General features: G+C 46.3%; 3 protein-coding genes and 2 pseudogenes across 4 annotated transcripts; 1 reads left to right on the top strand and 4 right to left on the bottom strand.

Annotated features, from left to right (window-relative positions):
- Window positions 1-4801: 4801 nt before the first annotated feature.
- Window positions 4802-9031, bottom strand: LOC147962900 (putative disease resistance RPP13-like protein 2). Of its 2 annotated transcripts, none has more exons than XM_087536321.1 (4): window positions 8215-9031; window positions 5656-6866; window positions 5493-5558; window positions 4802-5386 (listed from the first exon to the last, which is right to left on the bottom strand). In XM_087536321.1, the coding sequence occupies exons 1-4, from the start codon at window positions 8694-8696 to the stop codon at window positions 4953-4955; spliced, it is 2193 nt and encodes a 730-aa protein (XP_087392447.1). In that variant the 5' UTR covers window positions 8697-9031; the 3' UTR covers window positions 4802-4952. The 2 variants fall into 2 exon arrangements, with proteins under 2 accessions (XP_087392447.1, XP_087392448.1); XM_087536322.1 differs by having other exon boundaries at window positions 4802-5383.
- Window positions 9032-33213: 24182 nt separating this feature from the next.
- Window positions 33214-35737, bottom strand: LOC147962899 (uncharacterized). Its single transcript, XM_087534350.1, has 2 exons — window positions 33741-35737; window positions 33214-33677 (listed from the first exon to the last, which is right to left on the bottom strand). Exons 1-2 carry the CDS (start codon window positions 34963-34965, stop codon window positions 33214-33216), a joined length of 1689 nt encoding a protein of 562 aa, XP_087390476.1. The 5' UTR covers window positions 34966-35737.
- Window positions 35738-42590: 6853 nt separating this feature from the next.
- Window positions 42591-47514, bottom strand: LOC125543941 (uncharacterized). The gene is made up of 3 exons (XM_087538122.1): window positions 47365-47514; window positions 47027-47196; window positions 42591-46847 (listed from the first exon to the last, which is right to left on the bottom strand). The coding sequence occupies exon 3, from the start codon at window positions 46269-46271 to the stop codon at window positions 42873-42875; it is 3399 nt and encodes a 1132-aa protein (XP_087394248.1). The 5' UTR covers window positions 46272-46847; window positions 47027-47196; window positions 47365-47514; the 3' UTR covers window positions 42591-42872.
- A 3808-nt stretch (window positions 47515-51322) lies between these two features.
- LOC147962898 (uncharacterized) lies at window positions 51323-52727 on the top strand (annotated as a pseudogene).
- A 10338-nt stretch (window positions 52728-63065) lies between these two features.
- On the bottom strand, window positions 63066-70620 carry LOC147962897 (disease resistance protein RGA2-like; annotated as a pseudogene).
- Between the last annotated feature and the right edge of the window lie 1277 nt (window positions 70621-71897).

The following is a 71897-nucleotide window of genomic DNA, read 5'->3' as shown; positions in this document are numbered from 1 at the left end:
TCCCGATACCTTGTTCAATCTCGTTACCGGCAAGTCTCTTTACTCGTTCCGTAACACATCATCCCATGATAAACTCCTTGATCACATTGTGCACATTATGATGATGTCCTACCGAGTGGGCCCAGAGATACCTCTCCGTTTACACGGAGTGACAAATCCCAGTCTCGATTCGTGCCAACCCAACAGACACTTTCGGAGATACCTGTAGTGTACCTTTATAGCCACCCAGTTACGTTGTGACGTTTGGCACACCCAAAGCACTCCTACGGTATCCGGGAGTTGCACAATCTCATGGTCTAAGGAGATGATACTTGACATTAGAAAAGCTTTAGCATACGAACTACATGATCTTGTGCTAGGCTTAGGATTGGGTCTTTGTCCATCACATCATTCTCCTAATGATGTGATCCCATTATCAATGACATCCAATGTCCATGGTCAGGAAACCGTAACCATCTATTGATCAACGAGCTAGTCAACTAGAGGCTTACTAGGGACATGGTGTTGTCTATGTATCCACACATGTATCTGAGTTTCCTATCAATACAATTCTAGCATGGATAATAAACGATTATCATGAACAAGGAAATATAATAATAACTAATTTATTATTGCCTCTAGGGCATATTTCCAACAGGGTTGACACGGATCAAGACTGGGATTTGTCACTCCGTATGACGGAGAGGTATCACTGGGCCCACTCGGTAATGCATCATCATAATGAGCTCAAAGTGACCAAGTGTCTGGTCACGGGATCATGCATTACAGTATGAGTAAAGTGACTTGCCAGTAACGAGATTGAACGAGGTATTGGGATACCGACGATCGAATCTCGGGCAAGTAACATACCGATTGACAAAGGGAATTGTATACGGGGTTGCTTGAATCCTCGACATCGTGGTTCATCCGATGAGATCATCGAGGAGCATGTGGGAGCCAACATGGGTATCCAGATCCCGCTGTTGGTTATTGACCGGAGAGTCATCTCGGTCATGTCTACATGTCTCCCGAACCCGTAGGGTCTACACACTTAAGGTTCGGTGACGCTAGGGTTGTAGGGATATGTATATGCAGTAACCCGAATGTTGTTCGGAGTCCCGGATGAGATCCCGGATGTCACGAGGAGTTCCGGAATGGTCCGGAGGTAAAGAATTATATATAGAAAGTACTATTTCGGGCATCGGGACAAGTTTCGGGGTCACCGGTATTGTACCGGGACCACCGGAAGGGTCCTGGGGGTCCATCGGGTGGGGCCACCTACCCCGGGGGGCCCCATGGGCTGTAGGGGGTGCGCCTTGTCCTATATGGGCCAAGGGCACCAGTCCCAAGAGGCCCATGCGCCTAGGGTTCAAGGAAGGGAAGAGTCCCAAAGGGGGAAGGCACCTCCTAGGTGCCTTAGGGAGGAGGGATTCCTCCCTTGGCCGCACCCCCCTAGGAGATTGGATCTCCTAGGGCCGGCGCCCCCCCTTGGACTCCCTATATATAGTGGGGGAAGGAGGGCCTCTCATACCACATCTTTGGTGCCTCCCTCTCCCTCTCCAACACATCCTCCTTCTCCATAGAGCTTGGCGAAGCCCTGCCGGAGTACTGCAGCTCCACCACCACCACGCCGTCGTGCTGCTGATGGAGCCATCTTCCTCAACCTCTCCTTCCCCTTGCTGGATCAAGAAGGAGGAGACGTTACGCTGACCGTACGTGTGTTGAACGCGGAGGTGCCGTCCGTTCGGCGCTAGGATCTCCGGTGATTTGGATCACGTCGAGTACGACTTCCTCATCCCCGTTCTTTGAACGCTTCCGCGCGTGATCTACAAAGGTATGTAGATGCAATCCGATCACTCATTGCTGGATGAACTCCTAGATGGATCTTGGTGAAACCGTAGGAATTTTTTTTTTTCTGCTACGTTCCCCAACACTAGCTCCCCAGGCAACGCCTCCAAGGAGGGGATGACGCCCATGGCGCCACCACTGCCCAATCTAGACCGGATTTTGGGTTTTCACCCGGGAGAGGACCGGAGGTGACAAGAATAAGGACCACGACACCGCCTTCAGGAAGGATGCGTCGCCCGAAGCCGACACCGCTGTCGAGCCGAACCAGCCGGCGTAGGGTTTCCCCCGGTCCCCATCTGCACCACCATCCCCAGAAGCACCGGAACCAGCAGCATCCACCGGCACCAAGCGCACAGGGGAAGGAGCGGAACGAGGGAGTAGCAGGCCTCCAGATCTGGCGAGGACGAAGGCCCCCGAACTGCCGCCGCCAAGCGTCGACTCCCCACCACCCGAGCGGTCGAGGACGCCGGGCAGAGTCCCCGCGCACACCGTCCAGAGCACGAACGGCGGGCCGAACCAGCAGGGGCCGCCGCCCCGTGGATCCAGATCTCCGCGAAGGGACGATGAAGGCCTCGCCGCCACCTTCCTCGGCAGCCGCGCGACGCATCGGCGGCTCCTCTAGTGGCGATGAGGAGGAGAGGAAGGGGGAGGGGGACCGCCGGCGGCGGCTAGGGTTAGCCGCCCGTGTCGCCCCTGTTGGAGCGACGCGAGGGCGGGGGACAACCTGGAAAACCTCGGTGCTTAAAACTCCGTAGGGTGATTGTTAGGTAATCCAAACATAAGTTAGTATTAATTAGGTAAGTTTGAGATTACCAGTACATATAGTCATGTTTGAGTCCTGTTAGGATTAGTATGAAGTGCGATCAGCGTGGCCGGTAATTAGGAAAGTATGGGCCTTCGCCAGTCCGGTTAGAGCTAGCTTTGGCGTATGGTATTTGGAGTTGGTGTTCGAATAGGATTTGTGTGTGGCTAGCTAAGGCGTCCGTGCGTGTATATATGCACGGGTGTTGCGTGAGTTTTGTAACACCGAGAGAAAACGAGAAAAGCAATAAAGAAACGAGAAAAGCAATAAAGAAAATTACGAGGCACGACACGTGCAACACCGCCGTTGCCTTCCCCTCTCAAGAGTCTCAACTGACCCCATTGGCTTCCTCGCCGACGGTCAAATCCTAATCCTAATGGGGAGCTCGCTCCACCACTCCACCTCCGGCGAGCTCCGGCGACCCAACCTCTCTGCTCCACAACATCTTATTCCAGCAGTGTATTCTGCACCCGTTGCTTGAGCTCAGCAACCTAAACAGCGATGCTTGATCTCCTACAGCAAAGCAACCCCCTGACCTTGGAAAGCCAGCTGCTGATCCCAGGATCCGGGCGCCGGCCAAGTACGCACGGTCAGTCAGTCAGTCATTTCCCGTTCCACCCACACGGTAATTGTTAAATTATTTGACTTTCTTGCCCTACCTTAATTATCTTATGTGGAAGTGGAACCAATAGTTTATGTTGATTTTGATGGTGTCAATCGTTTGTCCTAATTTTCATGATACCAACGCGCACCCACCATAGCTCTCTCTGTACCATTGACCAGATTTGTTGGGTTCTGGATGAGTGAATAATCAAAGTTAATGCCTGCCCAAGGTAAGGTAGAGTAATAAACTAACCCAGGTACCAGATCTCAAGGAAAGAACGCTGTCTTCGCAAAAAAAAAAAAGAAGAAGGAAAGAACGCTGCATTTACAAAAAAGAAAGAAAAAAATGATGTGGTTTGGCACTAGACACGAATTAATCCACTTCGTACTGGTCTCTATCTTCGGTCACATCCAAATCAATCCGGTCTTGAGAGGGATCAGCAATAGCCAGCTGCTGTAGTGCAACCTAGATGTCCTGATAGTGGTTCATACCACTCTAATCAGGGCCTCTGTGCTGTAACCTATGGAACATGGCAAATTTCAGTTGAGATAGTGCATAGGCAATTCATACAAATGCTACAATGTCTTGTCTAAGAATATTTTATTGCCAGGCAGCACATGAAACTTCAGGTTACCACAGTAAATATCATCTTCCAGATTTAATCTGATGCTATACTTCATGTTGAAACACAGTTCAATCTACCCTAAGGTTAAACCCAGAGTAAAATCATAGTACAACAACACACAATGTTTCGAATCATTTGAATTCAAAATCTCCTACCATATCCTAAAATGTTTCTCTATGTACGCGAGAAGGACATTTTATGCAGACGGGTGTATAAAATACTTTCTTTTTTCATAATTCCAACTTAATTTCCCCAGATATCTCACTGCACTTCAAGCAAAAAAAGCATATTTACGCACATAAAGTTGCCAAGCAGAAGGACACACACTATGGAAGCATTGGTACACACTAGAGAAGCATCACTGTGATGAATCCTCTCCATCACGGCTGTGACGAGGCGCTACCGACAGGAGAGCTCAATGATGCAGGAGCACGGTTTGACTTATTGGACTGGGTGGGCTGCACAATTGGTTCCTAAACGTGAGGTGCCACGTGGGATTTAACAAAATGTGAGGTGCCTAAATATTTAGTCAAGGGAGACCAACCTGCAAAAAAATTGATGCCTCGGATTTATCCTCGACCAACCATCAAACCACGTTTAATCGCTTTTTCCGTCATGTTTCTGATGTCATTACCTTTTATGACGTCCATGGTCGAATTTCTTGAAATATATTTTGTTTTCTATAAGTGGAAACCAGGAATGTGACTGAATTTACCGGTATTGGTCAATGTGGTGTCGGCTTCTAACATTTCGGTATGCATATTCGGTTTGTATGCCCGACCATGTACCAAGCCTCGTGTGGTAATAAATGGCGCGAGTAGTAGAAACATTAACATCATGCATTATGTACGATTAATTTGTGAAAAAATATACATATACATAGATTTTTATGAACTGAAAATATGATTTCAATTCATAGTTATACAATACACCATGGGCTTGATACACACGTATTTAATTATACATTACTCTTACAAACTGACTGACTGTCACACTCTGACTCGTAACATAAGATCGAGTATTTATTTAGGCAATTTACATAAGTGGAGTGGTGACCGAGTGGAGATGATGGAAGTGGAAGAAATAAAGGATGGTCACAACTGACGACACGTACTACTAACAAGCACCCACAAGCTCCTACGGGAGATGTGCACGTTATCAACATGCTCTTTAATTTTCAGATGCACATGGTCGACAACGTCTTCAGATGTTTGGCAAAACTCAGGGTACTCGAGGCCGTGGTTTCCTAGAACATGGCGTAGAGTTTTGATTTTCCAGAAGGATACGGGCAAAGTATTCACCTTGGTCCCTCGCACATCCATTGTCTGGAGCTTCTTGAGTTTGCCGATGGTGTCTGGCACCATTGTCAAGTTCGAACACCGGACACTGAGGTACTGTAGGTGCAGCATGTCCCCGATTCGATTTGGCAGCTTCTCGCCAATGTTGATGCCCTCCAGGCTGATGACGCGAAGGAATGTGGATTCCTTGAGCAGCTGCCTGAAGCCTTCCTTGAATTCCTGTCGCCCTGCTACATGGCACCACCCACAAAAAATATATCCAGCATTAGCCCGGTAGCTCACCTAATAATATGTAAAGAGGCGGTAGGTATTTCTTGAGAAATGTTGCTCTAGTACCTTGTGCATCATGGGAGGTGGATTCCTTGATCAGATGGTTGGAGCCTTCTTTGGATTCTTGTGACCCTGCAAAATGCCACAAATATCTCGCCTTAGCCCATTAGCTCGCCTGATTTGTAAAGAGGTGGTATGTCTCGAGAAATGTGGACAGCACGGTTCGCACCTTCCATGAGCTTGGCATCATGAGCTCGACTGGGCAGCTTTGCACCTCCCATAATACCTTGTGCGTCGTGGGACAGCACGGTTCGCACCTTCCAACGCACCTTTGTTTTGCCCGGCATTTTGCTGTTGTTGAGAGCTAGGCGCCTCGCGCTAACCGTGACAGAGGCATACCGACCACCATTGTGGGTTTCCATGAGGCCAATACGTTGCGCCTCGGACCGGAAAATCTGATGAACCAGCTCATGAATGGCAACTGATTCCACGATGTCTTCTTTCTTCTTCACCAGCTGCAAAAGGCCTCGGAAGATAAACTCCTTGAGGTAACGTTGACCCAGCTCCTCCTGTCCCACCCCAGGCTGCTGAGTTAGGAAGCCTTCCGCCACCCAGAGCCGCACTAGCTGGCCGGCGTCGATTGTGCTACACTCCGGGAAGCCTGCTGTGTACAGCAAGCATGACTTGAGATCATTGGGCAGGTCATCGATGCACATGGATACCATCGTCATGAGCGCGTTGTCCTGGTTGTTCATCTGGATGTACTCCGATGCTGCCTCCCACTTGCTGTGGTCCATGGTCCGCATGAACTTGGCAAGAAGAGCCACTGCCAGTGGTAGTCCCTTGGTTATTGGTTCAATTCTTTTGCGGACCTTATCCATCATTGTTGTCTTGTATTTAGTCTGCCTGCGCCCCCTGAGGCCCAGAATCCTGTTGAACAACGTCTCGCTCTTAGGATTTTTCAGATAACCAAGCTTGATGATGCCGACATTATTCTTGTCTGCACGGGGACTGGACGTTGCTGTCAGCACAATCTTGCTACCTTCTGCACCCTTGAGCAAATCATGTGCAATAATGTTATCCCCGAGCATGGTGTTACTCAGCGAGCAATCTACCACAACCAAGTACTTAACTTGGTCTATACTCTCCACGCTAGGCTGCAGCTTGGAGCACTTATCTTCCAGCTTTCTTTTTATCTCACCAATGATGTTGATGGTGTCTGGTGGAAAGCTTGCCCACACATGTACGTCAAAATTTCCCTTGATGTTTTTGTATACTTTCTGTGCCAGATACTTTTTCCCGATACCACTCTCACCAACCACATAAATCACACGGCTTCCAATTTGCTTAAGGAGGAGGTCCTTCAATTTCTTTTCTTCTTCCTTGCGTATTGGCCCGCCCGCCTTGGCATCTTGCTTTTTCTCCAAGTCCGTGTCATCCCTGTTTCCGATTAAGATGTTAGCTAAAGCTAGTAAAGCAAAAGTAACACATTGCTCTATTCAAGCAAGCAAGATAATTGACATCATCTAAATTATTTAGTTAGTTAGATCTTTAATACAGTTGAGATGTGTGCTCCAGTATATATACTTTAATGTATGTTACGATTTTAGGTCGGACTCACGGTTATATATATACAAAAGCCTCCTCAAATAGATTAGTTTCCTGCAGTGATACGACTAATGTGACAATTTCCAATAGATAAAAATAAGTTTACCAAGAAACTTGGTAGGAAAGGAAAAGCCAAAGAAAAGCCAGGATGCATGAAAATACTGGGCCAACAGAATGCCGACATGGTGGCGGGAAAACAGATTGCCCGAGAAGTTAACACCTCTCACATGTGAAAGGAATAAGCCATGTTAAGCTAGGTAGCATACTACTAATTAAAAGAAAGTTTCGCAGACTCACAACTTCACATATCTACTATGTGTCTACTACAGTATGTACTACTACATACCTCAGTTTGTAAATACACGTAACCCTAGAAAGGTACCAACAAAGTTTTTAGCTTGCCTGCTTGTACATGACAAATTATGGCTGCTTATATATAAAAATTCTTCAGAGTTTGCAATGGAAACATAAAATCATTGGGTTTGTTTGATACGGGGGTTATATATAGTTCTGCCGAAAAGATATCCTGTTTCACAACGAATTATCTCTATCCAGAACATGCTCACATCTTTTTTAGCAGTATTAGGTTCATTATTAGGAGAATGAAGACATAACTGCGTTGCTGAGGTTGAAAGTATATTGGTCGAATCAGTCGAATTAGTCATAATTATTAAACAGAGCAAATTTATGAAGCACTTGGTTCATTCTTTTTCATAGATATATAAATATTTCTTCATCAAATTATTATAGTATATTTTAATTTGAGTTCCCAATTTTTCTACAATTTTGTTACCCAACGTAACATTAATTATTTATTAGTTAAAAGTAACATTAGGTAGCTTACTAATGAGAATTAAGATTACAATCATGGCATTCACTCGGCCTAGATTAATATATTTTCCCGTCACATGTTAGCACAATGCAGTAGATGATCTGATATCCTTATAGCTGGCATGGAGGTTGAAGTTGTTGGTCAAAGTTGAACTTTGGCTTTAGATTTTGGGACGGAGGGAGTATCTTTGACCACTTAGAGTGTTCGGTTCCCATTAGTATCACAAGATGACCATAAAAGACATGTTGTGTCACATGTGCGTGGACTGGAAGATCACTAATATACATGTGTTTGCGATGTAAATTAGACAAATATCCTACACATATTAGGCATGGGTTAATCAATTACCAGTTCTGGCGGACTGGAGGGATGGCACGTGACGCCCTCCATGTGGTCGCTTTTGTACTTCCATCGTCGCTGTGGTACTTGGCACTGTTGTCCACAATATCCTCTAGCCTCGTGTTCATGGACTTGATCTTCCGGGAGAGGATGTACCGGACACGGATCTGTGTGCCGAAGTTAGAGAAGAACATGGCAGCCGCCACACGCCAGTTGTGACCGAAGCGGGAGAGGTCGGCCTGCAGGAAGAAATGGTCGATGGCATCCTCGGCTGCGAAGGCAACCTCGCGCACCTGGTACGCGAGTACGCGGATTTGCTGATTGCTGTCTGACCTGCTGCGGAGGTCAGTCTCGTGCACCAGCGCATGCAGCCACATGAGCTTGTCACGGAGGCGGTCAATCTCGTTGCCCACGGCGGCTAGGGCCTTCCCCTCCGTCACTGCTAGCGCCTGCAGCTTGCTCAACAGTGGACCAACAATGGCATCTGCCATCTCTCTCCCTCTTTCTCTCTCTCTCTCTCTCTCTCTCTGGTATCCTACTAGAGCCAATAGTGTTTGATCAGCACACCTAACCTACCACAGTTTTACAGGCCCAATCTGAATTTTAGGCTCTCTTGTGCTTATTTGGTGTGCTAGTAGGCTCACACACAAGGAGGGTTGTTGGAGAACAGCCTAACGAGTCAATCCATATACCTCATGGAATTGAATGGACACTGATATAGGATTGCTTATCAGAGTTGGTTCAGAAACTTCATAACTTTCGGCTTTCGGAAGCGGCCACACTATGAAAGAAGCTATGACAACCCTCAGCTAGAACCACACCCCCTTTCCGAAGCGGCCACACTATGCTCCTCAAACTAGAACCACACCCCCTTTTATAGGGAGAAATGGAAGCAAATGCATCTATTGCTTAAGACTGGCCATAGTGGGAGTAACTTCAACAGTAGCATCATGTCCAACTCAGCAAATTTCCCTATGTGGCATTGAGTTAATGAGGAGAGATGTAATTTGAGTAATTTAGCTAGTTACCCTAACATCACATATCCAATACAATATGAGTCTATATAACCTAATAAATGAAGTTTTGCATGACACCACACTTATGTTACTACTCACTACTCAATATGAGTCTATATAGCCTCAGTATATGTTACTAGTGTAGGTTACACTCTATGGCTAGTCTAATGGCAGCACTTTTAACATCATTGTTATTTCATTTATTGTACCCTCTTTTCTATAACAACCACTTGGACATAATTTTGTCCAAAACTTACCGGGTCACACCTCATCCCAAAATGCACATGTAAGATTTATTTTTCTATGTTCTTTCAAAAGAAAAATAGAGGTTACCTAACATTTACATATTCAAACAAGACTTGCAAGCTAGACAAGTTAAGTCCTTGATAACAAGGGAGCAGTTGCACTAACAACAAATTGATTTGACGTGTAGTTGCCTAGCTAGACAACAATCACCGATCGACCGCCTTAGTTAATCCTTGCCATTTCGTTGAATCTGCACCGGGCGAGACCGCGGTGCATGTGATTAGACACTGGTATGCCGGCCGGCTTAACAACTCAAAACACACTCGCCAACTACTCATCCAACTTGTAACGGTGAATTAAAATTAAGCTAGCATGCATCATCAGATTAGACTTTGTTGAGTTAAGACAATTGAGAGTTGAGTTGCTAGCTATCATCCACCTTGATCAGATTGTGATGGCGAATAGTAAAATTAAGCCAGCATGCATCATCAAAGTAGACTTTGTTTTGTGTGCGTGCCTCCCGCAGTCTCGGTCTATATACAAAAGTAGCCATAAGAAGTCTTGACATCGATCGAAGTCCTAATTAAGAAACTAATGTATTTGATTAGTGAATCGATGGAGCCTCTGTTTGTGTTGACCCTCATGATGTATTTTCCCCGTTAGCCATATACGTGAAATGGGCTATATTCCTTCAATCATTCAATTCGCTTCTACATACTTAATCGTGTCACAACTATATGCAATGTCTTCTAGTTGTTCCATGACCAAGTGAGTACGTCAAAGCTTAATAACTCAAACCAACACTACTTCCACACAAACCCAGATCAAGCAAATGTGATAAATTCATACAGTTTCTTACCAAGCCACATTTTGAATTTTTTGCCGAGAGCTCCCTGAATATCCTTTCACCAACAAAATTTGCATGCGCCTAGCTCACAAGAGCATCTCCAGCACCAATTGTTTTTGCCATTTTTTGAATTTATTGTTCATAGGCGGGAGCATGTGATCCCCGGCTCCAAAACGCCACACATCTAAGCTTTATTTTCCTATATTCTTCCAAGAATAATAAGTATGATCTTCGATATTAAAAAAACATGCAAACTTATCATTTATTTTTTCTAATGAGATTAGCTCCTCGCTTAAATTTTTTATGTTACTAGCAAGAAGTAAACATTAAGTAAAATAATACTACAGAGCCTCCAATGTCTTAGGTCGGGCCATGGCGTAGATCCTTCTGTTTTTTATTTTTATCCATTGAACTGGGTTGGACCTAGCTGCACGAATGTATTACAATCTTTTTTCGATAAAGGGGGTATATTAATATCGTGATGGTACAAAATACACCCAGCCTCTGCACCAACAAGATATCCAAAGACATCAGGAATGCACGCAGCCAAAAAATAAAATTTAAAAAAAGAAGAAGAAAGAAAACAAAGACCCGTCACGATGTTGAACCACTGGCAACATTAGCACTTTAACCACCACCAAAGACAACACTTGTACTACTAACGAGATTCTCAAGAAGCAATGCCTCCAAGAAGGAAACAAAGCACAAGTGTTGTCATTGCCTGATCAAAGATCTTGGGTTTTCACCCACGAGAAAGTCCGAGTTCCAAAACAATGCCTTCAGCAAGGCCATTGCCAGGTACAACCAATAAAGCCTAGACCTTGGATTTACACACTGCAAATCGTGGCTCGGTACTCGAGGAGCACCACCAAGAATGCAGTTCACCGGTGTTGCAACCCCGACTTGCCATGGCTACTGCTGCATGCCAAACACCCGACACACAAGGAGAACCTATGCTGCATTGTCTTCAACACAACCAGTACCCTCTCTGCCAATACCAACCTCCGATCACAACCACCATGGTTTCTCCACCTCTGGCGGTTCTGCTCTAGATATCCAGTAGCACCATGCGCCAAACTATAGAAATCTCCAAGAGGATGACCAGAACTTGATGGCGGCCAACTCAAGGAGGTCGACATGAAGCCGTTCGATGATATGGTGCTCGAAGAACAGCAAGGCCAGACCACCTTTATTATTTGGAGCAGACCAACAGCCCCCCACGCCACCATCCGCCGCCCAGGGGGGCCGATCACCCCCGACGATGGAGGAGTCCACCACTACAATGCACTAGTGAAGAATCGGGATATTGTCCCGGTTCATAAGGACCTTTAGTGCCGGTTCTGGAACCGGCACTAAAGGGTGGGGACGAAAGGCCCCCCCTTCTTTAGTGTCGGCTCGTCATGAACCGGGACCAAAGGCCCACCACATTAGTGCTGGTTAGTTTACAAACCGGGACTAATGTGTCTCATGTAAAGTAGTTTTTCTACTAATGATGCCCGGGACCGCTGCCCCGGACTAGTGCTGGACCAAAAGCTCGTAGCTCACGAGCTTAATGAGCGTGCGATAGTTCGACTCGTTAAGCTCGTAGCTCGCTTCTTAATGAACAGAGCCAATCATTGATTTCATCTCGTTAAGCTTGATGAGCTTAACAACGAGCTAACGAGTTTCATGCGTAGCTCGTTAAGCTCGTTAGTAACAACCCATAATATATTTTCATCTTACGTGACAAACTTTTTGTAGCACCTCAGCCCATTTATTCAACCTAATCGACATGTGAGGCAACAAACTACTGCGTTTCTTTTTGTAGTCACCATATTTCATCTTGAAAACCACACCTACACATTCATCATGTATATCGTATCACATTATAATCTATTAACGAGGGCTCGCAAGCGCTCATGAGCTTAACGAGCTTCAAACGAGCCGAGCCAAGCAGGGTTTTCTACTTGTTAATCTTAACGAGCTTAACCAGCCAAGCCTTAACGAGTACGAGCTTAATGAGGCGAGCTACTCGTTAATCCACCCCTACCCCGGATAGTCCTCGTGTCGCGAGACTAGCCCAGGAGTTCCTCCACATGTAGTTGTCGGAGATGCAGCGATGTAGCAAGCACAAGAATGGTCACGACCCGTCCAGGCTACACAAAATCGGGGCCCTGCCTGCCACCACCAGCCGTTGTCATCATCCATCCGCAAAGATGCTCACCGAGATCAGCTGGTCACCGCCGTCCCACGCCACCATCGAAGCCTAGGTCGGTGCGGGCGCTACGGCCGCTGCGAGATTTGTGTTGCCGCACCTGGCCCGCCGCCATGACACACGTGCCACCCGCTCCAGGACGTCGATTGAGGAAGCTCCACCACCGCCGCGTCGCAGGGACTTTGCCCGGCGACAATGCCGGCGGTGGCGGGAGGAGGGGCGAGGAGATGGGCTAGACGGGAGGGGGCGGCGGCACTCTAGTACGGCTAAAGATGGCAATGGGTAGGGTATGGGGCAGGTAGAGCAATACCAAACCCATACCCGTGTAGTCAATGGGTACCACGTTCTACCCATACCCGTACCCATGGGTATGAAATTTTACCCGTGCCCATACCCGACGGGTACCCATACCCATTGGGTACCTAATGGGTAGATCAAATAGTACACAAATTATTCGCAATTTTACATTCATCCATATCACATTTGACAAACAAAACATTGATCTCAGCTCAATAACAGATAGATGGGTACATGACAATTATCTCTATTAAAATTGACAATTGGTGACAACTTTAACATAGGTTCAGAAGTTCACAACACAAATTTAACTTAGGTACACATGTGAACCAAAGGAAAGGTCCACATGTCAGTATAAATGGGTAGGGTATGGTATATCCATGGGTAGAAGGTTATACCCGTGTCCTACCTATGGGTATAAAATTATGGCCATACCCTGCCGATGTGGGTGTGATATCCACGGGTACCCGTACCCATTGGTAAAATTGCCATCCTTAAGTGCGGCCCTGCATGGCCGCATGGGAGCGGTGTTATCGAGAGGAGGGGTGACGAGGGGGTTCGCTCAGGCAGTACAATCTGGATCGATAAAAGATCGTGTGGATCATTGCCTATTTAGCTTGAATAATAAGAGAATTTGGAGCCCAAAAAAATCGTGTAGATCATTGCCTTAAAAAATCATGTAGATCATTGCCTTAAAAAAAGATCGTGTAGATATAGAAGACGTTTGAGTTTTATCTATCTACAGTCTAGGTAACCACATGGCACGTGTGGTAAGCAATCCAAAGAATTAGTAAGTCAAATACGTTCACACGGACGAGAAATCATAATCGGTGTGCGATAACAGTGAAGCACGTACGGCCATCATTGATTAGCAGAATATAATTGGAGTTCAACCGCAAGTGTGTAGCTAGCAATCCATTTCATAATTAATTATTCGTACTGCACCACCACCGCGTGCGTGCAGCTAGCAATCTATTTCTTAATTAATTATATCCGTCCTGCATGCCAATGAATATTCGACCGTTTCCATGTTAGCTCACCACACTGGCTACTAGCCATGGCTGTTCACACTAGCAAGACAAATCAACATCTCACGCTGTCAGCATATGTAAGTGTCGTCTACGAGGGGGTGCAACGCCACATGTCACAGTTCAACAGCCAAGAGGTAGAGCTCCGTGACCGCTACCGTGGAGAGACGGGGCTGGAGGTGGGTCTAGGGGAGCTCCGAGAAGAATGTCACAACAGAAATATTGGGTCTAGGGGAGTGTGTCAAAAGGGAAGGGAACCTCACCGCAAGGGTATCTCCCGTGGAGCCAGACCAATGGTCCAACCAGAAGGCGGTGGTCTCGCCATTTCCGGCCTCTACCACAGTGCAGCTTCTGAAGGAAGGAAGAACAGCCAGGAGGCCCTTCCACACAAGCGTGTCCAACCAATCAGCCTCGCCAAGCTCCCGAGCAGTGGCACCGCACCAGCCTGCAAGGATCTTTGCTTCCTATACTATTCTTTTCTTCCTAAAACTAGGAACTTTACTCGGGAATTCAAGTCGTCGCAATGTGGATAAGTGAAGGATTTATTCATGAAAAAACTAGTCGTTTAGAAGAATTGGGATTAAATTATTGCAGTGAGTTGGCTAGACACAGATCAACTTTGAGCTATTTGATTCATTGGCATATATAGAGTTCCAATTCAAAATAGGAGATTGGCGCGTAGCATGGTTCCACATACATTTGGAGCACCACATGAAGTTTTTGTGTGGTCTGGTCGTGTGAACATTGCCGACCTATCGATGATGCTGCTTCAGATAATGGGTCAAGCCTTCGCTGCAGCTGGTTGCTGGATGCCTACAGGAACATGTGTATGTTTCATGATCATGAGCAGAAAATGCTGAGTAGAGCTGATGTTGAACGGCTACCAAACCAACTAACAAGAAATATCAAGGGGCAACAGCAAACTGCTAACAGAGAAAATGTTGAGTAGAGCCGGATATTTCCCACATAAATTTTATGTCAATTGGTGCACCTGTAGTTGTGCTTATTCACTATACCGAAAAAGGGTTCCCCCATTTTGTATTACAAAGCAACCAACACCGATTACATAGGAATGCTCGGGCGAGAAGCACAACAAGCCCAAAGAAAAGAGAAAGAACAAAGAAGAAGAAAGAAATGCCAACAACGGCAGCTCGACAAAGCGCGGATGACCCGCCACCGCTGCGTCCTCCGAAATTGACCCACCATAGACCCAGGCTCCGATCCGCCGCGTACCAAGCAGCACCTCCAACAAGGGATGCGACGTCGACGACGCTGCTGCTCGGACGTGTCCTAGGGTTTCCACCGGCACGCGAAAGGAAGTGGGGGATGGATACATCCAACACCCTCCAAGAAGGGATGGTGGCAACCGCAGGTGTCACCGCATCGGAGCCAGAAGATAGCCGGCAAGGGATTTCTCCCGCACTCCAAACCCCACCGCCCAACCAGGCCGGAGCCAACCAGCCACCTCGCCGCCCACCAGCATGCGCCACCGCGGTCTTGACGCCACCCACGCCTCCTCACCGAGATGACCACCACGAGGCCAAGAGGATGGAGAGAGACGCACGAGGCGACAGGAGCGGCAGCACCGGAGCCACGCGGGGGGGGGGGGGGGGGGGGGGGGGGGGACGACCTCCACCGCCGTCGTGCGGGAGGCCCGAGTCTCTGACACCGTCGCGGTCGCCGTCCGGATGCAGCAGTAGGGCATACCAGGCCACCCCTGGCCCGGCCAGGCCCGATTTGGGCCCGTAAAGCCCCGCCGGCCACGCTCCAGCAGGGCGGCACCAGCGCCGCCAGCATCCACCCGCCCATCGCCGCTCCCCTGCCTCCCGGAAGCCACACCGACGACCCTCCCCGCCGCCGGCCCGCCCAGACCCGGATGGGGCCCGAAGTGTAAAACATATAGTTTGGGAAACTGCTCGACACCCTAAACGGGGTGTGGCTATCTCATTATATAATAGTACCAAAGGGTACAATACAATTACAAGCATATACAAGAGTCCTCGTATATATACAGTCTAACACCCTCCCTCAATCTTAACTATGGCCTGAGGTACAAAGCAAGTTAAGATTGCGCCTACAGCCTACAAACTGTGGTTGTGGAAGAGGCTTCGTGAAAATGTCAGCAAGTTGATCCTTTGACGAGATGAACTTGATATTGAGGAGCTTCTGTGCAACGCGTTTCCGAACAAAATGATAGTCTACCTCAATATGTTTCGTCCGAGCATGAAACACCGGATTGGACGAAAGATAAGTAGCACCAATGTTGTCACACCAAAGCACTGGAGGATGAGCAGAAGAGACTCTCAATTCTCTCAACAAGGACTGAACCCATATGATCTCAGCAGTCGCATCAGCAACTGCCTTGTACTCAGCTTCAGTACTGCTGCGAGACACCGTGCCTTGCTTGCGAGCATTCCAGGCGATCAAGTTAGGACCAAGAAACACTGCATATCCCCCCGTGGATCGCGTGTCATCAGGACTGCCAGCCCAATCTGCATCTGAAAATGCGGAGATCTCACAAGATGGTGCAGGCTGGAGAAGCAAACCATAGGAAGCAGTGAGGCAGATATAACGGAGGATACGCTTCACAGCTGACCAATGAGACGTCCTGGGTGCATGGAGGTACTGACAGACTCGGTTGACTGCATATGAGACATCAGGTCTGGTGATAGTAAGATACTGCAGACCACCAACTAGACTGCGATACTCAGTAGCATCATAAGGTGGAAGAAGATCTCCATCAAGAGCAGATAGCCGATCAGTAGCAGACATCGGAGTGATCGCATGTTTACACTTCAGCATGCCAACACGACGCAACAAGTCCAGAGAATACTTCTTCTGAGTAAGAGTCAACCCAACAGAAGATCGCGAAACATCCAGACCAAGGAAAAAGGGCAGAGCACCTAAGTCCTTGACAGCAAAGTCACCACTCAAGGCAGCCACAAGACGATCAGCAGCAGCATCGGAGGAACTGATGAGGATGATATCATCAACATAGACCAGTAGATACATCGTAACCTCAGGATGCTGAAGAAGAAACAAGGACATGTCAGCTGTGGAGGGAAGGAAACCCCAGCGCCCGAAGAACAGAGCCAAGACGAGCATGCCACGCATGAGGAGCCTGTTTAAGTCCATATAGCGCCTTAACAAGACGACAGAGATGATGAGGACGTGCGGGATCCACAAAACACGGCGGCTGACGCATATAAACCTCTTCCTGCAAGACTCCATGCAAGAAAGCATTATGCACATCAAGCTGACGAAGAAACCATCCGCGAGTGACAGCAAGAGACAGCAACAAACGGATAGTAGTGGGCTTGATAACTGGACTGAACGTGTCTTCATAATCAAGACCATACCTCTGTTTGAAACCTTTGGCAACTAGCCTGGCCTTGTAGCGCTCAATAGACCCGTCAGCATGTCGCTTGACTTTGAAAACCCACTTAGAATCAATAACATTAACACCAGTCACTGGAGGAACAAGATGCCAAGTGTCATTCTTCAGCAGGGCCTGAAACTCTTGTTCCATCGCGGCACGCCAGTGAGGAATACCCAACGCAGCCTGAAAATGGCGAGGCTCAGCAGTAGGATCTGTAGCACTATGAGCCATGCAAGCAGCGAGCCACACGACAGTCCCATCAGTGCGTTTCTTTGGCTGAAAAACACCCGTTTGGCTGCGTGTTCGAGGACGAAGGGCAACAGTAGTGGGTTGTGTTGACGATGCCGGAGTCGGTGCAGAAGACGGCATCAGCAGAGGCGAGGCCGAAGCACCCGGCGAGCCAGGGCCAGAGCCACCTGGCAACGGGGATGCAGGTGGTGTCGGGCCACGTGCGGCCGGCCCATCCAGGGCCGGGTCAGCCGGCGCAGGGGACCCAGTGGCTGGGTCGGGCAATGCAGCAGCTGGAGTAGAGGACCCAACCACTGGGCTGGGCGATGAGCCAGACGAGGCAGCCACTAGGCCCGGTGGGAGCGACGCTCGCGGGGTGGCCGCAGGCGAGAGCGACGCCCGCGGGTTGACTGCGGGTGCAGCCTCCACGGGCTGGCGGGCGCCACCCGCTATGCATGTCCCATGCATACGACCCACGTCATGTTCCAAAACATCATCCGACGTCTGTTCATCAAGCAGCTCAAGACGAGCACCACGTCCAATACCTGCAGCATGATTAGGAAGCAACACAGGAGTATTTGCAACATCCACAAATTGATCAGGCGAGGGTGTGGTAGAGTGAACAGGTGGCACAGGAGTGTCAGAGTTGGTCGTAAGTGCATGAAAAGGAAACACATTCTCATCAAATATGAGATCACGAGATATGTAGATGCGATTGGTGGGAACGTGCAGGCATTTGTACCCTTTGTGAAGGGAACTATACCCAAGAAAGACACACTTTTTGGACCGAAACTCTAGCTTACGTTTGTTGTACGGACGCAAATGAGGCCAACATGCACACCCAAACACTTTGAGGAATGTGTAATCTGGAATTTCATGGAGCAAGAGTTCAAGCGGGGTTTTCATATTCAGGAGTCGTGAGGGAAGCCTATTGATCAAAAAACAGGCGGTGGAGAAAGCATCACTCCAGAACCTAAACGGAACGGAGGCATGAGCTAGCAAAGTAAGACCAGTTTCTACAAGATGTCGATGCTTACGTTCAGCGGTTCCATTCTGCTGATGTGTATGAGGACAAGACACACGGTGTGAAATCCCAAGTTTGTTGAAGAATGTGTTGAAGGAAATATGCCCTAGAGGCAATAATAAAGTTATTATTTATTTCCTTATATCATGATAAATGTTTATTATTCATGCTAGAATTGTATTAACCGAAAACATAATACATGTGTGAATACATAGACAAACATAGTGTCACTAGTATGCCTCTACTTGACTAGCTCGTTAATCAAAGATGGTTATGTTTCCTAACCATAAACAAAGAGTTGTTATTTGATTAACGGGATCACATCATTAGGTGAATGATCTGATTGACATGACCCATTCCATTAGCTTAGCACCCGATCATTTAGTATGTTGCTATTGCTTTCTTCATGACTTATACATGTTCCTATGACTATGAGATTATGCAACTCCCGTTTGCCGGAGGAACACTTTGTGTGCTACCAAACGTCACAACGTAAATGGGTGATTATAAAGGTGCTCTACAGGTGTCTCCAAAGGTAGATGTTGGGTTGGCGTATTTCGAGATTAGGATTTGTCACTCCGATTGTCGGAGAGGAATCTCTGGGCCCTCTCGGTAATGCACATCACATAAGCCTTGCAAGCATTACAACTAATGAGTTAGTTGCGAGATGATGTATTAAGGAACGAGTAAAGAGACTTGCCAGTGACGAGATTGAACTAGGTATTGAGATACCGACGATCGAATCTCAGACAAGTAATATACCGATGACAAAGGGAACAACGTATGTTGTTATGCGGTCTGAACGATAAAGATCTTCATAGAATATGTAGGAGCCAATATGGGCATCTAGGTCCCGCTATTGGTTATTGACCAGAGAGGTCTCGGTCATGTCTACATAGTTCTCGAACCCGTAGGGTCCGCATGCTTAACGTTCGTTGACGATATAGTACTATGTGAGTTATATATGTTGGTGAGCGAATGTTGTTCGGAGTCCGGGATGAGATCACGGACATGACGAGGAACTCCGGAATGGTCCGGAGATAAAGTTTGATATATGTGATAATAGTGTTTGGTCACCGGAAGGGTTCCGGAAATCACCGAAAGGGGTTCCGGATGTTTCCCGAAATGTTTGGGTACGAGAACACTTTATTTGGGCCAAAGGGGAAAGCCCACAAGGTTTTTGGAAAGCGCAAAAAGGAAGTTTTGCGGAGTCCAGGGGCCAGACGCCAGGGTCCCTGGCGTCTGGGTCCAGACGCCGGGAACCCTGGCGTCTGGCCCTGGAGTCCGAGAAGGACTCTTGCCTTTCGGGTGAAACCGACTTTGTGGAGGCTTTTACTCCAAGTTTCGACCCCAGGGCTCAACATATAAATAGAGGGGCAGGGCTAGCACCAAAGACACATCAAGAAACACCAAGCCGTGTGCGGGCAACCCCGTCTCCTCTAGTTTATCCTCTGTCATAGTTTTCGTAGTGCTTAGGCGAAGCCCTGCGGAGATTGTTCTTCACCAACACCGTCACCACGCCGTCGTGCTGCCGGAACTCATCTACTACTTCGCCCCTCTTGCTGGATCGAGAAGGCGAGGACGTCACCGAGCCGAACATGTGCAGAACTCGGAGGTGCCGTGCTTTCGGTACTTGGATCGGTCGGACGTGAAGACGTACGACTACATCAACCGCGTTGATATAACGCTTCCGCGAACGGTCTACGAGGGTACGTAGACAACACTCTCCCCTCTCGTTGCTATGCATCACCATGATCTTGCGTGTGCGTAGGAATTTTTTTGAAATTTCTACGTTCCCCAACAGTGGCATCCGAGCCTAGGTTTTATGTTTTGATGTTATATGCACGAGTAGAACACAAGTGAGTTGTGGGCGATATAAGTCATACTGCCTACCAGCATGTCATACTTTGGTTTGGCAGTATTGTTGGATGAAGCGGCCCGGACCGACATTACGCGTACGCTTACGCGAGACCGGTTCTCCCGACGTGCTTTGCACATAGGTGGCTTGCGGTTGACTGTTTCTCCAACTTTAGTTGAACCGAGTGTGGCTACGCCCGGTCCTTGCGAAGGTTAAAAAGGAATCAACTTGACAAACTATCGTTGTGGTTTTGATGCATAGGTAAGATTGGTTCTTGCTTAAGCCCGTAGCAGCCACGTAAAACTTGCAACAAACAAAGTAGAGGACGTCTAACTTGTTTTTGCAGGGCATGTTGTGATGTGATATGGTCAAGACATGATGCTGATTTTATTGTATGAGATGATCATGTTTTGTAACCGGGTTATCGGCAACTGGCAGGAGCCATATGGTTGTCGCTTTATTGTATGCAATGCAATCGCGCTGTAATGCTTTACTTTATCACTAAGTGGTAGCGATAGTCGTGGAAGCATAAAATTGGCGAGACGACAACGATGCTACGATGGAGATCAAGGTGTCGCGCCGGTGACGATGGTGATCATGACGGTGCTTCGGAGATGGAGATCACAGGCACAAGATGATGATGGCCATATAATATCACTTATATTGATTGCATGTGATGTTTATCTTTTATGCATCTTATCTTGCTTTGATTGACGGTAGCATTATAAGATGATCTCTCATTAATTATCAAGAAGTGTTCTCCCTGAGTATGCACCGTTGCGAAAGTTCTTCGTGCTGAGACACCACGTGATGATCGGGTGTGATAGGCTCTACGTTCAAATACAACGGGTGCAAAACAGTTGCACACGCGGAATACTCAGGTTATACTTGACGAGCCAAGCATATACAGATATGGCCTCGGAACACGGAGACCGAAAGGTCGAGCGTGAATCATATAGTAGATATGATCAACATAGTGATGTTCACCAATGAAACTACTCCATCTCACGTGATGATCGGACATGGTTTAGTTGATTTGGATCACATAATCACTTAGAGGATTAGAGGGATGTCTATCTAAGTAGGAGTTCTTTTAGTAAATTAATTGAACCTAAATTTATCATGAAACTTAGTACCTAATAGTATCTTGCTTGTTTATGTTTGATTGTAGATAGATGGCTCGTGCTGTTGTTCCGTTGAATTTTAATGCGTTCCTTGAGAAAGCAAAGTTGAAGGATTATCCTCATTGCTGCATAAAAGAATTACGTCCTGGAAGCACCGCTGGGTGCCAGGCCTGCTGCTGGAGCAACACCAGATGTTATGAACGTCTGGCAGAGCAAAGCTGACGACTACTCGATAGTTCAGTGTGCCATGCTTTACGGCTTAGAATCGGGACTTCAACGACGTTTTGAACGTCATGGAGCAAATGAGATGTTCCAGGAGTTGAAGTTAATATTTCAAGCAAATGCCCGAATTGAGAGATATGAAGTCTCCAATAAGTTCTATAGCTGCAAGATGGAGGAGAACAGTTCTGTCAGTGAGCATATACTCAAAATGTCTGGGTATAATAATCACTTGATTCAGATGGGAGTTAATCTTCCAGATGATTGCGTCATTGATAGAATTCTCCAATCACTGCCACCAAGCTACAAGAGCTTCGTGATGAACTATAATACGCAAGGGATGAATAAGACTATTCCCGAGCTCTTCGCAATGCTGAAAGCTGCGGAGGTAGAAATCAAAAAGGAGCATCAAGTGTTGATGGTCAACAAGACCACTAGTTTCAAGAAAAAGGGCAAAGGGAAGAAGAAGGGGAACTTCAAAAAGAACAGCAAGCAAGTTGCTGCTCAAGAGAAGAAACCCAAGTCTGGACCTAAGCCTGAAACTGAGTGCTTCTACTGCAAGCAGACTGGTCACTGGAAGCGGAACTGCCCCAAGTATTTGGCGGATAAGAAGGATGGCAAGGTGAACAAAGGTATATGTGATATACATGTTATTGATGTGTACCTTACTAATGCTCGCAGTAGCACCTGGGTATTTGATACTGGTTCTGTTGCTAATATTTGCAACTCGAAACAGGGACTACGGATTAAGCAAAGATTGGCTAAGGATGAGGTGACGATGCGCGTGGGAAACGGTTCCAAAGTCGATGTGATCGCGGTCGGCACGCTACCTCTACATCTACCTTCGGGATTAGTATTAGACCAAAATAATTGTTATTTGGTGCCAGCGTTGAGCATGAACATTATATCTGGATCTTGTTTAATGCGAGACGGTTATTCTTTTAAATCAGAGAATAATGGTTGTTCTATTTATATGAGTAATATCTTTTATGGTCATGCACCCTTGAAGAGTGGTCTATTCTTATTGAATCTTGATAGTAGTGATACACATATTCATAATGTTGAAGCCAAAAGATGCAGAGTTGATAATAATGGTGCAACTTATTTGTGGCACTGCCGTTTAGGTCATATCGGTGTAAAACGCATGAAGAACCTCCATACTGATGGACTTTTGGAACCACTTGATTATGAATCACTTGGTACTTGCGAACCGTGCCTCATGGGCAAGATGACTAAAACACCGTTCTCCGGTACTATGGAGAGAGCAACAGATTTGTTGGAAATCATACATACAGATGTATGTGGTCCGATGAATATTGAGGCTCGTGGCGGATATCGTTATTTTCTCACCTTCACAGATGACTTAAGCAGATATGGGTATATCTACTTAATGAAACATAAGTCTGAAACATTTGAAAAGTTCAAACAATTTCAGAGTGAAGTTGAAAATCATCGTAACAAGAAAATAAAGTTTGTACGATCTGATCGTGGAGGAGAATATTTGAGTTACGAGTTTGGTGTACATTTGAAGCAATGCGGAATAGTTTCGCAACTCACGCCACCCGGAACACCACAGCGTAATGGTGTGTCCGAACGTCGTAATCGTACTTTACTAGATATGGTACGATCTATGATGTCTCTTACTGATTTACCGCTATCTTTTTGGGGTTATGCTTTAGAGACGGCCGCATTCACGTTAAATAGGACACCATCGAAATCTGTTGAGATGACGCCTTATGAACTATGGTTTGGCAAGAAACCAAAGTTGTCGTTTCTAAAAGTTTGGGGCTGCGATGCTTATGTGAAAAAGCTTCAACCTGATAAGCTCGAACCCAAATCGGAGAAATGTGTCTTCATAGGATATCCAAAGGAAACTATTGGATACACCTTCTATCACAGATCCGAAGGCAAGACTTTTGTTACTAAATTCGGAAACTTTCTGGAGAAGGAGTTTCTCTCGAAAGATGTGAGTGGGAGGAAAGTAGAACTTGATGAGGTAACTGTACTTGCTCCCTTATTGGAAAGTAGTACATCACAGAAAACTGTTTCTGCGACACCTACACCAATAAGTGAGGAAGCTAATGATAATGATCATGAAACTTCAGGACAAGATACTACTGACCCTCGTAGATCAACCAGAGTGAGATCCGCGCCAGAGTGGTACGGTAATCCTGTTCTGGAAATCATGCTGCTAGATCATGATGAACCTACGAACTATGAAGAAGCGATGGTGAGCCCAGATTCCGCAAAATGGCTTGAAGCCATGAAATCTGAGATGGGATCCATGTATGAGAACAAAGTATGGACTTTGGTTGACTTGCCCGATGATCGGCAAGCAATTGAGAATAAATGGATCTTCAAGAAGAAGACTGACGCTGACGGTAATATTACTGTCTACAAAGCTCGACTTGTTGCAAAAGGTTTTCGACAAGTTCAAGGGGTTGACTACGATGAGACCTTCTCACCCGTAGCGATGCTTAAGTCTGTCCGAATCATGTTAGCAATTGCCGCATTTTATGATTATGAAATTTGGCAGATGGATGTCAAAACTGCATTCCTGAATGGATTTCTGGAAGAAGAGTTGTATATGATGCAACCGGAAGGTTTTGTAGATCCAAAGGGAGCTAACAAAGTGTGCAAGCTCCAGCGATCCATTTATGGACTGGTGCAAGCCTCTCGGAGTTGGAATAAGCGCTTTGATAGTGTGATCAAAGCATTTGGTTTTATACAGACTTTCGGAGAAGCCTGTATTTACAAGAAAGTGAGTGGGAGCTCTGTAGCATTTCTGATATTATATGTGGATGACATATTATTGATTGGAAATGATATAGAATTTCTGGATAGCATATAGGGATACTTGAATAAGAGTTTTTCAATGAAAGACCTCGGTGAAGCTGCTTACATATTAGGCATAAAGATCTATAGAGATAGATCAAGACGCTTAATTGGACTTTCACAAAGCACATACCTTGACAAAATTTTGAAGAAGTTCAAAATGGATCAAGCAAAGAAAGGGTTCTTGCCTGTGTTACAAGGTGTGAAGTTGAGTCAGACTCAATGCCCGACCTCTGCAGAAGATAGAGAGAAAATGAAAGATGTTCCCTATGCTTCAGCCATAGGCTCTATCATGTATGCAATGCTGTGTACCAGACCTGATGTGTGCCTTGCTATAAGTTTAGCAGGGAGGTACCAAAGTAATCCAGGAGTGGATCACTGGACAGCGGTCAAGAACATCCTGAAATACCTGAAAAGGACTAAGGATATGTTTCTCATATATGGAGGTGACAAAGAGCTCATCGTAAAAGGTTACGTCGATGCAAGCTTTGACACTGATCCGGATGATTCTAAATCGCAAACCGGATACATGTTTACATTAAACGGTGGAGCTGTCCGTTGGTGCAGTTCTAAACAAAGCGTCGTAGCGGGATCTACATGTGAAGCGGAGTACATAGCTGCTTCGGAAGCAGCAAATGAAGGAGTCTGGATGAAGGAGTTCATATCCGATCTAGGTGTCATACCTAGTGCATCGGGTCCAATGAAAATCTTTTGTGACAATACTGGTGCAATTGCCTTGGCAAAGGAATCCAGATTTCACAAGAGAACCAAGCACATCAAGAGACGCTTCAATTCCATCCGGGATCTAGTCCAGGTGGGAGACATAGAGATTTGCAAGATACATACGGATCTGAATGTTGCAGACCCGTTGACTAAGCCTCTTCCACGAGCAAAACATGATCAGCACCAAGGCTCCATGGGTGTTAGAATCATTACTGTGTAATCTAGATTATTGACTCTAGTGTAAGTGGGAGACTGAAGGAAATATGCCCTAGAGGCAATAATAAAGTTATTATTTATTTCCTTATATCATGATAAATGTTTATTATTCATGCTAGAATTGTATTAACCGGAAACATAATACATGTGTGAATACATAGACAAACATAGTGTCACTAGTATGCCTCTACTTGACTAGCTCGTTAATCAAAGATGGTTATGTTTCCTAACCATAAACAAAGAGTTGTTATTTGATTAACGGGATCACATCATTAGGTGAATGATCTGATTGACATGACCCATTCCATTAGCTTAGCACCCGATCGTTTAGTATGGTGCTATTGCTTTCTTCATGACTTATACATGTTCCTATGACTATGAGATTATGCAACTCCCGTTTGCCGGAGGAACACTTTGTGTGCTACCAAACGTCACAACATAAATGGGTGATTATAAAGGTGCTCTACAGGTGTCTCCAAAGGTAGATGTTGGGTTGGCGTATTTCGAGATTAGGATTTGTCACTCCGATTGTCGGAGAGGTATCTCTGGGCCCTCTCGGTAATGCACATCACATAAGCCTTGCAAGCATTACAACTAATGAGTTAGTTGCGAGATGATGTATTACGGAACGAGTAAAGAGACTTGCCAGTGACGAGATTGAACTAGGTATTGAGATACCGACGATCGAATCTCGGACAAGTAACATACCGATGACAAAGGGAACAACGTATGTTGTTATGCGGTCTGACCGATAAAGATCTTCGTAGAATATGTAGGAGCCAATATGGGCATCCAGGTCCCGCTATTGGTTATTGACCAGAGAGGTCTCGGTCATGTCTACATAGTTCTCGAACCCGTAGGGTCCGCACGCTTAACATTCGTTGACGATATAGTACTATGTGAGTTATATATGTTGGTGACCGAATGTTGTTCGGAGTCCGGGATGAGATCACGGACATGACGAGGAACTCCGGAATGGTCCGGAGATAAAGTTTGATATATGTGATAATAGTGTTTGGTCACTGGAAGGGTTCCGGAAATCACCGGAAGGGGTTCCGGATGTTTCCCGAAATGTTTGGGTACGAGAACACTTTATTTGGGCCAAAGGGGAAAGCCCACAAGGTTTTTGGAAAGCGCAAAAAAGAAGTTTTGCGGAGTCCAGGGACCCTGGCATCTGGCCCTGGAGTCCGAGAAGGACTCTTGCCTTTCGGGTGAAACCGACTTTGTGGAGGCTTTTATTCCAAGTTTCGACCCCAGGGCTCAACATATAAATAGAGGGGCAGGGCTAGCACCAAAGACACATCAAGAAACACCAAGCCGTGTGCCGGCAACCCCGTCTCCTCTAGTTTATCCTCTGTCATAGTTTTCGTAGTGCTTAGGCGAAGCCCTGCGGAGATTGTTCTTCACCAACACCGTCACCACGCCGTCGTGCTGCCGGAACTCATCTACTACTTCGCCCCTCTTGCTGGATCGAGAAGGCGAGGACGTCACCGAGCCGAACATGTGCAGAACTCGGAGGTGCCGTGCTTTCGGTACTTGGATCGGTCGGACGTGAAGACGTACGACTACATCAACCGCGTTGATATAACGCTTCCGCGAACGGTCTACGAGGGTACGTAGACAACACTCTCCCCTCTCGTTGCTATGCATCACCATGATCTTGCGTGTGCGTAGGAATTTTTTTGATGACTCTTGCCCTGCTGACAGGCATCACAAATAGTTTCAGCAGTTTTATTAGACACAACTGGTAGCTCATGACGATGTAGCACATGACGAACTATAGGAGCAGCAGGATGACCAAGACGTGCATGCCAATGTGTGGAAGACACACGAATACCGCTGAACGCCTGGGGAGAAGACTGCATAAGAGATGTAGGCGGTGCGTCAAGAGCATATAAGCCATGGTGAAGACTACCACTAAGTACAACGGCCCTCGTTTCCCGATCCTTGATAAAGAAACGAAAAGGGTGAAACTCAGCAAGGACATTATTATCACGAGTAAGTTGAGGAACAGACAACAAACTACGTGTAGCAGTGGGAACACGAAGAACATTGGAAAGATGCAGATTGGGCTGGCAGTCCTGATGACAGGCGATCCACGGGGGGATATGCAGTGTTTTACGGCGGCGGACACGGGATGGAGCCATCGACGTAACCCTCCAAGTAACGACTGCGAAGGAGAGGCAGCACCTGAGCCCGCCAAGACAAATAGTTATCCGGCGTAAGCTTTACCAGAAGAAGGTGCGAGAAGTAGAACGGCGACGGCGCCACCGCATGATCCATATGAGCCGGCGCCGGTGGTGCATATATAGCAACCCAACAGAGGATCCGTGTCTTGATGAGGGGCGTTTGCTAGTGACGCGCCCGCGTATGGAGACGCCGGATAGGCACCAGGGGCCGGGTAGGCGCCAGGAGCCACAGAGCCATCACCCGGGCCAGTCGGGGCTCCAGAAGGCAGCGGAGGTGCGGCCCCATAGGGCAGCGAGGACGGCGGCGGCACCATGTAGGGCTGGTGGTGCGACGGCCCCGCATAGGGCGGCACCGGTGGCGCACCGTAGGGCACCGGCCAGGCCGACGAGGACGGCAGCATGGCGCCAAGGGTCGACGCAGGGGCGCCATACCAAGGCGCGCCGTAGAAAGACGGAGGAGCCGCGACAGGCGCGAGTGCAGAGTCGCGAGGACCCGGCAGCACAGGAGCGATGGTCGAGGAAGGAGCGCCGGAAGAGGCCGGCGCGGGCAGGCCACCTGTCCCGCTCGATCCGATCTGACCTGCGGGAGTCCCGCCGGGCGGCTGAGCCTGCCACCAGGCCGTAGCCCGCGGGCGGGACGCCATGAAGGGCGACGAGGGAGCGGCTGTGGAGGCCGGTGCTTGGGCCGGTGCAGCGACGGCGATGTTGGAGGAAGCCGAGGCGGCGGCGGCGGTGGCGGCAAGGGCAGCGGAAGAGATCGAAACCCTAAACTGATACCATGTAAAACATATAGTTTGGGAAACTGCTCGACACCCTAAACGGGGTGTGGCTATCTCATTATATAATAGTATCAAAGGGTACAATACAATTACAGGCGTATACAAGAGTCCTCGTATATATACAGTCTAAACAAAGGGCCCAGATCTGGGCCGAGCGGGCGCCGCCGCCTAGAAGATCCCCCGCCACCACGCCGGAGAGCACCGCCGCCGCGCCGGACTGCCGTCGCCTGGGAGCACCCCGCATCGCCGCACCGCCCCGCGTCAGAGCGACGCGCGAGGGGAAAGGCCAAAGGCCACCGCCGCCAGCGCCGCCTGGGCCAGGCCCGGCGCCGGATGCCAGCGACGGCGGCAAGGAGATAGGGGAGGGGGAGGGGGAGGGGGAGGGGAGGAAGCGCTGGAGGCGCGACCGGTCGCCCGCGGGGGTGACGCGGTCGCGAGAGGGGTCGCGAGAGTGCTTATTCACTATTACTATCTATTAGTTGAACCTCACATCATTGTTCAGCACTAGAGAGAGATTGATTGCTGCATTGTTGCTACTCTTTGTTCCCACACTTTGATCAACTTCTAGATAATAATTTATGGGGTCCTATGATGCAGTTGGACATTACATCCCAAAATTTGAGGAGAGATCACGTTGTTTTCATTATTCCGTCCCTAAATTTTGGGGCAACCAGTTGAACGAGAAGGTAGGAGCCCAAGGATCACATAGCACCACACCATCTGGAGAGATGCCGTCCTCTACACCGATGTCATCCATACCCACGCCACACTCCTCCCTACACGTGACATCATCGATATTGTTGTTTTGTTGGGGTAACGCTTGTCCCCCATCATATGGCGCAACAAAGTCGCGGTTGGTCCCTCTGCGCTATCATTTTTGTGGAATATAATCACCGATGAAGTTATTAATCGACAAGGAAGGCAAATAGCAGCATGTGGTGGTGGGTGACAAGTCTAGATCAAGTCTGCATCGAATATGGAACGACCTGTATGCTTGGGCACAAGTACGGCTACTACTAGATGCCTGCTGGCTGCTGGTGCAATTGATCTGGTGATGCGACTGTCACGGTTGGGTGTTGTGAAACAAGAGAACACTTGGGGCTCACTTGTGTGTAGGATTTTATATTTTTTGTATCAAAAAAAGTAGAACTTTTGAAGAATTTTACTTGTAACAACATTTACTTATAGATGTCTTTCGTAAAAGGAAAAATGCACTTCTCCTTGTCAAATTCCTATGGGATGGATTGTGGCACAGGAATTTAGAAGGACTCTTAGTTTCCTACCAAGAGGTAGACCTCTTGTTTTTTTCCTGTTATGTTCACATCTCTCATCCGATTCGTATGCATTTTCATAAGTTCTGTCCAGACAGTCAATCCTATGGGTTTTCGTGTTTTTCCTGTTCCGCGGGACTTCAGAAACTGGGGCATTGAGTTCTCGTGTTTTTCCTGTTGAGGATCCTTATGTGAGAAGGTGAAAGAAGGGCTTGTGGATAGATCTCCATCCTGGTGCTTGGTTAAATCCAATCAGATTGCATATGGCTGAAGGGCAGGAAGGAAGGAAGAAAATCCAACCGCCATGAGAGCGGAGTTGGCAGCAACGCCACCAACCACCATGTCCTTCTTCTTCACAAAATCAACCACAGGGATTCGGAGATTAGCAAGTACTCCCTCCGTCCCGCAATAATTGTCTAAACTTTAGTACAACTTTATACTAATTTTAGTATAAAGTTAACAAACTTATTTTGAGACAGAGTGAATACATTTATTTTTTCAACATGGATTAGCAAGTACATGAATGAACAGTCTCTGCTCTGACCGGATATATTTTTCTCAGCCCAAGGATAGCACTCAGTAAATTCAGATTATTTAACACGTCATGTTATACAGCGTTTAGTGCGATACCTACAGTAGCCTCGCCTAGATGGAGTGCTGAATGGGCCAGCGCATTCAGAACGATTTTGGAAGCTTGTACTCTAGTTTTGCTGGTTTGAGGAAGGTTCGCGGTTGTTTTTTTCTTTCTCTTTTCCGTTTATTTTAACCATTTTCTGTTTTCCTTTCGGTTTTCTATTTACTGTTCAATTTTTTTCTGTCTTTTCTTTTATGTTTCCCCTTTTTTTAAAATTCATGATTTTTAATCAGCTCGGTTTAGCGTACAGACATTCCCTTGATACATGGTAAACATTTTTCAAACATAGATTGAAAAATGTTTACGTTGAATTTTTTAATACACATTAGGTATTTTTTTCAGATATATGTTGAACATATTTTAGTACATGCTAAATATATTTCAGATGCATGTTGAGAAATTTCGGAAGTCACGTTGAATTTTTCTAAAACATATTGAACTTTTTTTCAAAAATTCCTTTAACTATTTTTCACATATCATGAACATTTATTACGAATCAGGTGAACAACTTTTTAAATTTACTTGAACTTTTGCATAAATATATTATGAATACATTTTAAATGTGTGAACATTTTTTAAATGTCTCAAGAATTTTTTTGAAAGATATGAATATTTGTAACATTGTGTGAACAAATGTGTACACTGTATGGATATTTTTAAATGTGCGGTGAAAGTTTATAAAAATTACAGTAAAGTATTTTTAAAAATTAGAAGCATATGAACATTTTTCGAAATTATTTCAATTATATTTGTGAGAACATTTCGGAAAAAAGGAAAACAGTATAGCTGGTTTATAGTCCTTGAGTTGGTTTGCCGTAACCTGAATGTAGCTGCATGACAGGTGTTTGGGCACCATTCAATTCAATTGTGGTCGTACTGTACTTAGCCTGCAGATTGGCGCCAGCGGTTGCTAGACTGCAGATTGTCCGAGCCTGGAGCAGTAGTATTCCTTTATAAATTTCTCCATGGGGTGATCCCGTGTATCTTTGGTCCGGTATTTAATCTGACCGGACATGAGTAACCCAGAGAAGCAACTGGGTTTGGCATGCCCTTCTTCCGTATCCATTTTAAAAAGTGATCTACTCCCTCCGTTTCAAAATATAAGTCTTTCTAGAGATTCCACCAACTGACTACATACGAAGCAAAATGAGTGAATCTCCACTCTAAAATATGTCCACATACATCCGTATGTTGTATTCCATTTGAAATGTCTAAAAAGACTTATATTTAGGAACGGAGGGAGTATTCGGGATAGAGGGAGTATGTGCCACTGATGTCACTGAGAACCATAGTGTTAACTTGTTCAGAAAGCAGTTAATCCCACACAACTGTTAGCAATATGCGTGGTAGGCAAAATGTTACGTGTTTAAGTTGGCATCTTGATTCTCTGTAACTCTTGTGTACATATGTGATGGTTGGATCATATGGATGTGTACTGAATGTATATGTTCAGTCTACACCCATGGAACTGGATTCAGAAGAAAAGAGTGCTCGTCCCTCATGCCCGAGCTGTGTAATGGTGCCACAGACGACCGGGCTGACCTCGGCCTTGTCAGTCTGACTCTCAAGCAAACTTGCCGGCATGAAATGTCCCCCTTTCTGCGCTAACGGTCTTGTCTCGAATTCTGATTGAAACACTTGTTCATCCATTCATTCGTTCAGAAGAAAAACAGACATTGTCATGATCTCGCAAGAAATAAGAGAGCAGAGTTGAAGTTGCAGCTGCACCGACACCCATGTTGTTGTTGTACGCGAAAGCAATCAGGGATTCAGTTGAGAGGGAAGAACAGTGTTGATTTTTTAATTTTATTGTGCCATAAAGAAGTACTGATTAACCAACCGATTCGGCAAATGCCTGAGGGTAAAACCGGACCAAGTGCTACTACAGTTGATATTGTTTAGTCAGGTTGCTCTGCTCAATTTTCTTAGTGCAGATGAGCAACTGGCTTTCTACGGCACACATGTTCAGTTTCAGGTTCAGTAGATGGCAGCTTCTTGAAAATGAAAGTTCGTGCTAATCTGATGTCACTCAGAGAGAATCATACTGTCAACTTATTCAGAAAGCAGTCGAGCTTCAGTACTGCACCGTATCTGAACTTCTGCTCAAGATCCCGTGAAGATAAATTTCTGAAGTGTACTTTTTGGCTGAAATTTTGCAAGAAGCCCAAACATTTGATAAAGTTTGCTATCACAAAATTTCAGATTTTTTGGATTTTGTTTTATCACCTTTTTTCAATTTTTTGCAAACTCGGGTGTACTACACCAGAGAATAGTCACACCTTTCCGTTATTTCTTTTTTTTTCATCTTCTTTTCATAGATTCAGTCTATCCAACTGAGAACATCTGCAAACACAGCCGCAACAACAGCAGCTGAGAATGGACAATCTCCACCATATATTCAGCAGTAGACATCTATTATATCATGTACAAACGAATCGAATGAATAATGTATAGTATACATAATTTTATTCTACATCAAAGGACAAATCAACCTCCACGGTAATCCAAAAATGAACTTCACAAGTTCAGTTATGACGGTACATGGAGATTATTAACTCTCCAGGAGTACATCACAGCATACAGAGCACAGAAGCTAGCAGTACAACCAGTACCAACCAAAAGGAACACTCTGAGATGAGGATAACAAAACAAGACACATGGGAGAACTGAAGTGCTGTTTGAAATCCGCTCCACCTCAGTGACAGGTCAAAAAAATCTGGATAGGCCTGCTGTTTGAAAATAAATGAATAGGGAAACTTTTGAATTAATGGAGGGTAACTTTTCAATACATAAGATACTTGAAATTCCAAAAAATTATGAAAACATACGTCGTCTATTTTAGAGCGGGCAGGGGAGGTCTTTGCCTTTCTGTTTCTATATAGTTGCAAATCCGGATCAAAATTAAGGAAATTTTTTGAAGTGGATATGCTCAATCTTTGGCCAGCTTTCTCCATCAGGTGATTGACAACTCTTCTTCAGGAGTTCAGAATCCCCCACAAATAAGTGTTCGAGGGAAGATGGCAAATCAGGTAAAAATGATATATTGGGGCACTTAACAATCCGTAGTGCCCGCAGGCATGAAAAGCACTTGAGATTAACTGGCAAGGAACTGATTTCACAATTAAAAAATGACAGCCACTTGATAGATGAGAAATCTGCCGATTCTTCAAATGAAAAGGACTCGTTACATCCATCAAGACCAAGAAATTCTGGAACTGTAAAACCTTCATCTGAGAGCATGTGGTTGAGCATCACAGAACTGCTAACATAGAGGGACCCCTTGACTCGCAACTGTGAGACGAACTTCATACTAAGATTCGGGACATGTGTAAACCGTGCGCTGGATAGTTGCAGCGAGGACAAGCCTTCAAGAAAGCACAAGTCCTGTAAATTGTGCAGTGACAATCTTTGGAGGGAGGTTAAATGACCAATCGACAATGATGAAGGGCTTCTGCAGAAAGCCATGGAAATATCTTTCAGGTGGAGCAAGTCAATACTGATGAAATCGGCGGAAACCATCCAGTGAAATATTCCAAGAACCTCAAGGGACAATGGCAAAGAACTTGTTCCAGGTGTCAAGTCTAAAGAAGGGCAGCTCCGTAATTTAATTTCTGAACGGGCGGTAGCAGCTCGTAATCCCCCCAATGATCTAAGATACCAGCACGAGCTGATGCACAAGTAATGAAGCTTTGTCAACTGTTGGAGAACATCTTGTGACGGCAGTGTAGTTAAAGTCATAATCTCTTTCAAAGACAAATGTCTCAGCAAAGTGAGACCATCAAGGCAAACAGCTAATGCCCCATCTGTAATGATCCATGACGAAAGATCAAGCCGAGAAAGCCCTGATGGTGGTACCAGTGGCAGGCCTATGTTCCTTTTACAAATGAGTCTTACCCTCTCCTCATGGAAACATATCCATGCCTTGATGATATCCTCTTTAAACAATTCTTCACCACCCTCTCTTTGTACAACACTTTCAATGGTTTGAAGAAGAGAAATATCAGCATCCATCAATGTCATCAACCAAATGAGAGATGAATGTTCCGACAATAGTACTTTCCTGATTTTGGATCGCGTATCCACCTCCCACAAGGAAGAAAGCCGTGACTCCAAGTTGTGTATCATCATGGTGTTCTCCCTTTGGGCATGTTGTTCTAGCTCATCGTTAGAAATAAACATAATCAACATGCATTTCTCAATCTTCAACTCTTCAAGCCTGGTTGGAAGAGAAGGCAATGTCTTCAGGTTTGGGACATTCTCGAGATGAAGTGAGGAGCAATTCCCAAAGAGGCCAGCATTGGATGGTAGCATTTCTAAGGCACTACAATCAACAAGCGCAAGTGACTCCAAATTGTGGAAATAAGAATTGTCAAGTAACCAGCCTGGGTATTTTGCATATCCATAACCTTTTATAGTAAGGCCCCTAATTTGAGGCGGTGGCATCAGACCTTCCAGAGTTTCCAAATGTAAACTATCACGTGCAGTCATGTCATGTATGTCACTCCATTCAAGGTGCAAGTTCTCAAGATGCCTTTTCTCATGTAGCTTTGCTTCTAAGGCTTGATCCTTCCCAGTGACATTCTCAAGATTTTTTATACTTAAACTGCCTCCAAGGTCATTCATATCTTTTAGCTGCTGCACCTCATAGCCCATTTGCTTTTGCACGGAAAATTGTTTGAGATGTTGGAGCGAAGTTAACTTGCCTATGTAAGGGATTTGACTGCACCCTTCAACTTCAAAGTATCTCAGCTTACTTAAACTAAATAGTTTTTCAGGCAAAGATTTAACATTGTCACTGAACTTAAGTAATTGCAAGTGGTAAAAAAGCACACAATGATCCAGGCAATTCAGATATAGAAGTACCTCTGAGTTCCAAGTACCGAAGGTGCTTCAGTTCACCAACAGATTCAGGTAGCTTGTTGCTATTGTAAAACCTCAGCCTAAGTACACGCAGCTTCTTCAAACTTTGCAGCACGTGTTGGAAAATATCTCTTGCATCATCTGTAAGTGGATCAATGCAGATAAAGGTACGTAAATGATGTAGGCTGCCGATCGAGTATTTATGTTGCTTCAAACTCTTAACACAAACAGATAGATGTCGAACAGTGCATGGTATTGTTGCCACCTTGTCATCTTCTAATCTGAAGCAGACTTCTTTGGAAAGTGACTCTACGAAATCATGAACGAGATCATGCATAACACAATATTCCCCAACTATGTCATTTACGTAAACTGGTTGAAAGAATGAAACGCAGAGAAACTCATCGAAAAACCCCCTCCCAATATCTTCCAGTTTCTTGTTCACATTGGGCGAATCAATAAGTCCCTCTGCTAGCCACGTGTGAACCAACTCCTTAATTGAATACAAGTGGCCTTTTGGATATAAACTGCAATATAGGAAGCACCTCTGCAGACTTGGATCTAATTTCTCGGAACTGCTGGATCAGGAGTCGATATTGTCGAGTGGTATGCTTAGGGTAAATCAGATTACCCTCTTCGTCCTTCTTTGTGTGGATATGACACGGCAAATCTAACACATCATTTCCTGCTTGATCCTTTACCTTCTTAGGGGGCCAGGGCCCTTTAGGTTTTCCTTTAAACTTTCCTTGAGCCACTGCTGCAATCTCACCGGGTGCTGCAGGCTCGGCCTTACTTTTATGTTTCCGACTAGAATTACCTCCACCGGCCTCTTGGCCGACTGGTTTTCCTTTCCGCTGCGGAGTCGATCCTCTTCTTCTCCGTTAGCGTACCGGGTGGCAATTTCCATCATCCGAGTCAGAGTAATATCTCCAGTCCGACCAAACTTTAGGAACAACTCTCGGTATTTGACGCCTTCCTTGAAGGCACACACTGCTTGATGCTTTAATACATTTTCAACGGTGTGATGCAAAGTGGTCCACCTCTGAATGAAATCCCTTAAAGTCTCACTCGGTTTCTGCACACAATGCTGCAACTCTGTCAACCCTGTTGGACGCTTGCAAGTTCCCTCAAAAGTTCTGACGAACACTCGAGCAAGCTCTTCCCAACTATATATACTACCCGGAGCTAACTGAGTCAACCACGCTCGGGCCGACCCTTCCAACATCAGAGGAAGATGTTTCATTGCTACTTCATCGTTCCTGCCACCAATCTGCACAGCCACGCGGTAATCCTCAAGCCAAGTTTCAGGCTTGGACTCTCTAGTGAACTTACTGACCCCGGTCTTCAACCTGAAGTTGGGAGGAATCACCGCAGCCCTGATGGCTCTGCTGAAACACTCTGGACCTGAAACATGCACTCCGCTGCCACTTGGACGATCTCTGCCAGGGTCTTCTCTATGCGCTCTATTCCGATCGACTAGACCTTGAACGAGGATAGATCTTGCATCGAAGCCTGGTTCTCTTGGGTCGACTGGTGCTCTGTGCTCGCCACTGTGACGGCGTCTATCATCGTACTGCCGAGGCACATATGATGCACTCCTCGAAGGAGGTGTGGGCACTCGACGACGATTGTCGCGGTCGAGCCGATGATCATACTGTCCACGGCCTTCACGCCGCAGGGGTGATCTTGGGTTATGGGCCGACTGAACTGTATCCGCTACTACGGATCTACTGTGAATCCTATTCCGCGACTGAGACACTGCTGTGTTCTGTTCTCCTGCTGCCCGGACCAAGGCCCGGATCTGCATCAAACCTCTGCTGGCCTCCGACTGGGAAGGTTGAATTGACTCTGCTATTCGGGCCGCAGCTGTGAGATTTTGGATCGGAGTGCGGTATACCTTAGGCAGAGGCGGGAAAAGTTGTCGTCGACTGGACTCGGGGATCCACTCCCGAGCACGTTCATCGAGAGCGCGCTGAAGGTTCTCTAGTCGAGTGTGCTCAGCCAAATTAGCTAAGCACACCTCTTCCAAGGCCCGAGCTTCGGGGGTTTCTCCAACGATGGGCGTGTGGAGTGCATCCATATTGCGGCAACGAAGTTCTTTCCTCTGCTGCGAAGAGAGGGTTTCGGGATGGTACTCCTCGTGGGCACGCGACGGATCGCCGCCACCATCCTCGCTGTCAGCGCGGCGGAAACCGGGCGGACTACGTGGTCCATTGACCATCAAGACTTCAGCCGTAGGGTCGCTGCTATCGCACTCGGATGCGGTCTCCGCGGAGCCGGTCGACAGATCAAACAGGCCGTGGAGAGTTTCGTCGGGCTCGATTGCCGCAACTTGATGGGTTGCCGAATGCCGAGCCACCGCGTGTTTCACCCACCGCTGAAGCCGCGACCGACCGGATCGCCTGCAGCGGTGAACAGCGGGGAGGGAAGACACCATCGGAGCCGGCCGATACCGAGTCGACGGCTGCCGGAGAAGGACGCCGCGATCGCACGCGTGAAAGTGCGTCACCCCTCGGACGGGGAGCGCCTCAACGTCAAGGGGGGCTTCCTGAAGCCAAGCGGAGTCGTCGGCGATGAAAACGAGCGCCCCGAGACGGATCTCGCGGCCCTCAGCCAATCCGCCGCAGGAAACCATGATGATGATGATCGGAAAAATTTGCAACTTCACCAACAAGTCGCTAAGACACCTGCCCCACGGTGGGCGCGAACTATCGTGCTCCTAAGACTGACAGTAGAAAGGGGGTAGGTATGGAGAGGCAAGATCTCAGCTATAGCGAAGGTGTACACACAGGGTTTACGAGTTCAGGCCCTTCTCGGAGGAAGTAATAGCCCTACGTCTCGGTGCCCGGAGGCGGTCGATTGGATTATATGCGTGTGATATTACAGGGGGTGCGAACCCTTGTGCCAGAGGAGGGGGGTGGCTTATATAGAGTACGCCAGGACCCTCAGCGTCCTCCATTACAAGGGGCTTAATGTACATAAAGTAGGGGCGTTACTGATAAGGCCAGCCTTAAGTGTTGTTAATGACCTTAAAGACTACGGAGTGAACGCCTTCCCGTTGCAATGCTGAGTGACTCCTGATCTTCGGTAGGTCGAGTGATTCCTTGAATGGTCGAGTGACAATAGGTAGGGGGTCACCCGAGTGGTATGACTGGTCGAGTGGATTACACTCGACATCTTTGACTGGGGGTCCCTTGTTGCCTCTTGGACTTCTTATCTTCTAGGGTAGTGACCTTGGGTAGGACGTATGGGTCAGCCCATGACCCTACCCCAGGTATGTATCCTCATCACCGGCCGGTCTAGCCTAGCCTCCCAGCCCACGCCCCCAATTCTTCACGGTGAGTCGCCATTTCCCCTTCCATAGGTGGTTCGTAAATACATACTAGTGCGCGTGCGCTCGCTTATCGTCTCGAGCGGTCGCGGCGACACAGCCCACTGCTAGACGACAAAGAAGCACAGACCACAGCGCTAGAAAAATCGCCGCTCATCTCGATCTTCTTCTCATCCTCTTCTCATCTTTTCTGGCTGCTAGCACTTTTCCTCTCCATTCCTTCCTCCTCCTTCCCTGACCAGCCGGCCGTCACCCAGCGCACGCGACCCGTCCTCCTGCCGACCGCCGCCATCGGCCTCCGGCTCGGAGCCACGCGTGAACCCGGAAGGATCCGATGAGCTCCGCCACGCCAGATCTGAGGAGCTCCGCGCCGGATCTGCCCGTCCATGGAGTCCCGACGGTCTCCCCCTTCCTCCCACCCCTTTCCCTTTTCCTGGTGCGGTAGCAGCCGACGACAGGCGAAGGCGAGGTTGCAGCCCACGACGGCGGAGTCGAGAGGCAGCAGCCGGTGATGTCAAGCACATCTATGGGTACCGACGTGAAGCACATCTCTGTTTTTTCATTTTCATTTTTCAGTTGCACATGCTCACACGTCAGTTGGTTGCATATGCAGGGTAGTTGCACGCTCTAGACCGTATAGTTGGCAGGAGACATTGTACAGTGAGGCAGTCACAGATCTAGCTATGCCAACGCCAGACATTATCTTGCTAACTCCATAGTACAAACTGCCAAGCAAACCTGATACAGTGCCAACTCAAGATCTCAGCAATCTGTACTATTAAAAGGCAATCTGCCGTCGTCGTGATGGTTCGACCATCTCCCCCGTTCCCCTGTTGCTCGCGTTCGATTAAAAAATCTGAGAACCAGCCCACCGCTTCCCCGTTTCCGCTCAATCCGCTCAAAAAAAAACCTAGCGAAAAACAGAAGAAAAACCATTCCCCACGAACTCCTCACGTCCCACGTCCCCTCCTCGTCAGCCTCATGAAAATCTCGATCTGCCACCGCCACTCCCCTCCTCGTCAGCCTCATGGTCGCGGTGGCCGCAGTCTTGTCCGTGGACGCCGCCGCTCCACCCTCGTCAGCCTTGTGGTTGCGGTGGTCGTAGCCGCCCGCTTTGCACTCTCCTCTGCACGATGCCCCTCCCCTCCCCATCGCCATTCCCGTCGCGTCACCCTCGTGTTGGTCGCCGGCGCGCCGCCTCTGTACACAGACACCCCACTATTCAGTTCCATGGGCCCTAATTGTTTGTTCAATTTCAGGTAAAGATTGTGGGGCATGAGAGCCACCATAGCTTGTGTCCGTCAAGGTCGTTGACTCCTTCATCTGTCAATTGGCAGGCTTCCCTGCGGCGTACTACGCTTGAAGTTTCAATTTCCATAACGTGACCCTGTAGGTAAATTGCTTTTTTGTGTGGGTCATCTACAGCTTGTAGATGGGCTTCTGTTGTGATGACGAGTGTGCTGTTGCGAACATCGATCATCCTCGTCCCGTGACTTTTTCTGGCCTCTTCTCCATATTGATATGGAGGAAGTTATTGTGCTTTTCACGGATTTAGACTATGTGGCTATATATCCATGGACAGTCGGTTATTACCAATAGGAAGCAGATAAATGAACATGTGTGTATGCAAAACTTGGCGAGCTTCTAGCTCCCAATATGTGTTTGTGCTTGATCAATTGTTTGCCTCATGGTATTTAGTTATAAATTTTCCTTGATTATTAGCATTTGTGTATTAATGCTTGCAGGACTGGGAGGAGTCGGACTAGGTTGTCATCCAAGTCGCTTCTCACCTTTGACGCTGTTGCCTCTAGACCATCGCTCATCTCCCACATATGTATGCTTGGCTAAGCACTTCAATTTTTGCTATACAGTGCATATGCATTTGCTATAATTTTTGTTCAGGTATATCTATTTTAGTGTGCTCAACGTCAATTGATTCTTTGTACCAGCAAGATTAAAGCAATGCAATGAAAGGAGCTTCTAACATGCTTTCTCTCATTTATTTGGTCTAATTAAAATGATACTTTATTGAAAGTTTGAAACACATGTGCAGAAGTAATAGATGTCAATCGATGCTAAATTTTCATATAAACACACAAGTAGTTCTTGGCACATGACATGTTTTTCTGACATTGTTCTGTTTCAATGCAACAAGTCCGCATTTTTGTTACTTATTCTTACTGAACAAACAAGGCTCTGATGCAAGACTTCTCCTTCTATCATTGGATTAAGAAGATAAACTCTTATACTAGCTATTTCTTTTTTTTCTTTTCTGAAATTGAAGATTCACTTCTAATGTGTTGAGAGCTACTTATGTGTTTTAATTTTTTATTGTTCATGAATGGCATAACCAAGGAGGCAGAAACAAAATGTTTTATAAATCAAGAAAAACATATTGAAACTTGGTAAGGTTGCTGAGAAGTTAAATAGAAGTATGATAGTTCCATGAAAGCTTCATCTTCTTATTCTCTATTTGTGTTGTTGGAAATGCAATCAGTTGATCTTTAAATTATGCAGCCTATCTAAAAATCTTAACTGTGTCTAGCTTTTGAGGTTCTGATACAATGTAATAAACATTACCATTTGGACAAAGTAAAAGGTACTTCTTTATTTAAATGTTTTTTATCCTATTTGTAGGATTTGTCCATGATTCTCTTCCTTACATTTGGTGTTAAGTTGTGTTTCAAAGTAGGCGCTACATCTTGTTGCTCTGGGACAAAGTAGGCAATGGTGGCCAAAGCAACATCTTCCTCACCTAGGTGCTCCGAATCTGCCGTCTCGGCGCCGAAAGATTGAACCATGAGGATAGGAGTTTGAATGGGATGCATTTGGTGTGACAGGAAGAGATGTCCTGCATGCACTATTGATGGGTTGGGGGTGTGGCAGCTCGGGATACTTAGAGCATCTCCAGCCGTTGGCACCGCCAAGAATACCACCAAACCAAAAAAGTTGATGTCTTGGGGGTCATCCGGCGAAATAAAGAGGGCATCTTCCCAGTCACACCCCATCCCAAGCAAAAGTTTGTGAAGAGAATGATTAAGTGGGCCAAGAAAAAGGACATGTGGTGAGACATGATTTACCGAAACTTCCACCGGCGCCCCCAAGAGCCCCCCAATGCCCCGGGTTTCGCCTGGGTTTGCCGGCGCTATTTTGACGTCTTGGGGGGCGCTGGGGGCGTGGCTGGGCTGTTTTTTGACGAAAAGCGCCGTCCGAGCCTAAAAAGGTGTCCTGGGGGGCGGCCGGAGATGCTCTTACAAGCTAGATGTAGTTGCCCCCATCTCTTATACTTGTTTGTTTCGCTTAGGGCACGTTATAGTTTAGTTATAACATGGATTTCATTTATCATGTAAAGTGTACCATCAAATTATGGATCTTAATGTTTGCTTCTTTTCAGCACTTATTTGTGGTTTTGCGTGCAGATTTTGAATTTATTTAGTACTCCCTCTGTTCACAAATATAAGATGTTTCAACTTTTTTTCGTAGCTGAATGTATACAGACACGTTTTAGTGTGTTTGTTCACTTATTTCAGTCCCTATGTAGTCCATATTAAAATATCTAAAAATATAATATTTGTTAATAGAGGAAGTACAATGGAGATCTTAATTTTTACTACTACATCTGATTCGTATTAATTGATGTTGATTTAGGGCATTTACAATGCAGAGCGCTAAGGTGGGCGCTAGGGTCAGGATCCCGGTCGTTTTGCTCAGTTCCTGTCCAAATCTAGGAATTCGGCTGGCATCAATGCCATACAAGTCGCCGGGCGCTAACCCTGTTTTCGGTTCTAATTTTCTGAGTATAGCGCTGGTATACAACTCTCAGCATTGCAAGCAGAGACTCTTAGCCAGGTGCTAGGACCAGAATACTATTTTATTTCTAATCAAGCGCCTGATTAGGCGCCTCCCGTTGGACATGCCCTTAGTTGTACTAAATCACCGACAATAATTATGGGTTGGAGCGAATACATATTTAGATTGGGATGGTAGTAGCAAGAAACCTAACCTGTCCTCTAACTGATGGCAAAGGAAGTGCCCGTTGGGAGCAAAGAGTGGGTACTTGGTTGTTGAGAATGACACCGATATTCAACGCTAAGTAAACTGATGCATGGCATCTGTCTTCATAAAAAGGACTATCATTTTGCTAATGTCTCTAGCATATCTATATTGTCCCGTGGCAACGCACGGGCATTTAACTAGTAAATGTAGAGGGAAAACTTTAAAATTAATGAAGGGAACTTTTAAAATACATATAACATACTGAAAGATCAAAATTTTGTGAAATAAAAAGTACAAAATGTTATCTCTTTGAGAGCGAGCAGATGAGGACTTTACCTTTCTATTTCTACACAGTTGCAAATCTGGATGAAGATTAATAAATATATTTTGAGCGGACATGCTCAATCTTTGGCCAGCTTTCTCCATCAGGTGATTGGCAGCTCTTCTTCAACAGTTGAGAACCCTGCACGCTTATGTGGTAGAGGGAGGATGGCAAATCAGGTAAAGCTGATAGATTGGGGCATCCAGCAATTCGGAGTGTCCTCAAACTTGAAAAGCACTTCAAATCTGGCAAGGAACTGATTTCACAATTAAAAAATGACAGGGTATTGACAGATGAGAAATCTGCTGATTCTTCAAATGAAAAGGATAGCTCCTTGCAATCTTCAAGGCCGAGATCTCCTGGAACTGTAAAACCTTCAGCTGAGAGCATGTGGTTCAGCATTACAGAGCTGCTAACATAGAGAGAACTGAGTTGCAACTGTGAGATGCACTTCATACTAAGATTCGGGAGATCTCCAAAATGTGCACTGCCAAGTTGCAGCAAAGACAACCCTTCAAGAATGCACAGGTCCTGTAAATTTCCTAGTTCTAAGTGTCCCAGGGAGGTTAAATGACCAATCGACAATGATGAAGAGCTTCTGCACCAACCCATCGAAAGAAAACTCAGGTGCGGCAAGTCACTACTGAAGAAATCTGCTGCAACCACACAGTGGCGTATGTCGAGCGTCTCAAGGGAAAATGGCAAAAAATCTGATCCACATGCCAGGTCTAAGGAAGGGCAGTTGTATAATGAAATTTTAGAAAGACCGGTGGCAGCCCGCAACCCCCCTAATGATCTAAGACACCAGCACGAGCTGATGTGCAAGTCCTGAAGTTTTGTCAAATGTTGGAGGACATCTTGTGACGGAAGTGTAGTTAAAGTCATAATCTCTTTTAGGTACAAACGTGTCAGCGAAGTGAGGCCATCAAGGCAAACAGCTAATGCTCCATCTGTAATGATGCACGAGGAAAGGTCAAGCCGACAAAGCCCTGGTGGTGGAACCAGTGGCATGCCGATGTTCCTTGTACAAACGAGCCTTGTCCTCTCCTCATGGCAACATATCCATGCGTTGATGATATCCTCTTTTACCAATACATCATCCCCCTCCCTTTCTAGAGCACTTTCAATGGTTTGAAGATGAGAAATATCAGCATCCATCAATGTCGTCAACCACTTCAGAGATGAATGTTCCGACAATAGTAGTTTCCTTATTTTCGTTCCGGAATCCGCCTCCCACATGGAAGAAAGCCGTGACTTCAAGTTGTTCTCCCGCTCGTCATGTCTTTCTAGCTCATCGTTGCAAGTAAACATAAGCAACATGCATTTCTCAATCGCTAACTCTTCAAGGCTGGCTGGAAGAGAAGGTAATGCCTTCAGGTTTTGGACATTCTCAAGGCGAAGTGAGGAGCAATTCCCGAGGAGAGCAGCGTTGGATGGTAGGATTTCTAAGGCAGTGCAATTAACAAGCGCAAGCGATTCCAAATTCTGGAAATAAGAATCCTCGAGTAACCAGCCTGGGTATTTTGCATATCCATAACCTTTGATAGTAAGGTCCCTAATTTGAGGCGGTGGCATAAGACCTTCCAGAGTTTCCAAATGTAAACTATCATGTGAAGTCATGCCATCGCTATAACTCCATTCAAGGTGCAAGCTCTCAAGATGAATTTTCTGATGTAGCTTTGCTTCTAAGGCTTGAACCTTCCCAGTGACATTCTCAAGATTTTTGACAATTAAATTGCCACCAAGGTTGTTGATGTCTTTCAGTTGTCGCACCTCATAGCCCCTCTGCTTTTTCACGCAAAATTGATCAAGATTTTGGAGTGAAGTTAAATTGCCTATGTAAGGGATTTGACCACACCCTTTAATATATCTCAACTTACTTAAACTGAATAGCTTTTCAGGCAAAAGTTCAATCTTGACACACTGAAGTGATTGCAAGTGGTAGAGAGCACACAATGATTCAGGCAATTCAGAGATTGATGTTCTTGTGAGGTCCAAGTACTGAAGGTGCTTCAGTTCACCAACAGATTCAGGTAGCTTGCTGCTATTATGAAAGCTCAAATAGAGTACACGCAACTTCTTTAAATTCTGCAGCACCTGCTGGAAAATATCTCTTGCATCATCTAAAAGTGGTTCAATGCAAACAAAGCTACGTAAATTATGCAGCCCGCAAATAGAGTGTTGATGTTTCTTCAAAGTCCTAACACAGACAGATAGATGTCGAACAGTGTTCGGTATTGATGCCACCTTATCATATTCTAACCTGAAGCAGACTTTTTCAGACAGTAACTCTGCCAAATCATGAACCAGATCATGCATAACACGGTAGTACGGAGATATGTCACCTGTGGATGTGCAAGCTGGTTGAAAGAATGAAACTGAGAGCATCTCATTAAAGCAATCCATCGCAATATCTTCCATTCTCTTGTTCACATTGCAGGATTCAATTAGTCCCTCTGATAGCCACATGTGAACCAACTGCTTAATGTGATACCAATGGCCTTTTGGATATAAACTACAATATAGAAAACACCTATGCAGACTTGGATCTAACTTCTCATAACTCCACAGAAGTGATCTACTGGGGTCGCTTAAGCTGTCAGTCCTTAGAGCATCTTCCCATGCAGCCTTATCCTTTTTCCTGCTCAGCCGTGAACCCACGGTTTTTGCTGCCAGAGGAGATCTTCCAAGTCTTTTAGCAAGCTTCGCTGCAATAGTTTCTAGCTGCTCACGCACCCTCTGGTCCCTGATTGCTGCACCAGAAAATGCATGGTCCTTGAAGAGTGTTAAGATATCAGTATCTTTCATATCTTTCAAATGAATAATTTCATTACAGCAAAGAGGAGCTGGGAGTACATTTGATCGAGAAGTTACCAAAATTTTGCTTCCCGTCTGTTGGCATACTAGAGCAGACAATAGTTTTTCCCACTCCACCTCGTTGGTGCTTTCTTCAAACCAGACATCGTCTAACACAAGCAGGAATCTTTTTTTACTCTCCAGTATGTCCCTTAATATGCACTGGAGAGTATCAAGATTATCAACGGGTGGGCACTGCCCTCCTTTTGCTGATTCAATAATTAACCGTGTATGGCCACTGACATCAAGTTTGCGTGAGATGCAGACCCACATCCTGACCTCAAAGTTTACAGTCTTTGCTTTGTGCTTGAGGATGTTGTACTCATGCTCGTCTAGCAGGTCCTCAGCTTTACAAAAGGCGTCTTTGAGCTGCTGGACCCAGTTGTCTAACATTGGCCTGTGTGGGCCTTTGTTAGCTGCCTCAACCAGTAGTGTGAACTGTGGCATGATGTTGGTCTCCAGTTCATGGAGCTCACTCACCATGTCCACACCAAGACACCTTGCGGGGTCAGCTAGCAGCTTCTTCAAGACCGGTGATACCACCAACTGTAAGCCAGCCCGAACGCCAGCCACAGCCAGTGCCACTTCCGCCATGAAAAGCACACCGTGGGTATTAAGGGAGGATGTATCTTTTTTCTGTTTCTTGGAAGTAGAAAGACACGGTGGGAAATTGTGGTTTTTCTTTTTTGAGGAGTGAAAATAGGGAATATAACAGAGCAAAGATGGGAACTAGGTAAAATTCCTCTATCTGGTTGGTGGTTGGTGGAGGAGATGAAAAAAAATGATGCGAAGAAGTGTATCTGGAGTGGACAATGAGACAGAATGGATGGGTAAAGACACTAAACGGTGGAAACTGTAGGATGAATACGGAGAAGTAAACAATAGCTAACTCTAAAGATGGCTTCTGGAGGTTGGTGGTTGGTGGTTGGTGGTTTGTGTGTGTATTCACAGAATCTTCAATTTGGTTGGTGGTTGGTGGAGAAGATGAAAAAATGATGCAAATAAGTGTATCTGAAGGGGACACAGAGACAGAATGGATGGGTGAAGACACTAAACAGTAGGATGAATACGGAGAAGTAAACAATAGCTAACTCTAAAGATTCCTCAAAAAAGAAAAAGATGGCTTCTGGAGTGTAAATCAAAGGTTCAAGACAGCAATAGATGGGAAACCTGCATGAGCGGAAACAGGGAGATAAATCAGTGAACTGCAACACAAGAAAAATAGTAAACAGAGGCACTAGAAGCTGATTCTTCTTCCTGCTTCTGTGCAAGTTAATATATTTGAAGAAGAAAACAGCAAGAGCAAGACTAACGGTGACAAGAAAGAAAACGAAGGGCATAGAGCTTACGCTGATGAAGGGTGAAGGATGATGAAGGTAGCTAGCGATTGCAGGAGCAGGTGCGGTGATGATGGCCCCTGAATTGCGGGGGAGGCCAATAGAAGGCAGCACAAGCCTGAGCTCTAATGATGGCCCCTGGAGTGGAAATCAAAGGTTTTTGATAGCAATAGTCGAAAAACCTGCAGGAGTAGAAAACAGGGAATAAATCAGAGAGCTGCATCATACAACATACTGTAAACTGTGCCGCTGCACACTGATTCTTCTTGAACTGGCCTTTGTGCAAGTGGATGTATTTGAAGAACAAGACTAACAGGGACAAGAAAGAAAACAAAGGGCAGCGAGCTTACACAGATGAAGAGGTGCAGGCAGCGAGCGATTGCTAGAGCCGGTGTGGCGATGAAGGGGAATGGGAGATTGCGGGAGAGGCAAATCGGAGGCAGCACTAGACCGTAAGAGAATGGCTCTCCAATGGGGGTCAACAAGACATGAATTGGAACTGATCCAGCTAGTTGAATTTTTTCTAACTTGAGCTGAGCCCAACTTGCTGAAAAACTAACCGGTACCCACTGTGTCTGTAGCGCACTCACTAATCAAACGATGATTAAAATACATGAAGCGGCCGCCTAAGCTATAGTTAATAAGAAGCAAGCACCAGTTTCTTAACAATGAAATGGTAGGCCATCTTACCTGCTTCTCTTTATTTCTTTCTTTTCCGGTACTGTCACTGCCCCTTTGTGATTTCCAGGAAACATCGCTCCAGTTCTGGAAGGTACGACAAAGAATAAAATTATGATTGCATATGACTTCAATTTACAGGATATATATGGCAATTGACAATTGCAAATGGGTAATATGATGTGCAATAAAGGAAAAACAATGAAGACCGATTATGACATTGTGAAACAGAGAGGAAGTGGGTGATAAGACAGATTATGACAATTGTAGCAATTTGGGCCGCAAGAAAGGTCACCTCTGGCCTTTCTTTCATGGTTTCCAAGAACAAACAGGAGCACGTAGGCTTCATCCCTGCCAGCACACAGAGATTAACTAACTGCTACAAGGCTGGCATATTCAGCAGTAAACATAGTTTAACTAACATGTTCTCCGAAAGAAAAAGGAACGACGATTGCATGTGAATGGGATGGTTTTCCCCCGTCTTGGTGACAAATTGCATCAATGGTTATACATGGAACAAATTGCCTGAACAAATTGGATAGGTTAACTGACTGCCCCAGGCACCTTGAAGCCAGCAAACTTTGGTAATTAAGGTAATGGCTCTCCACTGCCACCAACACAAGCCTCTCATACATACATGGAGCAAAGTGCGGGAGAATACTAATCTGACCTGACCATAGTGATCTGACCAACAGAACAAAGCTGCGTTTTTTAACTTGAGCTGAGCTCAACTTGCTGAAAAAGATAACAGGTACCCTGTGTTCTGTAGCGCACTCACCAATCAAATGATGATTAAATACAACAAGTGGCCCAAGCTGCCGGCATAAGCTATACTTTAATAAGAAGTAAGTGCTCATTTGTTCATCTTTTGGTGGTGTTAATCGATCAAATTGGCATCAGGGAGTAAACCGAGATAACCCAGGTTTCAACTCAAAGTAGTGGTGCTGCAAACATGATATCAGCCACAAGATAGAAACACTTCGTTTATATTTATGACAAACTGAAGCGGCTAATTCAAAGTACAAGACTGAAACACTTTGTTTATGTTTAAGTTGTCAACCTGAAAGTTCACCAATCTGAATCTCAGTAGCTAGTTTGCATACCGTGTAGGTGTAGGAGTAGAAGAATTCATGAAGTACCCTGTGCTGTTGGCGGACCTGGTGGTAGCACATGAAAATGAAGAAAGTCAGTGAAATTTGTTTTAAATAATATATGAACAAAATGGTAGGTAGGTATGTCACTTGTCACCTGACCTGCTTCTTTTATCTTTCTTTTCCATCGCCTTCCTTGGCTCGAGTTTTGAAAGCTGTGACAAAGAATAAAATACCATCTCTTTATGCCTTTGATTTACAGGAAATCGACGGCAATGTAGAATTGCAAGTGGGTAATAATGACATGCATCAAAGGAACAAAACTAGAGGCAGATTACGACAAATTGTACCCATAAGCAGTATGTATGTTTACTACCTGCTTCTGTTTCTTTTCCGTCACCGTCAGTCACATAGGTTTCCAAAGAGCAAATTGGTGATAGTAGGTGAAGTATATAATTGTCTAAAGGCATGATCAGCAGTAAATATAGCAGGTTAACTAACATTTTTACCATCCTAGCTAGAAAGAAAAAGTAACAAGCTAGGATTGCATCTGAATCGGTGGCCCAAATTGAGTTGTGTAAGACAAAGTGCAGCAATGGTTACAAGAGCACTGCCTCTTCTCTAATACCCATTGTGTCGCCGAAGGATGCAGTCGGCCAAAGCCTAGGACAAAAATGGTGGATGCACGCATGTTTGAGCGGGGCCTTTCTTCCCCGGCTCGGGACGGTGGCGTCCAGGCGGCGGCTGCTTTCTCTCGTGGTGCATCGACATGGCGGCACAACATAAGCATGTTGCCTTGGCGACGGCTGCCTACTGTCCAGCGGAGGGTTGAGGCCAGACAACTACAACAGCTTCCTGCGAGAATGCGGTTTTGGCCTCCAGCGAATCGAATCTGCCTACCTCCCGGTGGCGGCCATGGTTGGATGTAGGCCGTCCAAGGCAAGACTTGGGGCTTCTTACCGGCAGTGAAGACGATGACGTCGTTTTTTTCCAATAAATAAGATATGCGGCAATGAAGCTTGATTAACATTTTTAAACACAACATTAACATTTTTTGAATGGTCATCATTTTTCCTATGCACATTTTTAAACTTTTCCCAATGCTTGATTAACATTTTTCAAATACAAGATTATCATTTCTAACACATGGTCAACAGTTTTTTCTGTGCACACTCATTTTTCAAATGCTTCATTAACATTTTTTAATGAAATATTTAACTTTTTTAACACATGGTCAACATTTTTTTTCTAAGCTCATTTAGCTTTTTCAAATGCTTGATTAGTTTTTTTTTTCAAATACCTGTTCAACATTTTTTTCAAATGTTCGAGTGAGATTACACATGACTAATTGACACGAGAAAATAAAGAAGCTTACATGATATAAGAAAATGTAATCAAATCCCTAAAAAAAAGTATCCAAACGAGTGGTGCAACGCAATACACCTTATATTTCAGACTTTTTCTCAAAAATCTATATACCTTATATCAAGGAACAGAGGGAGTTCATGATAAAAAAAATCATCATTTTTTAATACATGGCCAAAACAACTTCTATGCACATTTAAATTTTTCAAAGGCTTGATTAACATTTTTTAAATACTTGTTCAATTTTTTTCAAGTGCTTGATTAACATTTTTATATACATGATCAAATTTTTAATAAATGGTCAATATTTTTTTCTATACAAATTTAACATTTCCCAAATGCTTGATTAACATTTTTCAAACACTTGTCCAAGATTGTTTCTAATGCTTGATTAAAGTTTTTTAAACACATGTTCAAATTGTTCCATACACATTTTTATACATTTTTTTATATGTGAATACATTTCTCTATACATATTTAACATTTTTCAAATGCTTCAGTCAACGTCTTTCAAATGTTTAACGTAGAATGATTTTTAAATAAAATTTATTTAGAACATTTGAAAGTATAAAAAAAATTTAAATAAAAAAGGAAGAAACAAAAAGGAAAAACATGAAAAAAATAAACAGAAAACGAGGCTTTTGTTCCGGCGTGCCTGGGCCGGCCCAACTCAAGCCACCCGTCAGCGAGGGATTCCTTCTGTCTCGCTGAAGGTGAGATATAGGGACGCCCTAATCAACCAGGGATTCAGAGACGAGACCCCTGGTCTGATTTTTTTTTTATTCGCCCAAGAATAACACTGATGATTTTTCAGATTATTTAGCGGAGCTCATGGCATGTCTCAAAAAAAGTAGAGCTCGTGACAGAAAAATGGGCTTATGGACCGTGGGTGGTGGAAAGAAGCATTGTCTGTGGGCTTTCATTGCCGCCATCGCTCACTCTGCCGTCTTCCATAGTTTACAAGCCGTTCTTCGGTGAAAAGAACTTGCTTGGTGTGAACAATCTCTACCAGCATCTGTCTTGTAGCGTAAGAAATTGACCAAGTGTCGTTTGCACCATCACTTGGCAAAAGAAAGCATGACATATATAAGGCACTGGATTAGGCCCTGTTTGGTTCATAAGTCCTACTACTTTTTTTAGTCCAAACTTATAAGTCCCAAGTCCTTAAAAAGTCCCTACCTGTTTGGTTCCTGGGACTTATAAGTCCCTATAAGACCATATTACAACTATAAGTCCCTATAAGTCCCTCCTTGTGAGTCTTATTTCATAAGTCCCAAATGCCCACTTTAAGTTCCTATAAGTCCCTCCTGTTTGGTTTAGATGGGACTTATAAGGACTTTTTTAAGTCCCTAAACCAATAAGTCCCTGGAAACAAACACCCTCTTAGTACACGTGCGTGTTTCCTTCCTTCCCGCGTGACCATGAACCGTCTCCAGCCCCCAGATCGATCCCTTGGTCCCAAAAGTCCAGACCGGCGCTAGCGAGGAGGGCGCCGCCATGATCTGCCGCCACGGCAATTCCCGCCGGCGGCGCTGGAAGATAACGACATGCTCCAGGAGATCCTCATCCGCCTCCCTCCCCAGCCGTCCTCCCTCCCGCGTGTCTCCGCCGTCTGCAAGCGCTGGCGACGCCTTGTCACCGACTCTAGATTTCTCTGCTGCTTCTATGCACATCACCGGAACCCGCCCTTCCTCGGCGTCTTCTTCCATCACGACGATAAGATCATATTCACTTCCGTCCTACCCGCTCCAGACCACATCCCTTATGGGCGGCTCAACCTGCCAGTCAGGCAACTTGTCGGGCCGGCTGCTCGGGTGCCGGCACGGCCTTGTCCTCATCTTACACCGTTTGTGCACCGAGGTCCTCGTGTGTGACCCCATCACCGGTAATCAGCACCATGTTGCCAATTCCACCCGATTTCAAGTGCGGCTACATCCATGGGGCGGTGTTCTGCGCTGCCCGTGACCGTGGCCACGTGCACAACTATTGCCACTCCACCCTCTTTAAGATAGTCTTGCTGCTTACACGCCTATGGATGGTCGACCTCTTGCCTCTGTTTATTCTTCCGAGAACGACACATGTGCTGATATCATCGAAGCAGATGTTAACTATCGAGATTGTTTTGGCGGTTATATTAGTACCCTAGTTGGTAATGTTGTTTATTGGTCATTTAAGTTTGTGAAGGAGGGTATACGTGCGTTGATGGCGCAGTTGGTGTCGCCATGATGTCTTACCATTACCATAACATTGAAATGTGGCAGAGGAAGATCAATTGTCATGGTGTTGCCACCTGGGTGCTGTGGAAGACCATTGATATAGATAACATTCTTGGGTTACCTCCTCTGGTTGAAGGAGGGATAGTATACTTGAAATTTATAGTAGGATATGTTGAGGATACTGATGGAATATTTTTACGTGCGAAAAGCAGTGTCTATATGGTTAAACTTAACTCAATGTAATCAAGGATACTTTGTGAAGCCGGTGATATTAGTTCCTGTCATTCTTTCAAGAGTTTCTATGCGCCAGGTAATTGTTCAGTTAACCTATTTAACAATGTGTTGGTATTGCATGCCTATTGACTGACTGGCTGTGATAGTGGAAAACCCAACTCAGCTGGATGCATGCATGCGTAGTCATATACTGTATCTCATCCAGTTCAAATCTTAATGTGGACAGGTGCGGGGAAAACTAGCTAGCCGGGCCTGTTAATGGTCTTCACCCTAGTGCTCAGCTTGGTAACACCAAATCGCGTGCGTGCATGTGGATGCAATGCAGGTCCTTCATGGCAATGAAAGGGCAACCAAAGGCTAAAATCTGTGTTGTTGTATATCAGTGTATCTTATAATGTTGGCAGTAGTAAGCTTTTGTGATCGAGGAAACAATTAAGATTGCTTATTTGTCTCATCAAAAGGCATCAATCGAATTATCGAGATTTATGTAGTCCGGTTTATTTTATATTGTCTGAAGTGGTGATGATAGTTTTCTTACTAGTTTGTTATACATACAAAAAAAAAATCTTAATAGTTGGTTATGTAATTTCAGGGCGATTTATACCCATCCACCCCAAAGATTCATCCTTGGTCGAGCATGATCAAAGTTGTGCTCACACAATAATTTTATTGTATCGTACTTTGTGCCAGTTTACATGTACTATCTTGTATAAATTGCTACACTAGTAGAAAAAGGGCCTGCAGTCCCGGTTCATAAGGGCCTTTAGTCTCGGTTCTTGAACCGGGACTAAAGGGTCGGTACTAATGCCCTGACCCTTTAGTCCCGGTTCAAACCAGAACCGGGACTAAAGGCCCTCCACGTGGCCGCTGCCTGGAGGTCCACCTTTAGTCCCGGTTGGTAACACCAACCGGTACTAAAGGTAATTTTCTGATTATTTTTTTTTGAAATTTTTTTTGAATTTTTTTTTGAATTTTTTTTTGAATCTTTTTTATTTTCAAATTTCTGATTTATTTTAACCTCTAATCTCTAATCACCCCTCTCATCACTGCTCAATTTAATCTCTAATCACCCCTCATCATTCCAAATCATCTAACTTCCCGAACGGTCACCCATCTAAAGTTATGCCCATTTTACAAATTCCAGAGAGATTTTGTAAATAAAGTCGAAATTCATATTTTTAAATTTTCCAAACAACTAGACCACATATCACATGTGAAACTTATTTTATTCTATTTTTTGACATTTCCATCATTTTCTTCTGTTTTTTCTAAAACTGAAAAGGCGGTCCACGGTGGGGGGGGGGGGTGGAGAGTTTGAAAATTGGACCTTTAGTACCGGTTCGTGCCACGAACCGGTACTAATGCCTCAAAGGCCATTAGTCCCGGTTGGTGGCACCAACCGGTACTAATGGTTAGACCTTTAGTCCCGGTTGGTGCCACCAACCGGGACTAATGGGCATCGCACCCTTTAGTCCCGGTTCGTGGCATGAACCGAGACTAAAGGGCCCAGGTGAACCGAGACTAATGCCTTAGCCGCACGAACCGGGACTAATGCACCCATTGGTCTCGGTTCTGGACTGAACCGGGACTAATGGGGTTACCCGGCCTGGACCAAAGCCCCTTTTTTCTACTAGTGCTAGTGTGTTTGGCAGGACAGAATATAAAAGAATGAGGGCACTGTTATCGCCCAGGAAGAATGATATACATTCAAATATCAAACTTATGATGGTGTCCCTCGGCTGCAGCTGCTAGACATGAGGACTACATACATTAGTCATCTAGAGTGTTCTGATTCATATTTGCTGAATGATATTCTAATTCCAGAATTGAATGTTGGTATTTTGTTAATCTCTATGATTTCGATTAATTAAAGGATGTCGGAATCCTTTGATGTTTTCAAATGTTCTGAAAATATAATGATTCTATGAATGGTGAAAGGAAAAAGTGGTCATTATTGACATTCTGGTGACCATGAAAATATAGTCAACGATAATAAAAGTGGCCATTATTTCCGCACAGTCAACGGCGACACACCATCACGTAATTACAAAAATAACGACCAAAAAAATATGTGGTCGTTAAAAACCTTTTCCCCAGTAGTGGACGGCCCAGCAACATATACACGTACTAAAGTGCTAGAATAAAAATGCCAAAACTCAAGCGCTCGCGATAAAATCAAACAAAGATTATGACTGCAAGCTGCTAGCCATCGCAACTACTGAGGCTTTGAGTCTATAAAACAACGAGATATATTAAGCACCAACAACAGTGGTAAATCCGATTTATATAAATTTCAGACGCTTTTTTGTTGAAAAATGAATATTTTTTAAAATGCGAACACCCTTATAGTTGTGAAAGGCTTTTTGAAAATGCGACCATTGTTTTGAAATTTATGAACAATTTTGAAAGCAGAAAGATTTTTTAAAATTCTTAACAAAAAATGAAAATTTTAACTTTTTTTGAAACTGTGAACAATTATTTTTAAATGGGAACATTTTTTAAAATTCTAAACAAAATTTGAACACTCAGACAATCTTCTGAATATTTCGTATTTTTTAAAAAAATGGGAACATTTTGGAAACTACCTAAAAAATTATAAAAATGCGAACATTTTTTAAAATCCACGAATAATTTTTTAAACCAGTATATTTTTTGGAATTCTGAACTTTTTTGTGAAATAACTAACATGTATTGAAAATTGTATTTTATTTTGAAATCGAGAACATTTTTTGAATTGGTTTTTTATAAATTTGAATATTTTTAAAAAGGTGAAGAAAATTTGAAATTCCTACGTTTTGAAAGCATGATTTGGTTTAAGAAATTGATTTTTTTTATTTCGGAAAATAATGACAGTTGACAGGTGAGTGAGTCTTGTATGTTGTTTATGCATGACAGGTGTTACTTTCACGGTTGAGCAAGTATCCGGTTCACATCATTAGACATAACAATTTGAGAGCAAAAGTATGCACGGCGAGACACTACAAGAAAGTCCAGCCGTGGATCAGCTTCTAGGATATGTCAGTAATGTGTTGGTTGTTCCTAGCCTACATGATACTAGGGTTTATGGTTCAACTGTACTTGGAAAAAATAATTTTATGCTGCTGAGGGAACACATATTTTTTGGCATGGTAATATGTGTACGTAGGTCCATCAGGGTGGACTGGCGAAGCTTCACTAGAATTAACATCTGGCGAGAAAATAAACAAACAAGATGAAAAAACATAACCTTGGAGATTCAATTTATTTCAGCTCAACGGGGTTTATTTATACTGACATTATAGTGGCCGCGAGAAGCAATCGATCAAGGCCGTCTGTTGTGATGGAGCATACTCTGACAAAACTGATATCAGAAAGAAAAAAAAATATCTTTCATATATCAAAAACGACAGGGAACGAAGGGCGAGGATTTAACACTTCAATGTTTTTTTTTTTGAGCTAAAACGCCCTTACGGCTCTTTATTCATTAGGCGCTAGCATGTCTGACTGCATAATTTCAGTCAGCCACCCAGGGATTACATTGTACACAAGCATAGATACAGAAAGCTTTAATGCATGCCTAGCTACACGGTGGGCTGCCGAATTAGTCCGACGGCTAGCATACCGAAGCTTGAATCCCTGAAAGAAATTACTCATATCCCGCATCTCTCTGATGATATGGAAACAACTCGACTTCTGTGGGGCAGCCCATAAAGTCTGAATTTGCTGACAGTCCGTCTCCATTTCCACGTACTCAAGGCCAGAATCATGCGCTGTTGCAAGCGCATCTCTGCAGGCGAGAAGCTCGATCGTGAAGGGGTCCGAAACTCCATCGTAGCGTGAACACCCTGCTTTCACGAACGCCCCCTGGTGATCCCGGATTACGAAACCTGCACCACCTCTTCTATGCTCTGACTCCGTAGCTCCATCTGTATTGATTTTCATCCATCCTACATCCGGTGGCTTCCACCTTGGTTGGGTAGTAGATTGAATCCTGCCGGTTGCTGGAACCTCCAGAGCTCGAACAATCTCTTCTATGGTTATCATGGATTGCATTGGTTGGTACTGCTTCTCACCATGTGTGTAGCTATTTCTTGAATGCCACACTGCCCACATCACTGTTATCATGATTGCCGCTGCCTCCTTCTTTATCATGTTATGGTCCAGTATATCCCGGGACCAAGTTATTGGGTTGAGTCTTGGCATGGCTACATCAAAGAATCGCTCTGCCGCTTCCCAGAAGCGCCTAGCATGGTCACACTCCATCAATGAATGAACCAGGGTTTCATTATCATGGCCACACATTGGGCAGTTTGGTAGTTGCTTTATATGCCTCCGCTTAAGTTCTCCATAGCTGGGTAGGAAACCCTTTAGCACTCGCCACCAAAATACCTTAATCTTGGGCAGAACATTAAGTTTCCACAGAGCTCGCCATGTTCCTTCCTCACCAGCCGATGAGCCCTCTATCACCGTCATCTGCCGCTTTTCTTCCATTGTATGCCCATACGCCGAGCGTACAATAAATAGGCCGGACTTCTCCCACGCCCATGCCCAGCAATCTGCTCCGTCTGTCCTCGGCCGTGGCATAGCCAAAATGGCATCCACATCAGGGGGTAAGAATACCGACCTGATCAGCTCAGTCTTCCACTGATTAGAAACAGGATCAATCAAGTCTGAGACTAGCTGAATGGAGTTCGGTTTCAGCGCTCCCAATGGTTTCATGGAACAGCTTCCATCGATCCAGTGATCGTGCCAAACCTCAGTCGTAGTCCCGTCTCCCACTCGCCGGATCAGACCCGACTTGAGCATCTCCCTTCCTTTTATAATAGCCTTCCAAGTTTTTGATGCACTCGTGGGGCATCCGGCTGTAAGAAACTCCTCATTTGGGAAGTATCTTCCCTTTAACACACGAGCACACAGGCTGTTTGGGTTTTCAAGTATTCTCCATGCCTGTTTTGCTAGAATTGCGTCATTGAAAGTCTCAAAGTCACGAAAACCGATCCCTCCTTTTGATTTTGCAATGCACATTTTCTCCCAAGATTGCCAATGCATTCCCTTCGTATCTAGTGTTCCAGCCCACCAATATTTTGACATGTTTGCTGTCAGTTTCTTGCACAAGCCTTTTGTGAGTTTAAAACAACTCATAGAGAAGGCCGGTAGAGCTTGGACAACAGATTTTAAGAGAACTTCTCTTGCAGCACAAGACATCTTCCTTTCACACCACCCTTGCACCTTTGCCCTCGACCGCTCATTGATATGTTCAAAGTTTTGCTCCGTAATTCTGCCCGCCGCCGTAGGAAGGCCAAGATACTTTTCCGACATAGCCTCGCGATGTATCTGAAGAGCGTTTTTAACACCCCTCTTAACAGAAGCCCCGCTGTTAGGACTAAAAAATACCGAGCTTTTCATCTTATTGGCACTCTGTCCAGAGCCCACACTATATTGTTCAAGTATATCATTCAACCTTGTGGCACTTCTGGAATCAGCCTTCATAAAGATCAAGCAATCATCTGCAAATAACAGATGTGAGATCCATGGGGCAGTGTTACTAACTCTGATGCCCCTATCAATCCACCCTCCATCATAGTTTTGCAACATACAAGAGAGGCCCTCCCCACAAAGGAGAAATAAGTAGGGCGAGATGGGATCTCCCTGTCGAAATCCTCTAGAGGGCGAGAAAGCCGGCAGTAGCTCACCATTCACCTTCACTTGGAAACTCACGGTGGTCACACAAGACATAACAAGTGATATCCAGCGTTCATGAAAGCCAAGTTGATGCATAATTCCCTGTAAATATGCCCATTCTACTCGGTCATACGCCTTGATCATATCTATTTTAACCGCACACCATCCCTTCTTACCCCTTTTCCTCCTCATGGAATGAACACATTCATAGGCGACTAGGATGTTGTCGGTAATAAGTCTCCCTGGAACGAATGCACTTTGCTCCTCTGCAATTATCTCATCAAGAATCTCCCTTAACCGGTTAGCTAGCACCTTAGAGCAAAGCTTATACAGAACATTGCACAAAGAAATTGGCCTATACTGTGTGATATTCTGCGGATTTCTCACCTTGGGTATAAGCACAATAACCGTAGTGTTCACTTCATTCGGCATTTGTCCTCCATTGAGGAAATTGAGGACAGCCAGTGTAACATCTGGGCCAATCAGCTCCCAATGTTTCTGATAGAATCCAGCATGAAACCCATCACATCCGGGCACCTTTGTAGGTCCCATAGCCAGCAATGCAGCCTTCACCTCCTCCTCTTTGAACGGTCTGACAAGTCGTTCATTCGTAGCATCTGTAATTTTATGTGGCACATGATGAAGAACTGCTTCAACTTCTGTATATTCTTGAGCCGTGTACAATTCCGTGTAAAACTGTTGTACTTCGGCATGTATCGCTTCCTTGGTTTCACATAGCGAACCATCCGCAGCTTGGAGACTGCGTATACGGTTCCTACTCTTGCGGGCTGCCGCTTGCGCCTGGAAAAAGCCCGTATTGCGGTCGCCTGCCTTTAGCCAATCAGCCCTCGATCTCTGTCGAGCCATAATTTCTTCTTTGTGCAAGAGATCAGAGAGCTGTCGTGCTAAGTCTTTTTCTCTTCCCGTCGGCCCCCTGAATAAGGAGTTCGATCTCTCTTTCTCATATTCCTTACGAATCTTTTTGATCTTGCGTTTCACCTCACCAAACTTCTTTGTTTTCCAGTCTGTAAGACGGATCTGCATTGCCGATAGGGCCTCTCCTAGCCCATGCAAACCTTGCGACCCCGCTCCCCGGGGCCAACCCTGGACCACTGTATCATTATATGTTTCATCCAGCTGCCAGGCCTCCTCGTATATGAATCTGCGTCTCCCTTCCCCCGCCCCCTGTGGTGAAACCAGCAATTGCAATGCCAGCATACAATGATCCGATTTTGGGGAAGGAACATGCTTAACAAATGATGCCGAGTACAAGCTCATCATTGCCGGGTTCGCTAGAAATCTATCTAGCCGTACCTTAACATTGCCGTCGCCTTGCTGCATGTTATCCCAAGTGAACGGGACCCCCTGGAAACCCAGGTCTAGTAATTCACATTCATCAAGACACTGACGAAAACCATTCATCTGCCATTCTGGCCGATCATGAGCTCCAAAATACTCAGAATTGTCTGTGATCTCATTAAAATCACCACCACAAATCCACAGAACATTATACTGAGATTTAAGCCATCTCAACAGGTTCCAACTTTCGACGCGTTCACTTCTTCTAGCCTTAGCGTAGAAGCCCGTGAACCGCCAAACTTTATTATCACTCCCAACGTTCTTAACCATTACATCAATATGTTGGTTCGAGTAATTATTGAGGGTTACATCAATATCTTTTGACCAAAACAAAGCTAACCCTCCACTAAGCCCATCGCTACTCACTGGGCAACACCCTTCAAACCCAAGCCTGGTCGTTAGCTCACTAACACGCTTCCCCTCGATCTTCGTCTCACACAAGAAGACCAAGGCGGGAACTTCCATCTTCACGAGGTCGTGAAGCTCTCGAACTGTCTCCGGGTTCCCAAGCCCGCGACAGTTCCAAGACAAGCATCTCATTGCGGCCCGCGGGGCTGATTATCAGCCTCCGCGAGAATTCGTGCAGCCTCTTCCTCTGCCTTCTTTTTCTTTGAATCACGACTATCTTCTCTTGAGTCCGACGACTCGTGCTCCTCACTTTGCCTCTTCCTTAACACAGTTTCAGAATCTTGCAGAAGCAACTTGTTGTGTCCTCCACCATGTGCGGCCGCGCTATTCATATCAACCCTCCGATACACCCCATTGTGGCCACGTCCCGTGCGCCCACCCCTTCCATTCGAGCCTCTGCCTCTAGCATTAAATTGGTATATCGCATTCCTCACCTTGCCCCTCCCTGTCTTTTCTGGTGAAGTCACCTCATCACCCGGTTCCACTTCTTCTTGCACATCTTCTGATGCATTGTGCCTCCCTTCATCTCCGGTGGCCTCATACTTATAGGTTGGTACATTGCCCCAACTCTTGTTCTTGTTTGACAAATACCTCAAGGCCTCACGGTATGGTGGCCTCCCATACTCATCTCTCCCTGCCGGTGTAGGGCATACCAACTCTGCATGCCCCAGTTTACCACAGGAGAAGCAAAAATAGGGCAGGTTCTCATATTGGATGTCGAAAAACTCAGTCTCCTTCTTTTTAGCTTTCTCCAGTTGCACCCACCGCATCAAAGGCTCATCTACCTTAATCCACACTCTGAATCTGAGACAATCTCCAAACGCAAAGCCCTTCCCATCAGCATCCAGAGTAACAACATCCCCTACCATGGCTGCAATGCGCTTTGGCCATGGCGGGCACAACAGATTGAATGGGAGGTTAACCACCCGCGCCCAAATCTTGATCCTATCGAACTTGAGTTCAGAGGGCCTCGATCTGATGTTAAACCTCTCCCACACCACACAGTGCTTTCCAACCATCCATGGACCTCCCTCCAAGATCCGATCGCTATCTCTTTTGTTCATGAAACTAGCCACAAAAACGTTCTCCCCCGACGGCCTGAAACTCAATCCCTTCGGATTGCCCCACGCTGGGCGTAGCGCATCCCCGATGGTATTCACATGGAGCACCCTTCGGTGTAGTACCTTGCCGATCAGTGCATAGATCTCCTCCTCCGTCTTCTCTTCCTCATCATCAATGACTAGCTTTGTTCTCTCTTTATCCGTCAGCTCCAACCGATCCATCATCTGCTCCACCGTCTCCGTCCCCTTGTTGTGATTTCTCTTTCCTCCCATGGCGCTAGACTCCGCCGCCATCTTCGCCCGGCATTCCAACCCTGACCCCTCTCCTATCGCGCCACCAAGGGTGGGAAAGGACGCAAGGTCCCCCCTTAATCACCCCGAGTAGGCGAGCAACAGGAACAGGATGAGCAGGATAGATGATTGCCGGCGATCTTGAAACCCTAAAACTTGCGCCCTCGAGATCGCCTCGTGCGCCGCCCTGCCACTCGAAACCCTAGGAAAACGTTTCGGGGCCCAATCACACTTCAATGTGACGACCCTAGATCGACCCAAGACCAGATCCACCTCAGAGAGGAGGGCACCGCCATGATCCGCTGCCGCGGTGGTTCGCTGGCTGTGGCGGCGCTGGAAGACGACGACATGCTCGGAGAGATCCTCCTCCGTCTCCCGCCGCAGCTGTCCTCCCTTGCGTGCGCCCTTGCCGTCTGCAAGCGCTGGCAAGGCCTCGTCACCGACCCCAGATTCCTCCGCCTCTTGTATCAACATCACCGGGAGCCGCCCCTCCTCGGCGTCTTCTTCAATCGCGATGATAAGCTCAAGTACACTCCGCGTCCTTCCTGCACACCTCGACATGGGGGGCCGACTGCTAGGGTGCCACCACGGCCTTGTCCTCATCTTCTACCGGGCTGCACTATGAGGTTCTCGTGTGCGACCCCATCACCGGTGGCCAGCACCGTGTACCAATTCCACCCGAGTTCAAGATGGGCTACGTCAACGGGGCGGTGCTCTGCGCTGCACGCGACAAGGGCCACATGCACGGCACTTGTTTTACAGTAGTGTGCATTACCTATTTTTCTGGTTTTCTTTCATGCAAATTTGCTTACTGCATAGATGTACGATTGGGCTGCCTAGGAGAGAGTTTACTTTCTGTGGTCGGCCTCGGCCTTTGATGCTAAATATCATCTGGGTCACGAATTGTGTGATATACTGTCAGAGATCTGCTGCTTGTTTTCCTTCTCCGTGTGCAAGCAAACTTGTTGCGAGCTAATGATCATGTCCTAGCTAGCAAGATTGATGCTCTTAAAGAGAAGTGAGTAGTGACCCCCTGCATCCTACATATCATAGATTGTTTATTTGTTGTGTCATTCTCAAAAGGAAAAAAATTTCCTCTTTTGATATTGCGCTGAAGGTAGTAACTGACAGCACACTATTAACTTGTTCAGAAAAGCAGTTAATCTCACACAACTGTTATCAATGTACGTGGTAGGCAAAACATTACTATTGCACCTAGTGCTTCCACTGTGCTGTATATACTGTACATGGGAAGTGAAAAAATATATTGATGCCTTAAACCCGGGTGTATGGGAAAGGTGGTTTCTCTGCAGCTGCTGACATAATTGTAAACCACTTTTCATAAAAGAAATGTCTTTTCTTTTTCCAGAATAAATAACAAGGAGAGCTCACAGGCTCCATTCGTAGAAAGAAGCATGAACAAGACCAGGTCTGATTACAAGGTTCAGAAAAAACCAAAGGACTAGAAAGCAACCTCCACTGTGATTCAACACAAGATACTACTGCACAAGTTCAGGCACGATGGTGCATGGAGAAGACATCTGACCACACAAAACATATCAGCATGCAGCTGAGAATGAGCGATCTCCAACAGTTGACAATGTAAAAACCGTGCGTATCCATAGAAGTAGCCCACTGAAGTAGACATCAATTGTACCGAGTATAAATGGCTCAAATGAATAATTTATAGATAGGTAACCTCCATATTCTGCACCGAAGGACAAGGCAGCCTCCGCTGCGATCCAAAAGAAGCCACACAGGCTCCAGGTAAGACTGTATATGGAGATTGTGCTCTCCAGAAGTACATCACACCATACAAAAGATAGAAGCGAGTACAATAACAACCAAAATGAACACTATGAGATGAGGATAACAAAACAACATTTATAATAATAACAATACATGTATTTATATACACGTCTTGGCAAAGACGGTGGAGTCGTCGAAGGCGGTGATCGCAGAATTTGGCGATAAAACTGAAATGACGGGTCAACGGCAAGCTGAGAGCTTGAGAGAATCACTCCACCTCACTGACAGGCAGTGGAGACGAGGTGCAGTGTCCTGGAGCCCTGCTGATCGAAATAAGTGAAGAGGGGAAACTTTAAAATTAATGAAGCGAACTTTTAAATACATCTAACATACTGAAAGATCAAAAAATTGTGAAATAAAAGGTACAAAACGTCATCTCTTTCAGAGCGAGCAGATGAGGACTTTACCTTTCTATTTCTACATAGTTGCAAATCTGGATGAAGATTAATAAATAGATTTTGAGCGGACATGCTCAATCTTTGGCCAGCTTTCTCCATCAGGTGATTGGCAGCTCTTCAGCAGGAGTTGAGAACCACGCACCAATATGTCGTAGAGGGAGGATGGCAAATCAGGTAAAGATGACATATTGGGGCATCCAAAGATACCGAGTGTCCTCAAAGATGAAAAGCACTTCAGATCTGGCAAGGAACTGATTTCACAATTTGCAAATAAGAGGCACTCGACAGTTGAGAAATCTACTGATTTTTCAAATGAAAAGGATCGCTCCTTGCAATCTTCAACAGCGAGATTTCCTGGAACTGTAAAACCTTCAGCTGAGAGCATGTGGTTGAGTATTACGGAGCTGCTAACATAGAGAGAACAGAGTTGCAACCGTGAGATGCACGTCATACTAAGATTCGGGAGATCTCCAAAATGTGCACTGCTAAGGGCATCTCCAGCTGTTGGCCCCCCGGGAGGGGCAAAAAATCGCCCCCTGGGGGCGCGCCGGCGCTAAACCGCGCACTGGGGACGTGATGCCCCCCAGTCGCGGCGCCCATGTTTTTTTTAAAAATTCAAATACGGCGGAAACACGACTGAAATTTAACGCAAACATCGGCGAGTTCGTTCAAACTTAAACATATTTTACAAAAGAAGAAAAAAACTTCCGCGGGCTACCCCCGCCGTCTCCCTCGCCGCCCGCCTCGCCGCCCGCCCACGCGGTTTACATGCCGAGGAGGCGGTAGAACCGCGTGTAGTCGCCGCCGCCGTCGTCGTCGTCATCGTCGCCGGCCCCGCCTGCGCCTCCGCCGTCCCTGCTGCATCCCTCCCCCGGTTGGCGCGGCGGGTTGGACGGTCCGGGGGCGTCGTCGTCGTCGTCGCTGTCGAGGACCATGACGCCGTGCTCGTCCTCGTGCCCACGCTTGCGGGCGGCGATCTCCTGCAGGGCCCGGCGCTGCCGGACCATCTCGTCGCGGAGGTAGTCGTCCCGCGCCCACCGCAGGGCGTCCTCGTCGGAGATGCCGCGCCGGGCTATCTCCTCGTACTCCGTGGGGAGGCCGCGCTCCGGCTTGGGCTTGACGAGGACGAAGCGGTCGGTGGGTGGGGAGGCGTTGGCGCCGATGCGGACGCCGGAGCTGCGCGTGCGGGCACTGACCGGCGTGCCCTGGGGCTCCGGCTTGACGGGGCGGAGGCAGGGCGAGCCGCCGGACGACGAGGAGGACCCCCCGGTCTCCATGCGCCTCGGGGTCCAGGAGCTTCCCCGGCGGCGTGAGAAGGACGGGGGATCGGGGTACTGGAGGCGCGGCGTGTTGCCGCCCTTGATGTACTCGAGGACGGCCTCCAACGTGCGCCCGGGCACGCCCCACCACCGGCGCCGGCCATTGGAGTTGAGCCTGCCGGAGGGCACGACGCCGTTGGTGGCCTCGAGCTGCTCGGCGTGACGGCGCCGGAAGTAGGGCTCCCAGAGCGGGCTGTCGGGGACGTACCGTGGCCCCTCCCTCGCTGCCCGCGGCAGGGACGCGCGGATGCGTGCGATCTCCGCACGCCGCGCCGCCCCGGTGGGTGGTGGTGGCACCGGCACGCCGCCGACGCTGATCCTCCACGCGCCGGGCACCGGGTACCCGACCTCGTAAAGGAGGCGAGCCTCGTCTTCGTGGAGATGGCGGCGGCCGAAGCCGTTCGCCGCCGCGCCGTCACCAGGGAAGCGCTCGGCCATGGGTGGAGACGGCGAGAGAGAGGAGAGGGAGGAACGACGATGGCGAGAGAGTGTGATCGCCGAGCACGCTGGTGCGCGCCTTATATAGGCCGAGACGCCGCCCGTACGCGTGGCCGCCGTGTGTACGCGTGGCGGGCGAGGGAGGGCGAGGGACGCGCGTCGTCCGGCCGTCACTGCGCCGCCCGTGAGGCATCAATGGCGCAGGCTGACCGGCGCGGCAACGCGGCAGCTTTGGCATTGATTCGCTGCGGGAAACGAGGCGATGAGGACGACGAAGGGGCGAGAAGAGAGCCGTGTCGCTGACGCGGCGGGCCAGCGGCTTTTTCGCGCCAAAAAAGTTCGCCCGGCGCCCCCGGGCGCCCCCCAGCGCGCCGGGTTCGGCCTGGGTCCGCCGGCGCTGTTTTCGGCCCAGGCCGGCGAAAATCGGGCTCCTGGGGGCGCGACTGGACCGATTTTTCGGCGCCGATGCAAGAAAAACGCCTGGGGAGGCCTTCCTGGGAGCGCGGCTGGAGATGCCCTAAGTTGCAGCGAAGACAACCCTTCAAGAAAGCACAGGTCTTGTAAATTTCGTAGTGATAAGTCTACCAGGGAGGTTAAATGACCAATCGACAATGATGAAGAGCTTCTGCACGCATCCATCGAAAGACGACGTAGGTGCGGCAAGTCACTACTAAAGAAATCTTCTCCAACCACAGAGTGTCTTATGCTGAGTATCTCAAGGGACAATGGCATAAAATCTGATCCATGTGTCAACTCTACAGAAGGGCAGCTCCATAAAGAAAATCCTGAAAGAGTGGTAACAGCTCGCAGCCCCCCTAATGATCTAAGGCACCAGCACGAGTCGATGCACAAGTCATCAAGCTTTCTCAACTGTTGGAGAACATCCTGTGACGGAAGTGTAGTCAAAGTCATAATCTCTTTTAATGAAAATTTTCTCAATGCAGTGAGACCAACAAGGCAAACCGCTAACGCTTCATCTGTAACGACACATGAATAAAGGTCAAGCCGACAAAGCCCTGATGGTGGAACCAGTTGTAGGCTAATGTTCCTTTTACATATGAGTCTTATCCTCTCCACATGGCAACATATCCATGCGTTGATGATATCCTCTTTCACCAATACTTCACTCCCCTCTCTTTCTAGAGCACTTTCAATGGTTTCAAGATGAGAAATATCAACATCCATCAATTTCATCAAGCGCTTCAGAGATGAATGTTCTGACAACAGTATGTCCTTGATTTTTGATCCCGAATCCACCTCCCAGGTGGAAGAAAGCCTTGACTTCAGGCTGTATGTCATCACGGTGTTCTCCCTTTGGTCATATTGTTTTAGCTCATCGCTGGAAATAAACATAAGCAATATGCATTTCCTAATCACTAACTCTTCAAGGCTAGCTGGAAGAGAAGGTAATGTCTTCAAGTATGGGACATTCTGGAGGCGAAGTGAGGAGCAATTCCCAAAGAGAGCGGCATTCGATGGTAGGATTTCTAAGGCACTGCAATTAACAAGGGCAAATGATTCCAAATTCTGGAAATAAGAATCCTCAAGTAACCAGCCTGGGTATTCTGCACATCTGTAACCTTTGATAGTAAGGCCCCTTATTTGCGGTGGTGGCACCAGACCTTCCAGGGTTTCCAAATGTAAGCTATCAGGTTCAGTCATGTCATTTTCTTCACTCCATTCAAGGTGCAATCTCCCGAGATGATTTTTCTGATGTAGCTTTGCTTCTAAGGCTTGATCCTTCCCAGCAACATTCTCAAGATTTGAGACACTTAAACTGCCTCCAAGGTTGTTCAGGTCTTTCAGCTGTCGCACCTCATAGCCCATTTGCTTTTGTACACAAAATTTGTTGAGATGTTGGAGCGAAGTTAACTTGCCAATGTAAGGGATTTGACCACCTTCAAGATATCTCAACTTACTTAAAGTGAATAGTTTTTCAGGCAAAATTTTAACATCGGCGCTAAAATGAAGTAATTGCAAGTGGTGAAGAGCACACAATGATCCAGGCAATTCAGAGATTGAAGTACGGACAACGTCCAAGTAACAAAGGTGCTTCAATTCACCAACAGAATCAGGCAGTTTGCTGCTGTTGTAGAACTGCAGAATAAGTACACGTCACTTCTTCAAATTCTGCAGCACCTGCTGGAAAATGTCTCTTGCATCATCTGTAAGTGGTTTAATGCAGACAAAGCTACGTAAATGATGTAGCATGCAGATAGAGTGCTTATGTTGCTTCAAACTCTTAACACAAACAGATAGATGTCGAACAGTGTGTGGTATTGTTGCCATCTTATCATCTTCTAATCTGAAGCAGACTTCTTTAGACAATGACTCGGCCAAATCATGAACGAGGTCATGCATAACATACCAGTGCATAACTTCGTCACCTCTGTAAACGGGTTGAAAGAATGAAACTGAGAGCATCTCATCAAAGCAGTCCCTCCCAATATCTTCCGTTCTCTTGTTCACATTGCACGAATCAATAAGTCCCTCTCCTACCCACATGCAAACCAACTTATCCCTTTTATAGCAGTGGCCTTTTGGGTGTAAACTGCAATACAGGAAACACCTCTGCAGACTTGGATCTAACTTCTCGTAACTCCACAAAAGTGCTCTACTGGGATCACTTAAGTTGTCAATCCTTAGAGCATCTTCCCATGTTGCCTTATCCTTTTTCCTGCTTAGTTGTGAACCCACAGTTTTTGCTGCCAGTGGAGATCTTCCAAGTCTTTTAGCAAGCTTCTCTGCAATCGTTTCTAGCTGCTCATGCAACCTCTGGTCTCCAATTGCTGCACCAGAAAAGGCATGTTCCTTCAAGAGTGCTAAGATATCAGTGTTTTCCATCTCTTTCAAAATAATAATTTCCTTACAGTAAAGAGCAGCTGGAAGTGTCTCAGATCGAGAAGTTACCAAAACTTTGCTTCCTGTGTGTCGAGAAACTAGAGGAGCCAGTAGTTGCTCCCAGTCCTCATTGCTCTTTTTTTCGAACCAGACATCATCCAACACAAGCAGGAATCTCTTTGATTTTTCCAGTATGTCCCTCAATATGCATTGGAGAGTATCAAGATTATCAACAGATGGACACTGCCCTCCTTTTGCTGATTCAATAATCAACCGTGTATGGCCAATAACATCAAGTTTGCGCGAGATGCAAACCCACATCCTGACCTGAAAATGTTCTTTTACCCTCTTGTCATTGTAAACATACTGCACCAAGGTGGATTTTCCCATGCCTCCAAGTCCAACAATGGCTAGACCAGAAAACCTACTTGTATCTGACTCAACAGCAATCGGCTTGGTAAGAATATCTGTAATATCATCGCGGTCCTTGTCACGACCAATCACTTTCGGAGGTGCTATTGATGTGGCCGCTCGAATAACAGCTGCTGGCATTGCGGAGGCCCCAGTAGGTAAGCAAAGCAGTTCCCGGAGGCCCTTGGCTTTCGCAAGTATGAGCTTCAGTTCCTTGAGCTGGTCGAGTAGCTTTTTGTTCTTTGGGCGCAGATTGGACAGCCTGCTCGACACAGTATGCACATGCTTCATAATAGTACCACTGGAAGATGCATGTTCTATCAAAGAGTCCTTCCCCTTCTCTGCTTCACGCTTGAGGATGTTGTACTCATGCTCATCTAGTAGGTCCTCAGCTTTACAGAAGGCGTCTTTGAGCTGCTGGACCCAGTTGTCCAACATTGGCCTGTGTGGGCTCTTGTTAGCTGCTTCAACCAGTAGAGCAAACTGCGGCATGATGTTGGTCTCCAGTTCATGGAGCTCACTCACCATGTCCACACCAAGACACCTTGCAGGGTCAGCTAGGAGCTTCTTTAAAATTGGTGATACCACCAACTGTAAGCCAGCCCGTACACCAGCCACAGCCAGTGCCACTTCCGCCATGGAAAGCACGCCGTGGGACGAGGGGAAGGATGAATCTCTTACTTTTTCTTTATTGGACGTAGTAAGAGACACGGTGGGAAAATTGGGATTTTTTTCTTTTTTGAGGAATGAAAATAGGGAATATAACAGAGCAAAGATGGTTAATAGGTAAAATTACTCTAAAGGCAGATTTGTGTGTGTTAACAGAATCTTCTGTTTGGATGGTGGTTGGGGGAGGGGATCACTAGGATGAAAAATGAAGCGAATAATGATGGCCTCTGGAGTAGCAATAGATGGAAAACCTGCAGGAGCGGGAAACAGGGAGATGAATCAGTGAGCTGCAACACAGAACATATAGTAAACAGAGCCACTGCAAGCTGATTCTTCTTCTTGCTTTTGTGCTAGTGGATGTATTTGAAGAAGAAAAGAGCAAGCAGAAGACTAAAACTGCCAAGACAGAAAACAGATGGGAGAGAGCTTACACAGATGAAGAGGTGCGGTGTTGACGGACTTCTGCAGCCGGTGCGGCGATGAATGGAATGGGAGTGGAAATCAAAGGTAGAAAACCTGCAGAGCGGGAAACAGGGAGATAAATCAGTGAACAGATAAGCCGCTACAAGCTGATTATTCTTCCTGATTTTGCAGGAGAATATGTATTTGAATGAAGACTACCTCACACAAGAAAGAAAATGAAGGGCAGAAAGCTTACACAGATGAAGAGGTGAAGGATGATGACGGAAGCTAGTTATTGTGGGAAACAGTGCGGCGATGAAGGAGGATGGGAGATCGCAGGAGAGGCGAATCGGAGGCAGCACTAGACCGTAAGAGAAATAGGACTCGTGACTCTCCAATGGGGGTCAACAAGACATGAATGGATCTGATCCAGCCACTCGCATTTTTTAATTTAAGCTGAGCCCAACTTGCTGAAAAATTAACCGGTACCCACAGTCTGTAGCGCACTCACTAATCAAACGATGATTAAATACATGAAGCGGACGCGTAAGCTATAGTTAATAAAAAGCAAGTGCCCATCCACTCATGTTTTTTAACAATGAAATGGTAGGTCATCTTACCTGCTTCTCTTTTTTTGTTTGTTTCTTTCTTTTCCATTACCATCACTGGTCCTTTTGTGATTTCCAAGAAACATCGCTCCAGTTCTGAAAGGAATAATAAAATTACGATCTCATATGCCTTCAATTTACAGGACATGTATGGCAATTGGCAATTGCAAATGGGTAATATGATGTGCATTAAAGGAACAACAATGAAGACAGAACATGACATTGTGAAATACAGAGGAAGTGGGCCTGAACATAGGTCACTTTACCTGCTTCTCCTTCTTTTTTTCCATCACCATCAATGGCCTTTGATGGTTTCCAAGAACAAGCTGGAGCAGGTAGGCTACATCCCTGCATGAACATAGGTGAGAGGTCAACTAACTGCCTCAAGGCATAATGAAGTATGTTAAACACCATCATATGCGGCATATTAGAGATAAGGCTAGGTATATTAGAGATAAGGTTAGGAGGTAGTTTGTATTGAGATATTCTTGTAACCATCTCCTCCTTTCTTCTCTCACAAGATGTATCCTAGATTCTCGCTTATCTCTCTCTCTCTCTCTCAAACCACATGTAAGCCATCTAGGGTTTCGGCTCCCCTGCTATATAACATGAACACGTCGCCTCGACAAGGGCAAGACGTTTTACCGCTCGCACATGGTAATCAGAGCCCCTCTTCTTCAACTCATCTAGCTACCAAAAACCATCTGTGCCAAAGCTACCATGTCTTCCTCCTCCGGCGCTTCCCTCCCGGCTAGTCTCAATGGCCAGGTCACCGAGAAGCTATCCCGCACGAACTACGTGCTATGGCGCACGCAGATGATCCCCCAACTGCGAGTTGCCGGGGTCTTCGGCTACGTCGACGGCACCCAACCGGAGCCGGCAAAGCTGCTCGTCACCACCGACAAGGAAGGCAAGAAGACTTCAACGCCCAACCCTCTCCACCCAATCTGGGTCCGGGAGGACCGGCAGGTCCTTGGCTACCTGCTAGGCAACCTCACAAAGGAGGTACTCCTCACGGTGACCACGGTCACCACCGCGGGCGCGCTATGGACAACGCTTGCCGGCATGTACTCGTCACAATTGGTGAGTCGCATCAACAATATTCGCACCTCTCTCATCAATGCGCAGAAGGGCAACCTCTCCGTCGCCTCCTACTTCGCCACCATGCGTGGCTACGCCGACGAGCTGGCCGCGGCGGGCAAGGCGATCCTCGACGATGAGCTCATCTCCTACATCATCCACGGGCTCGATGCTGACTACCAGCCTCTGATCTCTGCTCTGGACGCTCGCGTGACCCCGGTCACCCTCGACGAGCTGTTCGCTATGCTCTCCAACTTTGATCAGAGGATGGTGCACTTCCACGAGTCTAGCGGCGGCGGCTTCAAATCCTCCGCCAACTCGGCCTCTCGCGGTCGTGGCGGCTCCTCTCGGCGCGGCGGCTCCTCCCGTGGCAGGGGGAGGTCCAGTGGAGGCGGAAACGGCGGCGGCTCCAACTCCCGCAATGGCGGCGGGCGTGGTTCCTCCAACAACCGCACTCGCCGTGGCGGCGGCAACCCTCGTGCACGCCCTGATGCTCCTTGCGGCCAAATATGTGGCAAGTTGGGGCACACAGCAAAAGATTGCT

The sequence above is a fragment of the Triticum urartu genome, chromosome 7A (assembly GCF_056163025.1).
Source record: "Triticum urartu cultivar PI428250 chromosome 7A, HENAU_Tu73, whole genome shotgun sequence".
In the NCBI taxonomy this organism is placed as follows: Eukaryota; Viridiplantae; Streptophyta; class Magnoliopsida; order Poales; family Poaceae; genus Triticum; species Triticum urartu.
Note: the sequence above shows the minus strand (reverse complement) of the source record. Positions and strands in the feature narration are given on the sequence as shown.

Excerpts from the sequence above, each read along its gene's own strand:
- LOC125543941 (XM_087538122.1), bottom strand. The coding sequence starts at position 46,271 with ATGGCGGAAGTGGCACTGGCTGTGGCTGGCGTTCGGGCTGGCTTACAG.
- LOC147962899 (XM_087534350.1), bottom strand. The coding sequence starts at position 34,965 with ATGGGCTATGAGGTGCAGCAGCTAAAAGATATGAATGACCTTGGAGGC. Across the intron at positions 33,678-33,740 it reads CCCTTCATCATTGTCGATTG|GCTTGTCCTCGCTGCAACTA; the intron begins GTCATTTAACCT and ends GCTTTCTTGAAG.
- LOC147962900 (XM_087536321.1), bottom strand. The coding sequence starts at position 8,696 with ATGGCAGATGCCATTGTTGGTCCACTGTTGAGCAAGCTGCAGGCGCTA. Across the intron at positions 6,867-8,214 it reads CCTCCAGTCCGCCAGAACTG|GGATGACACGGACTTGGAGA; the intron begins GTAATTGATTAA and ends AATCGGAAACAG. Across the intron at positions 5,559-5,655 it reads TGATGCCAAGCTCATGGAAG|GGTCACAAGAATCCAAAGAA; the intron begins GTGCGAACCGTG and ends GGCATTTTGCAG.